Source organism: Setaria italica, chromosome I (assembly GCF_000263155.2).
Source record: "Setaria italica strain Yugu1 chromosome I, Setaria_italica_v2.0, whole genome shotgun sequence".
NCBI classification, from domain to species: Eukaryota; Viridiplantae; Streptophyta; class Magnoliopsida; order Poales; family Poaceae; genus Setaria; species Setaria italica.
This window is the reverse complement of record NC_028450.1, coordinates 9065141-9129199: the sequence shown is the minus strand read 5'-3', so window position 1 is coordinate 9129199 and position 64059 is coordinate 9065141. Positions and strand designations below refer to the sequence as shown.

The 64059-nt window shown below is 47.2% G+C and overlaps 1 protein-coding gene and 1 pseudogene across 1 annotated transcript; one reads left to right on the top strand and one right to left on the bottom strand.

Annotated features, from left to right (window-relative positions):
- The first annotated feature begins 25599 nt into the window (after positions 1 to 25599).
- On the top strand, positions 25600 to 26865 carry LOC101779523. Its single transcript, XM_004954679.1, has 3 exons — positions 25600 to 25797; positions 26121 to 26127; positions 26423 to 26865. The coding sequence occupies exons 1-3, from the start codon at positions 25600 to 25602 to the stop codon at positions 26863 to 26865; spliced, it is 648 nt and encodes a 215-aa protein (XP_004954736.1).
- Positions 26866 to 29881: 3016 nt separating this feature from the next.
- Positions 29882 to 55200, bottom strand: LOC101778701 (annotated as a pseudogene).
- Positions 55201 to 64059: the final 8859 nt, after the last annotated feature.

Genomic DNA, 64059 nt, shown 5'->3' with positions numbered 1-64059 from the left:
GCAAAAGTACAACCAAAACTGTGCAATTAGTTTTTAATTTCATCTACATTTAGTATTCCCATGCATATACCGCAAGTTTGATGTGATGGGGAATCTTCTTTTTGCATAGTGTCAAAGTTGGGAGTTAGGAGTAACTAAACATGGCCCAAGTAAACAAGGCCTATCTGTCGCCTGGAAAGCGTGTAGCGCACTTCCAGTATTTAAGGGATAGAGGGAGCAGGGAGCCTAGGGCTGTGATGACTGTTCGCAGCGGATTGTGCTGTGCGACGAGGCTGTCCATGTCTTGTCCACGTACGATACGAGAGGCTAGCTGATCCGACTAGGCTATGGGCTACGGCTGCTGCTGTCGCCGCGGTGGGCGGCGGAACACACGGCGCAGCCTTTTGAGCCTGTCTACCGTGGCTTTAAGCAAGAAGATTTGGCTCTTGTGCAGGCAGCCGCACTAGCAGGCAGGCTGACTCGAGTACATGAGCCTCGCGTGCCGGTGCCTGCCGGACAGAGCAGGCTACTCGAGGCAGCAGCTGCTTCCTGCTGCTGCCGTTTGGGTTTGGCTCTCTTTTGCTGCCTGAGAGTGCCTGGAGCGACACACAAGACACGGGTGTAGGCCGGCGCCTTTTTGCTGGCCCGGCGCCGTCGGAGCGCACCGGCCTGACATCCCACTGAGCAAGGTAGCGGTGCGGTGGTTTGGCCATGTCAGCTCAGGCTTCAGGTCTGCTCCGAGTCAGAGGATCGGATTCCCCACTTGTCCTATGCGCTCGCCCCGCTGGTGGCACTGGCTGACCGACTGGCTCAGCGGCAGCGGTGGTGCCGCTGGTGCACGGCAGGCACGCACGCCAACGCCGGCCACCCACTGACCCACCTCCGTCTGCAGCATGATCGAGCGACACGTGGGCGGCGGGGCCCCTGGCGCAGGCAGTAGCCGAGCTGAGAGGCTGGGCACCTGCACGCGCACCCACCACCAGTCAACCAGGCCAACCAATCGAATCGAGTGCCCAAGCGGCAAGCACGCACGCGTGCAGTGCAGTGCAGCCACCACTGCTCCCTCTAGCTCATCGATCACATTCGATCCCCGCGCTCTGTCTGCTTGTGTCTTCTCTACTCCAAAAGGAACGAAAGCCGGACGAGGCCCATGAAACTTTTCAAAAAGAAAAGGCCCATGATAAAAAAAAGACAGAGAGCGAACCCACCGGCCCATTTTATAAACCTCTTTCTTCCTCAGCTCGCCGCCACTGCACTTGCACAGCTGCCCGATCACCTCAGCTCAGCTATCCTTCTCCGTCCGGCGGGAGGCGGGACCGCGGGAGGAGAAAGCAGCAAGGCCGTGCGCCGGCACGGTGATGACAAAGGGTTTTCCGGGTGCTCCATCACTGCATGTATTGCCTCAAAGGGTTTGCCGGGCGCTCAGGGGCGTCGTCCCCGGCGGCGGCCGGATGGACACGCCGGCCGTGCTGGACGAGGCCGTCTGGTACCTCAAGTCGCTCAAGGTGGAGGCAACAAGCTGGGCGTCCGCGGTGGCTCGGACAGCTAATCAATTAACCAGCAGCTGTTGCATCGATCGGCGACAGCTAGCTCCTATCGACGTGGAGGATGGCGCATCGGCACGAGGCGGCAGCAGCAGCCATTGCATGAATCTGTGGCCCAACTCTTTTTGCTTTTGCTGCCATGCTTCCATTCCATGGTCCATCGATATAATCATGGTGCTTCCATGCATTGATGCATGGCATGGCTAATAAGCGTCCATATGATTGCGATGTGTGCTAGCTGCTCATGATGTCGAGACGATGAATGTTGTCAGTGTCACGACGGGCACATTGCTGTGATCATCGTGTTCATTCGTGTCCTGTGTTGGTCACGGCACTACCGAGCTGGCTGCTCTTTTTGGCTCCGCTCCTGTCCCCTCTCGTCTAGACGTCTAGCGCCCCGATCGAGCTTCCTTTAATTAGCAATGCCAACTTGATGATGCATGCTTAAAGCCAAGTCTCTCTTAAATCTTGACTGCAACCTTAGTTAATTATGGTATCGATTGTTTATTTAGGGGTTAGATATATTAACCGATGAGATTTTAACCAAATTACTGACCAATGATTAGGTTTGGGTAGCTGAGCTAGCTAGCCTTTCTGCAAGCTTTTGAGTACGTGGTGTCGCAATATTTGACCCCCAAAGTCTTTCCACTTGCACTTGGCAGCTGACTGCTTCGGTTGTGTTGGTTGGACTGGACCAGGGCGCGCTTGGAATGGATGGATGTCACTGAACACGGACGCGGGGGGGCATGGGTGGCTACGGCCCAACATCATCCAACAAGTTGGCCCAACACGTGGACTGGACAAGAAACCAACAGCCCAGTCCACGGAACCAACCAATCCATCCGTCCGATGCACCACAGCCCATCCAACTCGTACTCGGAAACTGATGGATACTCCTATTACCGATCCCATATCTGTTTTTACATTCTTTTTCCTTCAGGTTCGGGAAATTAAGCACCGTGCTACGTAGATATAGCTGATGCGCATTCATGGTAATTTTGTGAAAATAGGCAAATACTGTCTCCGTTGACTGTAACTGTAAGCTTGTTACATTGATGAGTTTGTATAGGCATACTAGACTTCGTAATAATTCTATAATGCCAATATAATTTTGGGACGATAGCCTGTTATCAGGAAAACAAAAACCTTCTTTGCGAAAACAAACGCACACAAGTGGATGGACTATCGGTATTTTAAAAAGAAAAACTGAACTATTCTTGATCGTCTATTGGTTCTACCGCCATGATGTATCTTAATTGCCGGCCAGCAATTTTTTTTTCGTTTGCTAGTACTGTGTGCTGACTAAGTCCAGTGATAACACTACTCCTATATCACCTAGCCAAGCTTGTAGCTACAAACTAATTAACACGTACTCTTGGCTTTGGAAAAATATATATAACCGACTAGTTGCATCATCCACCATAACGCCAGCCGGTTAGTTAGTAGCCACTGGTCCGATCCAGATTTTCTTCAATAAAAGAAGTTTCTATATTGATTTAAGATCGTTACATCGAGGTGCAATGATTAAAATATATCGAAACCCGGCAGATAGCTAGCCTGAAAACATCGTTGTCATCAGGAAAGGCCGGAGCCAATGGCCGAAAACATTATGGCCAGAACCAAGTCGAGTCGAGTTCTGCATGCATGCGACCAAGGGCCGGCGGTGTACGCGATGCACACCAATCATCTTAAGTAGGGCCAAGTACTTGCTTAGTTGCCACTAATCCTATGAGATAAATACGAAGCTCTTGCACAGCCATAAGCAGAAGCACACACAAGCCACAATCAATATAGCAGACTAGCTAAGCTACCTACAAGTAGCTAGGGATAATGGGCAGGGCGACGCCGACCGGCGACGGAGGGGATGATGGTCTGAAGACGTCATGGCCGGAGCTCGTGGGGTTCGAGATGCTGAACGCGGCGGACAGGATCAACCTAGACAGGCCCGACGTGTTCCCCGCCTTCTACAGTCTGTCCACCCCACTGCCCACCGACTACAACCCCACCCGCGTCATCCTCGTCGGTGACGACCGGAGCGTTGTCGTTAGGACCCCGGTAATCGGCTAGCCAGCCGGCCGGTCGTCCAATTCTATGTATTATCAACTGCTTAATTGGCTTGCTCATGCTTCGATTTGTCTATTTTCCAAAGAACAACTTTATTATGACGTGTCAGTTTTTGTATTTTATGCACTCATACGTACTACTAGTGTACTACTTATTATTGTATAATAATAATGTTATTCGGCAGTCTACATATATATGTTTAATCTTGGATGAGTTACTTGCGTGGTGCACGGTCACCTCAACACTGGAGTTAATGAATACTTTTATTACTACATAATCATTATATGTCCTTGTGTTAAGGACATCTCCAATGTACTCCAAAATCTAAGATGGAAACCACCACTAATCTTATTTAGAATGTCTAGGAAGTATAGAACTAGCAAGCTACTTCTAAATAAAAAAATCTGACAATTTCCCAAATGATACAATATCACATGTTTCCCCTATCACGCAAATGAAGAGCTACAATAATACATTAACGCTATGGAAGGGCATTAAAACAACAAGAGAGTCGTCCTCAGAACCCAGTCATCCGGCGGACCCCCCAATTGTACATATTAATTATCACCTACTCGCCTTTGCTTCTTAGGCTAGTCCCAATGCAAGGTTTCATTGCACTGTTTCCAAGGATGCCACATCATCCCATGAGGTGTATTCTCATGAATGAAACAGGGAGTCCCAGTGCACAGTTTCATTTCACGATTTCATAGGATGCCCATAACATTTAATTGTGAGGCATGTGATTGGATATGGTTAGATGAAATGAAACTCTATAGCCCCCAATGCAAGTTTCAATAGGTTTCATAGTCTTGGAAACAGTGTATACACAGTTTCATCCTGATGAAACCCCTTCCCTCTCTCACTTCATAACTACCATGCCATATCATCACATATGCTGACGTGTCACCGTATTTAATGTGCATGAAACCTCTATGAAACTCCCACTGGGATTAGCCTTATGGCCCATTTTGTTTCCCAAGAACAACTTATTACATGCACCTTTTTTTATTTAACTATACATCCATTCCCCCTACCGACCCACAAAGAATGCTATTCTAGCTATGTATGTGGACATGCACTTGTTCAAATATATAGTTAGAATTGTATTATTTTTGGGATGGAGGGAATATATGATATACTCTTATAGTCTTATGTGCATGTACTCTTCTTTGATGGGTTGCACACCTCAGCACTGAAGCTAATGAAGACATCTATAAGTGCATACTCATTATATATCCTCGTGTTAACTAAGACTTTCATTTGAGATGATCGGTGAGGTCCGGCTATAACTTGTTTTTTTATTTTGTTTTCGTGTAATTTTTTCTTTGAGTTAAAAAAACTATCAAGTTATATTGGAAGTACTAAATATTCGAATATGTCACTATTAGTTGCAATATAAAACTTCATAATTTGAGAGAGGTAGAGCGCTTTGAGGAAATAATTGAAAATGAATTAACTCCCGGCCATTAGATACATAGCTGTTTCTAGCGAAATTATAACATATAGAAATGAAATTCGTGCACAACATACGAACACCAACGACTCTAGAGTGAACAATTAATTATAGATTGCAGTGGCATGTGCGGCACAGATGCTATCCTAAACATGTGCCGTTGCTAAACCTAACATACCTTAGGTAATTGAAATAGCCGGGGATAGAGCCATCTCTACTTTATAGTAGAATTGGCTTTGCGAGAGTTGGGAGGGCCCAACCTCATAGTAGCCAGCACCCCCAGAGGATGGCGGAGATGGCGGGCGATCCTTATTGTGGTGGTAAGGGCACTTGCACCATGGGTCGATACAAATCAAATCACCTACGATGTCAACCGCCCAAGGATTTGCATCAACTTTGGATTGAAGATCGTCCACCTTACGCTCGAGGTCAAAGATCTTGCACTTGAGCGAAGATCCGAGCTTCAATCTCCACCCTACTCCCCTCCTCACCTCTCCTCTCCTCCCTCCCTCCCTTTCTTCCTCTTCTCTCCCGATTTCTCTCGGCTCCCTCCCTTTCTCTCAGTTGCTTCCTCAAGAAACACCAGCATACGGCCCGCCACGGCCGCTCCGTGGCTTTTAAAGGCGTGGGCCAGCTACCGCCGAATCAGGTAGCGGTAACAATCCTATTCCCACCGTTTGAATCGACGTCGCTTGTTACCGCCCTCTGATCCGGTGAAAACCAGATACCGCCGTGCCATCCAGCGGAAATAGCCTCATCCCATGCGCCCCAGCAACCCGTGTGCCACCTGTTGAATTAGACGGTGGTAAGCGGATTTGGCAGCTGACGTGACGCACGCGCAAAGCTACCACTATTTTACCCGGCGGTAACTTCTCTTACCGCCGGCTAAGATGGCGGTAGCCGTTTGATCCGGCAATAGGGTCCATTTCTACAAATTTTCCGATCGCCTATTTATTTTTGCAAATTCATAAAAAAAATAAAAAAATAAAAAATTCCACGGACGGGGAGCAGCATGGGTGGCTACGGCCCAACATCACCCAACATGTTGGCCCAACACGTGGACTGTACAAGAAACCAACAGCCCAGTCCACGGAACCAACCAATCCATCCATCCGATGCACCACAGCCCATCCAACTCGTACTCGGAATGCTGGATACTCCTATTACCGATACCATATCTGTTTTCACATTCTTTTTCCTTCAGGTTCGGGAAATTAAGCACCGTGCTACGTAGATATAGCTGATGCGCATTTAGGGTAATTTTGTGAAAATAGGCAAACGCTGTCTCCGTTGACCGTAACTGTAAGCTTGTTACGTTGATGAGTTTGTATAGGCATACTAGACTTCGTAATTCTATAATGCCAATAGAATTTTGGGACGATAGCCTGTTATCAGGAAAACAAAAAACCTTGTTTGCGCAAACAAACGCACACAAGTGGATGGACTATCGGTATTTTAAAAAGAAAAACTGAACTATATTCTTGATCGTCTATTGGTTCTACCGCCGTGATGTATCTTAATTGCCGGCCAGCAGTTTTTTTTTTTCTCGTTTGCTAGTACTGTGTGCTGACTAAATCCAGTGATCTTAGCTAAGCTTGTAGCTACAAACTAATTAACACGTACGCTTGGCTTTGGAACAATATATATAATCGACTAGCTAGTTGCATCATCCACCATTACGCCGGCCGGCTAGTTAGTAGCCACTGGTCCGATCCAGATTTTCTTCAATAAAAGAAGTTTCTCTATATATTGATTTTAAGATCGTTACATCGAGGTGCAGTGATTAAAAAATCTCGAAACTCGGCAGCTAGCTGGAAAACATCGTTGTTATCAGGAAAGGCCGGAGCCAATGGCCGAAAACATTATGGCCAGAACCAAGTCGAGTCGAGTTCTGCATGCATGCGACCAAGGGCCGGCGGTGTACGCGATGCACGTCAGTCATCTTAAGTAGGGCCAAGTACTTGCTTAGTTGCCACTAATCCTATGAGATAAATACGAAGCTCTTGCCCAGCCATAAGCAGAAGCACACACAAGCCACAATCAATATAGCAGACTAGCTAAGCTACCTACAAGTAGCTAGGGATAATGGGCAGGGCGACGCCGACCGGCGACGGAGGGGATGATGGTCTGAAGACATCATGGCCGGAGCTCGTGGGGTTCGAGATGCTGAACGCGGCGGACAGGATCAACATAGACAGGCCCGACGTGTTCCCCGCCTTCTACATGCTGCCCACCCCACTGCCCACCGACTACAACCCCACCCGCGTCATCCTCGTCGGTGACGACCGGAGCGTTGTTGTCAGGACCCCGGTAATCGGCTAGCCGGCCGGCCGGTCGCCCAATTCTACGTGTTGTCAACTGCTTAATTGGCTTGCTCATGCTTCGATTTGTCTATTTTCCGAAGAACAACTTTATTATGACGTTTCAGTTCTTGTATTTTATGCACTCATATGTACTACTAGTGTACTACTTATTCGGCAGTCTACATATATATGTGTAATCTTCGATGAGTTTCTTGCATGGTGCACGGTCACCTCAACACTGGAGTTAATGAATACTTTTATTACTATATAATCATTATATGTCCTTGTGTTAAGAACATCTCCAATGTACTCCACAAATCTAAGATGAAAACCACTAATCTTATTTAGAATATCTTATTACTATTTAGAATGCACTCTTATAGTCTTATGTGCATGTACTCTTCTTCGATGGGTTGCACACCTCAGCACTGAAGCTAATGAAGACATCTATAAGTGCATACTCATTATATATCCTCGTGTTAATTAAGACTTTCATTTGAGATGATCGGTGAGGTCCGGCTTATCGAGTGCATCCACTGGGCTCGACGTGTAGGCGGTAGGCTTACATCGGTGGAGTGCTACAGGCATTTCCAGTGAATAGGACCGGCGTTGATTCTAAGATGGAGCCCGAAATATCTTGTTTTGAATGTCTGGATGTATAGAACTAGCTACTTCTTCTAAATAAAATCTGGATGCATAGAAGAACTAGCTACTTCTAAGGCCCTGTTTGGGAAGGGCGTGTTAAAATTTAACAGGGTGTTAAACTTTAACACCCTCAAATAAAGGTGTTAAACTTTAGTATCTTGAGGTGTTTGGATGATCTGTTAAAATTTAACACCTTAGGTTGTAATTGACAACTTTACCCCTCATTACTCCTCTCAATGGCAGCCAAATACCCCTTCTTCCTTCTTCTCCTTCCTCCTCCTTCCTTCTTCCTCCTTTCCTGCGCCTGCCGCCTCCGGCCCCACCCCTGCTCGGTCCACGCCGTGCCCGGCGCCAACGTCGGCGTCGGCGCTGCCGGCCGCCCCGTCGGCCCCTCCCCTGCGCATGCCGCCTCCGGCCCCGCCCCGCCGCCGGCGTCCCCTACCGCGGCGCTAGCGGCCGCGCCCGCCCGAGCCCCCACCGCCACCACCTGCGCCGCCCGCCGGTCCCCACACCACCGGATCGGCCTCGCCCGCGCCCGCACCCGCCGGCCGCGCCAGCCGCCGCCCACGCGAGGCCGCCCGCGCTGGCCGCCGCCTGCCGCCCGCGCGAGCCCGCCGCGTGCTGCCCAGCGTGGCATCCCGACGCAGGAGCGGCGCGGACCGGCGGTGGCGCGCGATGGGCGGACCAGCGGCGGCGCGACGGGCGGACTGGCGGCGGTGCGCGACGTGCGGATCGGGGAAGGAAGATGGGGGCAGTGGAGGAGAGAGAAGAGGAGAGAGAGGGGGGCAACCAGGGAATAAGTGGGGAGGGGGACCACTTTTAACACCTTTAGCACATTTTAACACCCCCTCCATGTGTTTATGAAAAGAGGGGTGTTAAATTTTAACACTTCATCTTTAACACTTGTGTTTGGCAACCAAAAGTGTTAAAATCTGTTAAAAAGGGGGTGTTAAACTTTAACACCCCCTTCCCAAACAGGCCCTAAATAAAAATCAGGCAACTTTACAACTGCTACTGTTCCTTTGAAATAATACCATCTTAATGAAAGTTGTAAAACTTTGTGGCTAATTTTAGAGATTTTTTGAAATAAAAATTCTAAAGATTTCGATCCTACTTGGATTGCCGACTTTTGGATAGCCAGCAGCATGTGGGCTGTTGGCTTTGGGTTTGGGACTTGCATGGGCCTATTACACGACACTCGGTCATTTATGGGATGAAAGGATCCACCTCAAGGCCCGAAAGACCGGTTGGCTCTGGGCTGGCCGAAAGGCCTTGTGCTTGCCGAGAAACCACCTAACCACTTTTAAAACTAAATAACATTATAATTATAGAACAACAAGTGATGAGCATGTATTCAAAGGAACATAAAAATTCTAAATAAATTGTTTACAAAGTTTCATGAATTTGCAAACACATTTACTATTTCTTTTGGAAGGTTAAATTAGAGAAAATGATTTGAAATTTCCAACACTTGACCATGCATGTCCATAAACACTTAACCATTTTTCCGGAAATTGTCATCTTTCACTGCTACGAAACTAATTTTCCCCTCTGCTCTTTTCTAACTTCACTCTAAGCCAACACTGTGGAGGACCCAAGTATCAATTGCACGCTATATATATTTTTACTGGGAAACAAGAAAATTTACAATGCAGAGAGACGGCGACATCCGAGAGAAGGCGGTTCATGCGATGCGCTGCTGCTAAATTGCGCAGACAATGCAATGCGTGCCTTATTGCCGACGATATGATGTGATGGACGCGAGGTCAGTTCCTCCGATGCTCGTCGCGCACCGGATTCTGCAGGTTCTTCCACCGTACTGCATTGCACTTGCACACATATACGGATGCAAGGGCAAGAACAGCAGCCACAACTGGTCATTCAAATTAGGCAAAACGACCGAGAGGGTTTTTGTATAGCTTTCAGCAAAGAGAGTACTGCAGTTGAATCCGCTGGCAAGTAAGTTCTATGTTTTTTTTTTGATGGACTGGGAGCCATTCTCAATCCTATTGTATGTGCATCACAAGCGTCCGTCACAGGTCACAGGTACAATACAACACATCTAATCTTCCTGCTGCTTCTCTCCTATTCACACATATTTGTTGCCATGCACAGCGCATTATTGGCGAGAGGCAGCAGCCTAGCTCTCCAAGCAAACGTTTTCAGTTATGGCGGTGCTAGCATGATTATACTGAGTACTGACCTAGTCTTTCGTTGTCCACAACTTTATATATTGACCAGCAGGATATCACCAAACTGTACTGGAGGAACGCCTAGTCTTCGTCAGCCTTCGTTCTGAACACCTGCAGCCAAACGATCGGCGGTCTTAACAGAGGGAAAATGCCCGTCTTTTCCACTAGTTCCATGCCAGAGACACACGGCGGACGCAGTATGCTCTTGCGTTGGGAGTTAATGACAATGCAAGAGACGAACGGTAACTTCGTGTTAACCCCAGGGACTGCGTGTATATATACACAACGCATCTGCAGGAGCCACAACTAAAAATCTTGCTAGCCCAAGAGATCGAGGAGAGCAATCAAGTGAGTAACAGGCGTGGTTGATTATATGGGAAGGGAATTGGAGAGAGAGATGGCTGCAGGTTTCCTGAAGACATCGTGGCCGGAATTGGTGGGGTCGCCGGGACACTACGCGCACGACATGATCCACAAGGATCGGCCGGACGTGGAGATCCCGGTGCTGGTGGTGGGCACGGAGGTGCCGCCGGGCTTCGACGACAAGCGCGTCCGCCTCTTCGTCCACCATGACTTCAACCTCAAGGTCGCCCTCACGCCCGTCGTCGGCTAGCCTGCCCGGCCCCGCCGTCTCTGCCTGGCTGGCTCTACAACTTTATTATCTCTTCACGTATCGAAGGCTAGTAGTGTCAAATGAATAATGACGTTTGTGATATCGATCGATCGCCATGCATTCTAGTGGACCTATAGAGCTGCTTGCATTGCATTGCTCAAGTCATGTATGGAGATGTTGTCGTGCAAGACAACTCAATGGTTTACTTCGATTGTAGTAGTACCTAAAGTTAATACGTGAATTGTGTGTTCTCCACCAGTTTTCTACTCAAGTATTTTTCTAGCTTTACCGTAGAGGTATATGTGTATATCCGTGCACCGGAAATGCTAGCGTTCGACAAACCTGCGTCCGATCTGTTGACGTCTTTTCTAGTCGCACACCAAAGCGCTTTCTTGAGCGGATTCGCAACGAATCAACTCGTTTGGCGCACCGGCTAGGCTGGTTTTCTCGGATTCGCCGCAAAGATCTAAGGGCTGCCCCGCAAGGATCCCGTCGGTGCTGGCGCACCTAGAGTTACTTTGAAATCGGCAGACTACTCATAATGCCTTCGAACACCATCGAGACGCAAGACATCAATTAAGGTTTGAAAAATTAGAGTTTGGAAATAATATAAAGACACTAGTTAGTTTCTGATCGATTAAATACCCTCGACCTTTTATATTTATAAGGTGGGAAGGTTTTGCCTCAGAGATCGTTTACAAATCAGATTCCACACAAATCTCTAACTTCTAGTCGGATTTAGCCTAAAACCAGATTTGCCAATTCTGGAAATCGGCTTGGCCAACATTGGAAACTGGCCTAGTCGGTTTTGCCTAGTAAATCGGCCTCGTGCCAATTTAATTTGGTCATCAACACAATCACAAAATTATTGTTCCGCTTCTTCGCAAGGAAAAAGTAGCTAAATTGGAACTAACTAAAATGACTTGGGTCACTTTGGTTATGCTACCGTTTGGGTTGGATTCAGTGAGCGGCAGGCTCAGCTCTAACAAGCTACTCCCTCTATTTTTGTTTTTAAGTCATGGTATGACTTAGCATGATTTGTCAAATTATATCTTGATCATTAATTTATCTTATATTATATTTTTATGGTTATAAACTTCCAAGTATATTTGATTACGAATCCAATATATAAAGTTTACATTATAACAATAAAAAACTGATAGTTAAATTATTATCAAAGATCGTAAAATTTAAATCTTGATACGTGTGTACTTCTTGAGAAAAATAGAATAAGTATCACGCACGGTAGCTTCTAGCAGTAAAAAAAAAAAGAGTCAGCAAGCCAAATGTACACGTTTTATCATTTGTTTGTTTAAATTTTTTAAATGATTATAAATCTTTCATGAGATATCCGTTCGTACCAAAATGTAGGATCTGGGTGATGGCGATCTTCCCTGTGCAAGCCATTTACACATCTTGTCATCACCAGATACTTCCAAATAAATCAAATTAAGTACATGATCCAAAACAAAAGATTCACCTTGATGTACACCGGTGGAAAACTCACCTTTAGTCCCGGTTGATAAGTCTCATAGCCCCCGAAAAACCAACCGAGACTAAATATTTGGGACTAAAGGTCCCCTATTTAGTCCCGGGTCATTACCCCCTTTGGTCCCGGTTGATACTAACAACAAGACTAAAAAGTTAAAAAAATAAAAAAGTGCTGGCCAGCTGCGGTGGGTGGCGCGCCCGCACCGGCTCGCCTGCCTAGAAGAAAGGGAGAAGAGGAAAGAAGATAAGGGAGAAAAGGAGAGGAGGAGAAGATAAGGGAGAAAAGGAGAGGAGGAGAAGATAAGGTGGAGAGAGGGGGGGACCGCGTTGAGCGGGGCGTTTTGTTCCGGTTGAAAATACCAACCGGGACTAAAAGCCCCCTAGTCCCGGTTGTTAATTCCAACCGGGATTAAAGGGGGTGCTTCCAACCGGAACAAAACGCCCGCTAGATTTTTATACCCCACTAACCATTACAACCGGGATTAAATGGGATCTTTTGTCTTAATCACTAAAGCTCCCCGTCGGTGGTGGTCAGTCCTGGATTCAAAGACAACCGGAACTAACTAATGTTGGATGGAATTGCTCTGCCAATGCGAAACAAAGATTCACCTCGACGAACCGGAACTAACTAATGTTGGATGGAATTGCTCTGCCAATGCGAAACAAAGATTCACCTCGACGATGTATACGAAACAAAGATTCACCTCTAGCTCGTTGTATACGAAACAAAGATTCACAGCGAGGCGATGCTGTGTCTTCACACACCCAGCTTGGCCAGCCAGCTACCGTTTTTGCTTTCTTTATTCTTTCTTGCCTGTCCGGAGCACCCGATGAAGCACACATCTGATGACGATCGATATGGCAAAAAAGACCGAAGCTAGGACGCAGTCATCACGTCACCACCACAGGTGAACATTGCAGCACACAATTCTACCGTTTTTTCTTTCTTTATTCTTTCTTGCCTGTCCGGAGCACCCGATGAAGCACACATCTGATGACGATCGATATGGCAAAAAAGACCGAAGCTAGGACATAGTCATCACGTCACCACCACAGGTGAACATTGCAGCACACAATTTTGTGCTTTATCATTTTGCGAACAAGGAATAATTTTGAATGCGAGCGAAAGGCTAGGGCGATTTGCGCGATGCCTTTGCCTGCCAATCACGCAGGAACTGCATGCAAGATGCATTTATTCTATTCTTATCGCCACGATCGAGGCAACCGAGCTGCGTTACGTAAGCGCGCACGTATGTACTGATCACGGTCCACGTGTATATAACAGCAGCGCCATAACCACAAACGCAACCAAGACCTCCGGAGAGAGACGATCGACAATGGCGGACGAACCCTAGAAGACGCCGTGGCCGGAGGGGGTCGGCTGGCCGACGATGCTCGATCCAGCAGGACCGACCGGAGCTGGGGATGGAGAGGTCGACCGGGTTGGCGAGAGCGGGACGACGGCCACACCGTCGCCCAGACCCCCGTCGTCGGCTAGCATGCCTTCTGCCTTCTGACTGGCTTTTGTTTGATTTTATGCATCGATATATCTGAGGCTAGCAACCCACCGAACAGTGCGAGAGGTTGCGATACCGACCACCATGTATGCATGCACATAATCTGGTGGTGGATGCATGGCGGTCGATATCACACTCTCTCGCATTATTCGGTTGCTTGCTTGCCTCGGATATATCATATCATGTAACAGATGTAGATATCATATCATGTAACAGATGTAGAGCTAGTGTAAAGATAAATATATATGTCTACATCAGTTATTGTAATCATATGGGATGGAGATAATGAATCATGCATTCTCTAATTTTTATATCTCAGAATAGACATCTCCATTTGTAATCAGGATATATAGAAGCACATGCATCCATACGCTAGCTAGTGATATATGACCACTTTTTCACATGAAAACATGATTATAGCCCCTTTTCTTGCAATAATTGATTTAGCTTCTCCACACAAAAAACAAAAGTTAAATATCACATTGAGGGCTCCGTTTCTCTAAAACGGCTGCACGCTCAGACGAGAGACATGCTTTGATTGGTGGTTCAACCTTTAGGTTATTATTAACATGCTGTGCCTGTGATACTGAGCAAACGATCAATTTTGCTTGTCTGCCGAGTTTCATATGTGTATCAAAAAGAATTATTCAACTATAATTCAAGCAGCAGTAGTCCTCCTACTTCAGAGAATAATAAGAAGGCAAGGGGCAACCAACATTGCCAAGGGTGGAGTTCCGTTCCTTAGATATTGTTAACGGTCCAATATCCATTTGAGATTAGAGATCAAGTGAAGAGGGCATATGCTTTGGGAGGCAAAATATATATGAGATGAATAGCTCAGTGACTTGATGATATGCTACTTTGACAAGGAGATAAGCATTATTAGTATCCAAAAAAAACATAAAATGGTGCTTTGTATTCTCTTCTAATTTCAGTATTATTTTGAAGTTATTATTCACCATTTGTCACTAATATAACTTGTTTTGCCTATCACAAATTATATTGCTCCTCATCACGAAGAATAATGGATGTCACGCGTTTTCCATTGGTTTGGTACAAAGAAATTGCCTGGTGTTACTTCCTCACGATGCGTTTTGTATTATTCTTTTATATGTTTTCATTATTGCGGTAGGGGTAGGCTACCGTTACCAAAGCTATTTGTTATTGCTGGAACCAGCGAAGAATAGAGCTCCTAGCTAAGTTATTGTGGCATCGTGCATAGCTCTGGTGAACATGGTGAAACCGAAGTCGGAACCCAAGAAACAATGTCACCGCACGCAGGTACATAGTACATGTATGCGCATTATGCATGGTAAGGCCAGTCTCAGTGTACAGTTTCATTGCACTGTTACTAAGATTGGAAACTAGGTAACCGTGTTTGTTGAGTGTTATGTGGATGTAACTCCTCTCATATATGATGAAATAAAACTCTCTATTCTCTCTCCTCATAAAGATCTTGTCAAATCAGCAAAATTGCTTATATGGTATGTAATTAACTCTTCATGAAACTCCCTTTGAGTTTGAGACTGAACATGCATTGTGCTAATTTTGCCGGCGAATTTACAAGAAGCAGAATCGACAACGCAGAGACGACGAGGCCGTTAATACCAGTGAGGGCGATTTACTCAATGATGTGTGCTGCTTAGTTTCGCTGATCATGGATGCATCATTAATCATTTATTACCATCGACAAAGACAAGCTACGTACGTCTATATAGAGCAGATGTATACCAGCTCTATAACCACATGCTAGCGCATGCAGCACGACGACGTTCTTGCATTGCGCAAGTACGTTCTTGAATTGGTGTATTTCTTCTGCATTGACTCTTATATTTGCACGTGTGATCAATAAACAACTATATATTTACATGATGAGTATTCGTGAAACTACTTGACTCTATTTTACCTTTCTCATGCTTGTTATCTTTCCAAATTACTCCCCTCAAGTATAGACAAAGTCTAGATAACCCCTTAAACTATTTCTTGGTTCCGTTTACCCCTAAACTATGTCATTTGGTTCAATTTATCCCATAAAACAATTTGTATTTTTGTTTCTCCATGCACAAGTAGTGTTTTAAGTTAAAATTTTAGGAGATGATAACATACATCATAACACATGTTAGAAAAAATCATCATGATTTTTTATCTTTATTTTGATAGGGTCTGATACAAAGTTAGATAAAAAAATAATGATGAAAAATTCATAATATATTTTTATAATATACATTGTGGTGTCCACTACCACCCTGCAAAATTTTAAATTGAAATTCAACTTGCATATGGAGAAACAAAAAGACAAACTGTGTTAAGGGGTAAATTAAACTAAATAGCATAGTTTAGGGGTATATTGAACTAAATAATACTTTAGGGATTATCCGGACTTTGGCTATACTTGAGGGTAGTAATTTGGACTTTTTTTTTCTGAAAACAAAAGATTTCAAATCAATTGTGAAATTTGTATTTCTCAAAAGTTTATTGATGTTTCTGATTGGCTACTGCCTGTTAGCATCGTAAGTGACAACCAAACCCAATGCAGTAAAAATTAAGGGAGATGCTATAGATTACAAGAAATTGAAGGCGATGTTGGCACTTTTTTGAACTGGGATTAATATTGTTCCATTTCATAACAACAAGATTCTTCCTCTCTTATCACTTCCACCTTGTTCGTCTTCATGCTTTGGTCGCTCATGCCCCACTCCCTTCCATGTCCTCCTCAGCACTATGGCGGAGCTTAACGAAGACCAAAGAGGGCTATGGCCCCCCTCTAAACTATGGAAATTTTTAATGAAGCATTGAATTTCAGTATTTCACTGCTAAAAATGGAAACAGAAACACCCCCCTCTTTAAATTTCAGTCATATTGCCCCCCTCTTCTTCTGTGTCCAAGCTCCTCATTGCTCCTTAGATCATCTTCGGCAGCCCCACGACCCTAACATCTGGTCTTGAAGCTCTCATCTCATGCCTTGGCCACTATTCAAAGACCATTCCACTATCACCATGGCCGATGATGATGCCACACCACCTGACCACCGCCGCCTTGCTAGCCCTCCTACCACGGGATCACTTCTAAGTAGGGGTGGTAATGAATTATTGTCTTTTTATCTCCTTCACAATCCAACTCAGTCCTATATATTTTTAACTCAAAATCAAATATTATTATGGTCTGGCTCTTATTGAACATGATCATTAAATTTGCTAGGCTAAATTTGTGGGGCCTTTACCACCCCTACTTCTAAGTCCGACCTTCTCATGTAGCCCAAAACTACCATCCCTAACCTCATCACCGGCCATCGTGTTTGCACTTTTGAACAACATTAGGTCACCTAAAGTTTCACCAATTTCAAGTGTCCGAACTATATATAGGCGTGGAATCTTAAAGGCTATGGTTTATTTTACATTTGCATGTATCCCTGTGTATCTTACACTTTTTAAGCTTGACATTTTAATTTTGTGGTTGCCGTGCTGATGGTATTATATTGGCCCATGGGGAATGGGAGTATATATTGGCTGCAGGCTGCAGACCGATGCTCGATACAACTGCTTAGTGCTTCGTCAGTAAACAAGGAAGTACTGGAGTAAACAATTACAAGGAGTTAGGAACAAAGCTTGATGAGTTCCGATCTGGCAAGGGCGAAATAACCAATGCATGCACACGCTTAATAGTTAACGCGTTTGATCCCTATATATACCATACCACATCGAGATGGGAAGCATATATGCACTCTATCCGAAGCACTTGAAGTTCCGTACTTAGCTTGTCGATCAGGTTGGCATCCGATCCTTGCCTATTATAGTACCAGGCATTTGTTGTGGATGATGTAAAGGAATCACGGCGATAACCATCCTACTTGTGCAGGTATAACAACTAACAGAGGCAAGGATCGGGAAGGAAAAATGGGCAGTACCCTGAAGACGTCGTGGCCGGAGGTGGTGGGGTGGCCGGCGACGGCGGCGGTGACGCAGATCAACAGCGACAGGCCCGACGTGGCCATCGAGGTGGTCCCGGCCGGCGCCACCGTGTCGCCGGGCTACAACGCCAAGCGCGTGCGCGTCTTCTTCAACGCCGGCAACTCGCTCGGCCCCGTCGTGTCTACCCCCCTCGTCGGCTAGCTAGCACTCTAGCAGATGATACTATGATATAGCTATCGATCTAGGCGCGCCGCAGCACGTACGGGTTGTTGTTTCGCGAGAATGTGGAGTCGAGGGCCTTAATAATACTACCATATGCTGGTGTGGTTTATATATACTCCCTCCGTCCTAAATTGTAAGTCATTCTAAGAATGTTGGAGAGTCAAAGCATCTCAAGTTTGATTAAAATTATAGAGAAAATTATAAAGATTTATGACATGAAATAGATATACTATGAAAATATAATTGATAAAGAATCTAATGGTACTTAGTTGACATCATAAATATTATTATATTATCATATAAATTTGATCAAACTTGAGATACTTTGACTCTTCAAGATTCTTGGAATGACTAACAATTTGGAACGGAGGGAGTAACATCGATTCACACCAGGCATAACTATATCTATATCGCTGGAAGGATTGGCCCCCTCCCAGCGACCCTGCTACTATTCACGCTAACTATATCTATATCGCTACAAGTATCTCCAGCGACCCTGCTACTGTTCACGTGCACGCCTATTTATACTGTTCACATTTTTTTTGTTACTGCCCACGTCATCCCTCCTGCTACTCCTGCTACTGTTCACAACTTCCAAGTCCAAGTGACATAACACCTGCCATTTTTTCGGTAATGAAATCGTCGCCGTCTACTTGGCCTCACGGCCTACACGCTGATTGAGGCAATTCCAGATGATAGACCAACATGTCGTTCTTTTGCGTCAACGAAATCGTCGCCGCCTACTTAGCCTCACGCCTATTGCTTCCCGCGATGATGAGACCTACACTATTAAAAATCATGATGCTCTATTCTTCGTCTTCTGCATGCCTATTCTTACTGTTCACGAAGCCCGTTACTGTTCACGAAGCCCGTTACTGTTCATGTTTTTTTTGTTACTGCCCACTTCATCCCTCCTGCTACTGTTCACAACTTCTACTGGTGTTCACGAATAGGCTCTTGGCACGTACCTTCATTTATCGTCACGCGACCACCTCAGGTCGCGTTCATCCTACACGCTGACGAAGGCAAGTCCACATGACAGACCTACGTGTCGTCTTTTTGTGACAATGAAATCATCGTCGTCTACTTGGCCCCACGGCCTACACGCTGATTATGGTAGGTCCAGGTGATAGACCAACATGCTGTCCTTTTGCGGCAACGAAATCATCGCCGCCTACTTAGCCTCACGGCTATCGCTTACCCGCTGATGAGGCATACACTATTAAAAATCATGGTGCTCTATTCTCCATCTTCTTAGTTAGGTTGTTGTGAAAAAACTAGGGTTCCTTATTCTTCAGGATGGCAACTGCACTATGACTACTATGATTAGTTATTATCTCACTGTATGACTTTATGCACACCAAGTTCCACCACATCAGGTTGCTTCTTTGATTCAAAATTGCAAAGTTCCCCACATCCATGCACCTGCAATTTACATTGAAATGTGATGCTTTTGTTTCGATCATAATCTGTTTTTTTTCACTGTGCATTGTATCCATGTGATGTGTGTTGTTCTACTCTATGATACCCAGGCCATACCCACGTTACCGCGCACATGCTGTACGGGCGCGACGAGGCGCGCCGTTCTTCCTGTTCGCTTCAGCTTATTCAACCGGCTTATCAGCCACCAAACAGTGTTTTCTCTCACAACAAATCAGTCATTTCAGCTTTTCAGCGAACAGCCCCTAGTTGTACAAGTTGTGGGTGGACTGTCCTCGCTCCGGAGTCCGGACGTGATGAAAGTCCTGCTCGACGGGCGGACGTCGCCATCGAGGTCTACAGTACCTGCACGCGAGTGCGCTACGGCACATCCGGCCCCGGGCTACCAACAGTCCAACATCATTCTACTATTCCGCGTTCACCTGTTTCCCTCTTTCTCTTCGACGACTCATTCTACTAGGACTAGGATTCGCCATGCGGCTGCTTGTATACGTATTTTTTTTATCCCTAAATTCATATACATCAAGTGGGGGCATTTGTAGAAATATACTTCTCTTAATTACTGTTTATTGTATAGAACAAATCATAAATGCCATGAGACATAAAAACGTACGAAAGAGAAAAGCAGGTGGAATTACTGCATTCGAGCATTTTAAGATTTTGCAAAGGTGAAACCAAATTACAATTTTGATATCTTAACAAAGCGTGACACAATTGACACTTCTAAAAATCTTTACCTTCTAAGAATTTTTCTAGAATGTAATTGAATAAAATAGATTTATTATTCTTACATGATAATAAAAATTTTCAGATCTTATTACTTTTTAAAGATGTCTCTAGAAAAAAGATTTAATAGAAAAAAATATTTTTTTACTAAAAGATTTGGTAGTGTGTGTGCTTTTAATATGATAAGACGATGTCATTAATAAATTTTGATATTTTTGTGAGGACAACTACAATATGACTTATTATCTACTACAGAACTGATCAGACCAATGAATTTCTCACCATTCAAGGCTAGGAGCGAACCCATAACATATGTTGAGGTGTGTCGTGTCACGACACATACGAAGTTAGAGTGACCACGTGAACTTCCACAAGTAGCAAAGTATACAGCGTGTTTAGGATTACTATTTTATTGATGGATAGTTAAGACATTATTTTCATTTGAAACTTATAAATTTGATTGAAAATAAGACAATATAGCGATATATATATATATATATATTTAAGAATAAAATATGAATATTATGATCATCAACGCCACTCAAGCCCCGTCACCTTCATGGCGGATCAGGACCAAGCCCCTCCTCAAGCCACGACCAACCCCATGTTCGAAGGAGTAAGTTAATTAGGAGGTTACACAACAGTGTGGCATTACGTAGATGGTTACGCAGGAGGCTGGTGGCAACTAGTACACCTTCGTCGCGAGTTGCAACCCTCTAGCATCCTAAGACCTCCCCGACCCCCTGCAGCTCAAGAGCTCCTATGTCAACACTCACTTGAGCACTGTGCACCTCGGAGGTTTGAACCTCTACTGATCATACGACTTCCGTCCTGATGCACTACACCGACCGGCCATGCCAAGAGATCCTGGTGGCCGTCTTCCATGGCAACCCCCAGAGCGCGCAGGTTCACGGAGAGTAGGAGCCGCGTGCTTGTGAACATGATGGCTAAGACCTTCGACCACGACCACCGCTCGTTCTCCAACTTTTTGAAGGACTGGAAGACCATAAGTAAGAGAGCTGGCATTGATAAGTGAGGATAATGTTGAGATTGATCTGAAGATTAAGGATCATCAAGGGTAAAAAAACAACTCAGTAAAAGATTCTTATTGATCGATAAACATGGAAAGTCTAAGTGATCTGAGCTTGAAAGTAACTCTTTTTCTAGGATTCTTATCGATCGACAATTTAACATTCCGGATGTTTTTCGGAATGTTACTGTTTGCAAAAATGTGGGTTTTCAAAAAACTTTCGTGCTTATGTGTTTGCTCAACATCATAAGGATGTCTTCTTGTGTTCTCTCCAAAATCCTAGTAATTCAATTAGTTAAATTGCTTTGTGTGCTAAGGACAATCTTTATATTAGTGTGATTTGGTTCTCAATTGGTTTATTGCTTCTTTGAGAGTGATTTATATTTGAATTCGAAATTCAAATATAAATAAAAAAGCTAATTAAACTAATTGCCCTATCTAACTGGGGCCTAACGCAGTCGCTAACCATGTCGAGACCAACCTGCTAACAAGCTCAACAAGCTAACTCTTAATGTTAGCTCGGCTATCGTTTTGACCGGATCCACCTTAACCACCTGTCAACCCGCTAACTTTCCTGACTTGCACTTTCCAAAGTGCTCTGGAATTTCTTAAATGGATTATGAAATTATTTCCTGCTCTTCAAATTAATTCCTTGCTAATTAATTTGATTTTGGAAAATAGACTAATTCATTTGTATTAAATTTTCAAAAGCTCAATTTGAATTATGATGATATTTTCCGGCTTCTTGAATTAATCCTTTGCTATTTAATTTGTTATCGGGAAATTAGTCTAATTCATTTGTTCCAAGTTTTACGAAATAAACTATTAACAATTTATTTCACGGGATATGGATGTTCTGGCCTAAACCTTAAACTCTATCTAAGATCCCATTAGCTAACCTAACTCTAGCCCTAACCTCCGACCCTGAAGACTTCAAGCAACCTAAGATCAGTTGGGAGTGTGCTAGAGCCACAAAAGTGATTAGTGAATTGCAAATCTTAAGATTAAGGACATCTCTTAGTGTTGAAGGGTAACAAGTGTGCATATAGATCATGGTTTAGCTGAGGGATGATCAAGTGAAGCATTTGAGGCTTGTTACTCTTGGTGGTTGACATCACCTAGACGGTCTTAGTGACCTGGGAGTTCTCAGTGAGCTTTTGAAGATTGTGGAAGCCCCAAAAGCAAGATCTTGTACACGGTGTGAAGCCCGCCATTGCAAAGATGGAGAAGTGGTTATCTTAGTGAAGCACTCAAGTATTTGTGACTTGAGGGAGCAAAACCTTTAGCGGGTGCTCCAACGTAAATTAGGGGAAGCGTCAACTCCTCTGTACCATGGGAAAAATTCCGATATCTTCTTATCCTCTTTCTTTACATTTCCAAACTTACTTTGAGCATTTAATTCTTGTATTTATTTGCCTTAGTTTCTCTTTTTTTTTTGATCCTTCTTTGTCTTGATCTTGCCTAAGGAAATGATGATCAGTGTGACTCTCTTGCTAAGTTCTTTTTTACTAGTGTGCTTAGTTTCTAGTTTTAAACCTAATAGATTCGGCAATACTAGAATTATAGGCTACGGTTTGTTTTCTTTGTTCTGGAATTGAAAAGTTCCAATTGAATCGCTTTCATGTTCCATCGATCCTTACAGTAAGCAAACCGTACCTCACCTCGGAGAAGACGACAATGACCGCGTCATCACCAGAGAAGCAGCAAGACGGAGCAAAAGACCCAACCAGCCTCACAGGAACCTTCCCGTAGATGGCACCACTGTGGCCGTGACAGAGATGCCGCTGGGGAACGAGACCCTTTTGAAGTTGTCTCCGGAGAGGATATAGGCACAACCCTCAACAGAAATAGCCCAGAACAACAAAAGCTGGAGAGGAATTGCCATCAGCAACTTCACCAGTACCCTACCCTAAAGAACCTAATATGCATCCTAACAGCTACTAAAACAGAGCAAGGGGAAAAGGACATCAGAGCAAGAGGGGCCACCAGCCCTTCACTCTTGTGCCAGAGGGGCCACCAGAGCAAGGGGAAAAGGACAGATCCATGCCGGAGGTGAAGAACGCCGCTCGAGTCGCCTCTTTGCTACTGTGGATGGGGAACGACGGTTCGAGAGGAGGAAGAATCTACCGTTTTCACTGCTGGCTCCTAAAGCCCTACAACAGCGTGCGTAACTACTACTCCCTGCATCTTTTAATATTTGACGTCAGTTAGCTTAAAATTGAGCTAATAATAACCGACGTCAAATATTAGAGAACATAGATATAGTATATATCTAACTTGTTGGGCCTGTTATGTTGAATTATTGTTGAGTGTGTTGGGCCAATTATTCTTTTATCATGAACGAGTGCAATAATACCTTTTCCTTTGATCGCTAACTAAATGGTTGTTCTTCTGGATTGTTTGGTGTTAGGCATCGTTGGGGGGGGGGGGGGGGGGGGGGGGGCGCGCTATTCATGCTCAGGCCTCGTGCTGCTGCAGCATGCAAGGTTGAGTTTGAGTCGTCCAGGCTTGAGAGCGATGGTTGTGTTGCCTTTGTTAAGAAAGCAGGGAGAAGGCCATTCTCTTCATCTAAGGACATCATGCAGGGAGAAGGCCGTAGCCTCGATTGATGCTAGGCTGTAAATAAATGTAACGTGCGATTCTCTGCAGCTCAGTTGGTCTGAACATTGCTAAGTTGGTCTGCCTTTAGGCTTTGAATCAGTCAAGGCCGTTGTTGGGTCTGGAATGAGCGCACGGGGCCAAGGGGCTGAAGGGGAAGTTGCCATGGGCCCCAGCGGTCAGAGGCAGGAGGAGGTCTGACGTACGGTCCTCTTTTATGGGAAAAAATAATCAAATATAGCAGAGACTACATGCTAGAGAGGATAAAAGTGAGCCTTTTCCGTATCGGAAGTACATGGATTGTGCAATCGGTTCGAAAGCCTTAATGGAGTTGTATTCGGTTTCCACGAGGAAAATTCCAGTTTGAGTCGATAACGGTTCTCGGATGTTTAATGCCAAAGTCCAGGCACCATATATGCAGAGATAGATGATGCGTATGTTGAGATTGATTTGAAGATCACGGATCATCAAGGGTAGGAGGAGGAAGAAGGATTCTTGACAATCAGGGGCATAGCATGTCGACGTTTGGACAAAAGCATTGTTGAAAGCAAAGATCTTGCTACCAGGCTAAGTACCATGGAGGTGAAGTATACAGTTGTGCATGAGGCAGTGGAGGCTACTATTTCAATTGAAGTCATGGAGTTTTTTGGTAAAATCACTGCTTCAGCCGCCGGTAGTAGCCTGAATGTTGTGCTTCATGATAGTGAAGTGGCTGGTGTGATGAACTCTAGCAATGGTAAAGGTGATATGCTCATGCGATCGGTTGTATCTGTCTCTCTGGAGGATTATCTGTTAGTTACTTTTGTGGACACGACTAGTAATCTTAAATCCATAGGTTTTACTCCTAGCATCAAGGGCAGAGTTGAAGCTGGGACTTCTGTTGGCCGCTCGCGAAGGTTGTTTGGTCACTCATAAAAGATTAAGCTTTTGTATTGGGTGTAGCAATTACCCTGACCTAATTTATGATGACTATATATATTGGACACAGCATAAGTAGCAGTGTGTTTATCTACTGGTATTGTGACGGCTTATTGTGTTGCACTAGTGTGTGATGTGAACGGCTTATTGTATTGCACTAGTGTGTGATGTGAACGTCTCTTCAAAAAAAAAAAACAGTGGGCTGAACTGAGCTTGGGCTGGTTCTAACAAATCTGCTGCACCTCGAGCATAGTTGGGCCACGCCACGTGATGCTCTCAGCCCAGTCTCTCTAGCACAAGGGTCTCACGAACCCCTGGCTGAGATCACATCAGATCGGATGGATTCCCTTCTTTCCCCTTCGTTCCTTCCTTGACAGCGGCGTCGTTGTCTTGTTCATGGCGGCGGGCGGCGGGTTGGTGGTGGCGGCCGGCAGCGGCTTGGGGTGCGACGACGATAAGGAGTTCTTCTTCGACGAGGCGGAGGAGGTGGCTGATCATGAGAGGCGGATGCGGAGAGAGTAGCAAGAGGCACAGAAGGAGGAGCAAAGGGTTCGGGCTGCGAACGCCCACAAGTTCGCCCTTGCTAAGATCTTAGACTACGACCCTAAGCAGGGTGGCCGATATTACAACCGATACCACTTTGAGGACTTCAGCAGATTCGACCTCGACGAGGAGTGTAAGTCGATCGATCTATCGATTAAGCTCACCTTCCATCACATTTATTGTACTGCTCACGGTCTAGCTTGTTTGCCAACTGTGAAACTTTAGTTAATATAATTATCCTGCTGGATTGATTGAAAATTTTGTAATCGGTCAAATTATTCAATTTTGCACACGGTGTTCTTTTTAGAAAAACCACACTTTGTGGTTGTGTTGCTGAACTTTAGTTTCAAATTGTAAGCATGAATCTAATTTCTTAGTTTTTCCTTTTCCACACCACAGCACCCCTTGGTCCGATGAGATACACCGATAAAGTCTGTGATTGGTACTTGGAGTATGCTGCAGTGAACATCCTATCGGTGAAGGTATCATCATTGGATGTTGATTTCCCCATCAACGTGTATGGCACTGTTATTGCCAGAGACAACATTGATTGCAAGTGTATTTATCTCTTCCATCGCGAAAAAGATCATTGTCAGCTCATCACCTCTAAGGTAAGTAGGATTGGGCACTCCCTTCTTGCCTTCAGAGAAAAATCCAATATTTATAATTCCCTGAAGTAAATTTCTATTTTTCAACAGTGTACTGTTATCTTTAGTGGTTGTCAATAAACATCTGCAGTCCCTTTGGTGCTAGGAATCTTCTGGTTTTAAAAGTTATGTTGCTGAAAGGTTGAATTTTACGTTACTCTGATCAATCATCAGAATGTCAAATAACCATGTTATAGCACTAATAAAAGCACACGTTCAAAATGATGCGTATTCGTGTTCTGTGTTTGTTTGTAGTGTTTCTTTTAGACAAAATGGGCATTCTGCAGGTGCATGGTAGTTGCTAGCAGATGCATTTTATGTAAAACCATTTTGATACGTTGCTTGTTTATTAATTTCTCATGCACGTCTGGCTTAATGATCTTCGTGATACTACCATTTTGAGACCTGTACTGATATTATTTTCAATCATACACATGGCTGAAGTTTCATGTACAAATCACTAGACTATTAACAGTGTCATATATGGTAACAACTGACAAGCCATCTACTCATAACTGAAGTTTCATGTGCCTTGTTTTACATCGTAGAAAATATATATCACTAACCTATCATGCGAACTTTTTCATAGGATCAATCATTGATCTTGACTGGCCCAAAAGAGCACTTGGGTTGCTAGATGATGCGTATGTTGAGATTGATTTGAAGATCACGGATGATCAAGGGCAGGAGGAGGAAGAACTTAGTAAAGGATTCGTGACGATCAGGGGCATAGCAGGTCGATATTTGGACAAAAGCATTGTTGAAAGTAAAGATCTTGCTACCAGGCTCAGTACCATGGAGGTGAAGTATGCAGTTGTGCACGAGGCAGTGGAGGCTACTATTTCAATTGAAGTCACAGAAGGGGAGTTTTCTGGTAAAATCACTGCTTCAGCCACCGGTAGTAGGCTGAATGTTGTGCTTCATGATAGTGAAGTGGCTGGTGTGATGAACGCTGGCAATGGTAAAGGTGATATGCAACTCATGCGATCAGTTGTATCTGTCTCTCTGGAGGAGGATCTAAGGATCTGTTAGTTACTTTTGTGGACACGACTGGTAATGTTAAATCCATGGGTTTTACTCCTGGCATGAAGGGCAGAGTTGAAGCTGGGACTTCTGTTGGTCTCACCAGTATGCTCGTGAAGGTTGCTTGGTCACTGATAACAAATTAAGCTTTTGTATTGGGTGTAGCAGTTACCCTGACCTAATTTATGATGACTATATATGTTGGGCACAACATAAGTAGTAGTGTGTTTATCTACTGGTATTGTGACGGCTTATTGTGTTGAACTAGTGTGTGATGTGAACATCTTTTATGATTAATGAGCATATGCAATGTTGCTAGTGATGGGCGTAGTCAAAGTCGGTGCCTCATCTTGGGCGTGACTATCTGCATATATACAGTAGAGGTTTCGGCGATCGTGCGGGCCTAGATATTTTGTGGTTTGAATAATTAAGATATGGCCGAATTAGATTAGGTACGGTAAAGTTGTATTCGGTTTACATATATACATGATGAAAATTCTAGTTCGAGTTGATCATGGAGATGCCAAAGTCCAGGCACACCGGACCCTTTAAATACGGAGGCCAGAGGGCTAAGAAAGAGGCCAGAGGGTTAAGAAAGAGGCCTCTTGCTCTTAGTAAGTATATGTCGGAGAGGATCACATCGAGGAGGACTTGAGGTGATCTGCATGGCGAGCGACGGTGACGGCAGCAGCAAGGCGGATCAGAAGCAGCGTGATGATGAATCAGAGGAGGAGAACGTAGACCTGGAACTGGAACCTTTCTTCTTCGACGAGGCGGAGGCGGTGGCTGATCATGAGAGGCGGATGCAGAGAGAGAAGGCCGAGGCGCTCAAGGAGGAGCAAAGGGTTCGGGCTGCGAACGCCCACAAGTTCGCCCTTGCTAAGATCTTAGACTACGACCCTAAGTAGGGTGGCCGATATTACAACCGATACCACTTCGAGGACTTCAGCAGATTCGACCTTGACGAGGAGTGTAAGTCGATTGATTAATTATATATATTGCTGATGATCAATCTATATATATTATATAGTATCAACAATTTAATTAATTAGCTCAGACAATTTAATCTGAATCTTATTTTTCTGTCTTTGTTTTTCCCACACAACAGCGCCCCTTGATCTGATGAGGCACACTGATAGAGTTTTCAATGAAGGCGATCGGTACTTGCAGCAAGATGCAGTGAACATCCTATCCGTGAAGATGGCATCGTTGGATGTTGATTTCCCCATCAACGTGTATGGCACTGTCATTGCCAGAGATAGCATTGGTTGCAAGTGTGTTTATCTCTTCCGTCGCGAAAAAGATCATCCTCAACTCATCAACTCTAAGGTAATTAACTAGGATTATTAGACGACACTCCCTTCTTGCATTGCCTATATATACAGCCCAATATATATTTAATTACTAAGCATCCTCTGGTTCCGAATCTGTATATTGCTGAGAAAGGTAGACATGCCTCTGGTCAATCATCGTAATAATTAATGCCAGATGACCATGTTGCAGCCGTGCGTAATAAATAAAAAGGCACACATGTCCAAAATGAAGTATATATATGCCTGCTCTGTGTATGTTTGTAAATTGTCGTGTTTCTTTTAAACAATAACAGGCATTTTGAGGTGCATATATTGTATTTGCTCGGGGATGCATTTTACAAAACCATTTCTATGTCTTGCTTGTGTTCTTATTAATTGGTCATGCATGTGCGGCTTCTTATTGATCTTCATGATATATACTAGCATTTTGAGACCCTGTACTGACATCAACTTTTAACCATAAGTCATCTACGTATGGATGAAATTTCATGTGCTTTGATTTATATCGGAGGAATATATTTCATTAACCTATCATGTAAACTTTTCCATATATAGGATGAAATATTGATCTTGACTGGCCCAAAAAGAGGACTTGCGTTGCTAGATGATGCGTATGTTGAGATTGATCTGAAGATCACGGATCATCAAGGGCAGCAAGAGGAAGAACTTAGTAAATGATTCGTGATGATCAGGGGCATAGCAGGTCGACGTTTGGACAAAAGCATTGTTGAAAGCGAAGATCTTGCTACCAGGCTCAGTACCATGGAGGTGAAGTATGCAGTTGTGCATGAGGCAGTGGAGGCTACTATTTCAATTGAAGTCACAGAAGGGGAGTTTTATGGAAAAATCACTGCTTGCACCACCATCATTCCGAATCATCTTGTGCTTCATGATAGCATAGCGGCTGGTGTGGTGATGAACAGCAATGGTAAAGGTGTTATTCAACTTTTATGATCAATTGTATCTGTTTCTCTGGAGGAGAAATTGTTAGTGACTATTGTGTCCCAGCCTGGTGATATTGAGTATCAAGATACCGTTGCTTTTACTCCAGATATCAACGGTAGAGCTGGAGTCGAAATTACTCTTGGTATCACCAAGATGCTCGTGAAAGTTGCTTGGTCACTTATTGAAGAGTGAGCTTTTGTACTGGGTCGTGATTTAGATTTCCAATAGGGGGTCAGCTACCTTGTGTTACATTTATGATATGACGGTGCTGTACACGAGACAAGTGTGTGTATCGACCGGTACTGTGTGTGAATTTGCTTGCGCCCATGAGCACAAGTGTTGTCTATGTTGTTTCAGCATAATCTTTGAACATCTTTTTGGTTCTAGGATGTTCGGAACAGATTTCCATTTGACTGAATTTGCGGTGACCTTACTTTCCTGCTAACTTTTCCTATGGCTCCTTCGCACATTTCAGAACAGATGCATAGCATTTCTACGACATGACTCGGTTTAAAGAGTCAATGTCGTCCAACTGATACAGTCATGCCTCGCATTTTACTACTGATGCATCGATAAACGCCTCGCAAGCGAATTTGAAGTTGGAACATGAACTTGGTACATGCCCAAATGCCACCCCATATACTGAATCACAAGTACCCTGCATCCACACTTAACCAGGAACGAGCCAACTCTGCCAAATGCTGGCGCGTCGTTGTTCAACACCTAGTCACCAACAGCAAGTCAGTAACCCTGCCGGCCGTGCCTAGCTAGGAATCGCCGTCGTCATGCCGGCACACCCTAGCCTCCTTGTACACCCTGCCCGGCCGGCAGATATACCCGTTGTCCGGCGCGCAGTGCGAGTCCTGGGCGCACACGCACAGCCCCTCCATGGCGCCCCGGTCCCTCACCATGCTCACGCCGCCGGTGCTCCCGAGCACGGCGTCGCTCCACTCGCTGGAGAAGAGCCCGTCGGGGTCGAACGCGCGCTTCACCGCCACGAACGCCACCACCCTCGCCGCGCCGTACCTCATCGCCGCGTTCGGGTTCTTGCCCCACTGCGGCATCCCGCGCGCCGTGCCTCCGCAGCGCCATCTGCTCCACCTCTTCCAATGCGTCACCGTGCAGCCGCGGCGCCGGCGCCGGGTCGCCGCGGCTCCGGTAGTAGGTCAGGTCGAAGTCCACGCTGTCCTCCGCCTTGCTCAGGTGCGCCGACGAGGCCCTCGCGTAGCGCAGCAGGATGCCGTAGTACACCTCCACGCCGCAGAGCGCGCCGGGGTCTATGTCGCGGATGAACGCCGCCGCGCGGGACAGCTGCACGCTGATGCCGGACTGGAAGTAGAAGGTGCCGTGGGACACGCGCGGGTCCCACGGGCACGCCGTGAGCAGGGCGTCGTCGGGCCCCGCCAGGCAGCTGCTCGTCGACGACCGGATTTTTTGTTCTGGAACCCCACCACCGGACGCCCCGGCGCGGCAGTAGCGGCAGCAGGCCGTGCTCCATCAGACCGTAGTAGCCGGCGGAGAGGATGGCCCTCGTCGTCAGCGCGGTGGCGCACCTGCCGCCGGAGTTCCTCATCGCTCCAACGCCCACCTCTTCATCAACCATCAACAAGACAACAACAACATTAAGGGTAACTAGAATGCACACAAGAGAATGGATCGACCATGAGTTGCATGCATCCATGAATAATGGCGCCGTACCGGCGAGCCTACCGGCCTCGATGGCGAGCGTGGGGGTGGGCCGGAAGCCGATAAAGTCGTAGACGCTGTCGCCGGAGGTGTTGACGGGCACGCAGTCGTCGACGCGGTACACGGCCTTGCCACGTGGCCGGGGTACCAGAGGATGTCGGCGAACTTGTGCTCTCTCGCGAACGCCACGACACGCTCCGCCAGGTCGTCGTCGCCGCGCGTCTCGAACCGCACCTACCGCTTGAACATGGGCTGCAGCGCCAGGGTGACCTGCGAGATGACCCCCAGCACCCCGAGCGACACCTTCGCCGCGTCCAGCTCCGGGTCGGCGCCGGCGGCGAGCACCCTTACCCTTGCGTGCCCCTCGGCCGCCGTCGCCGGCGTGACGAGCCCGGAGCCTCATCCCGACGACGTACTCGTGCACGGCGGAGCCCTTCCCCCCAGAGGGAGCTCCCGTGCGCGCCCGTGGAGAGCAGCCGCAAACGGTGTGCTCGAGCCAGTAGGGCACCGCCAGCCCGGCCACCGCCGCGGCGTCGATGAGCTGGCCCAGCGTGACGCCACTCTCGACGGTGACCTCCCTGCTGCCGGCGTCGACGGAGACGACGCGGGCGAGGGCGTTGGTGCTGGTGATGAGGCCGCGTTCGCCCCCGGTCCTTTTCAGCCGACGACGACGCCATGGCCGAGCTGGCCCTCCTCCGTCCCCTCCGGTAGTGATTTCGTGGCCGACGGGACGGTCAACAATGACAGAGTGGATCGCACGGTTGGCGGCAAAGGGATGAGAGCTTGGAGCTCGTGCCAAGGTTCTTGCTTGCAGTTGGAGCCTCGCGTTTCTCTTCGCTGTCTGAAAGGTGAAAGCATAGAGTGATGCAGAATTTTTTTTTGTTCTGCCGCATGCCAATCGAAGAGAAAATTTTTTATAATCTTTTTGTTGACCGACAAATGCTGCGCTCAACGTAAAGAAATTGACACGCCAAACGAAATTGATCGGCTGAGACGCGCTTGAGCACCAAAATGTCAAACCAAGGTCACACGAAATGCGAGCCGGGCCAACCAATTTCCCAGTTCGATCATGAAAAAATGATCTTCCTTGAGGGAAGGACGAACGGAGCACAGAAAAATTTGTCGCAGCAATTCAGAGTTTCAGTCCTGTCCTTTTTTTTTATGAAACAGGAGGGTTTTATCCCTGCTGGTTATATATTAAAGGGAATAACAGTAAAAAACAAAAACAAAAACAAAAATAAAGCAATTTGTAATTAAGATACAAAGAAGGTTAAGAAGAAAATCATGAAGATTACAACATAAGCTCTAGCCATTCAACCATTGATTGTTTCCAGGTCTCTTTAACTCTATGCAGAACTAAAGCAAAAATAGTCTTAAAGCGCGTGATGGCCCCTTGAGTTGTTGGTGGTATGCCACGAAAGATTGAATCATTTCTTGCCATCCATATGCACCAACTCATGATTATGATTATTTCCATGAAGAAGGGAACTTGAAGCTGAGTTTTGAAGATAGTCATAATGGAATAAGGATCCAGTTGTAAGTCTGCATAAAGGCCTAAATGTATCCAACAGTCTTGAGCAAACAGGCATTCTAGCAGAAGATGGAAGAGTGTTTCAATTTTGTTGTGGTGACAGAGGACACAGTTATATGAGGGCATAGCCATATGTTTTCGCCGCATGATATCTCTTGTACTAAGTCTATCTTTCAAAACCAACCAAAAGAAGACTTTGTGTTTCTTTTGACATCGCGACTTCCATAGCCAATCATACACTGGATGAGTGCTCCTATGTCCAATGAGGGACTTATATGCCTTTGATGAAGAGAAGTTTGCATTACCCCAGATATATACCCAAAAGTCCGGATCAGGCGAAAGGTCTAATCTTTCTAGGTCTTCAGCAAGATGAATCAATTGATTATACGCTTGTGTCGACAAGGGCAAAAAGAAGAGTTGCTGTAAGTCTATGATCGAGTAAGTTCGCTTCAAAGATAAATTTTTATCCCGAGCAAAAGAAAAGAGATGCGGGTACACTTGTGTTGGCACCTGATTATTCCATAAATCATGCCATAAGCAGCAAGTACTGCCATCCTTCACTAACACTGAGGCTATTCCTTTGAATTTGTCCAAGAGTTTAATGATGTCACGCCACCAGAAGGATCCTTTAGATACAGTGCCTGGCAGTTTACCATTCCCATAGTATTTTTCCCATATGAGATGGACCCACGGGATATCTGCTTTATTATAGAATTTATGTAGGAATTTAAGCAACAAAGCTTCATTTTGTGTTTGCAAATTCAGGACACCTAGGCCACCTTCCTTTTTTTGGTAAAATCACCATGTCCCATGCTGCTTTAGGCGGTTTTTTGTTATTGATGTCTGATCCTCTCCAAAAGCAGTGCTTTCTGTATTTATCCACTTGTTTATATATTGACTTAGGTAGCAGTAAGGTACTCATGTGAAACATCGGCAGCGCAGTGAATATTGAGTTTGTTAATTGTAATCTCCCCGCTTCAGATAGTAGATTTGAGGTGGACAACAATCTTCTTTCACACCGAGTCACCATAGGGAGAAATTCCTCAATTCTTGGCTTTGTCAATCCCAGTGGTAGTCCCAAGTATGTGAAGGGCATTTTCCCTATTGAACAGCCAAAAGTCTGAGCTAACTGTTGTATCCTTTCCTCTGAGATATTAATTGGCACCATCATGGATTTGTTAAAGTTTACCTTGAGCCCAGTTGAGGTGGCAAAGGACTGTAAAAGGGTTTTTAGGTGAAGCAGTTGCAATGGGCATCCTTCCATAATAATAAGTGTGTCATCAGCATATTGTATTATTGGAAAGTCCTGATTGTGATTAATCTGAATTGGCGGTTGCAAGTGTCCCTGCTCCTTCGCATTATTGAGTACTGACTGTAGCTGATCTGCCCCAAGAACAAAAAGAAGTGGCGATAGAGGATCTCCCTGCCTAACTCCCCTTTGACAAGTAAATCTTTTTCCTGGAACTCCATTCAGTAAGATGGATGAAGTCCCTGAATTGAAGATTTGTTTCATCCATTTGATCCATCGTGGTCCAAAGCCTTTATGCTTCATAATGTCTAGCATTGCATTGTGCTCGATGCGATCAAAAGCCTTTTCAAAATCCAATTTCAGAATAACAATTTCTTTTCTTGACTTATGACATAAGTGAAGGTATTCAAAAGCCCAAGCAAGGCAGTCTTGGATGGTTCTTGTTTTAATAAATCCATATTGATTGGTATGCACTAGTCTTGTTATTACCCCCTGCAATCTATTAGCAAGTAATTTGGTGATCAACTTGACTGAATTATTCAACAGAGATATGGGCCTATAGTCTGAAACAGTTGCAGCTCCATCCACTTTAGCAATTAGCGTAATGTAGGAGCCATTAATACTTTGTAGGCATAAATTTGCTTCATGGGAGGCTTGGCAAAGAGCATAGAAGTCTTGCTTGATAACAGGCCATGCTTTTTTGATAAAGTCAGTATTGAACCCGTCAGGCCCTGTGTAACGACCGACCCCTAAGCCTTTCCAGTTAGTCTTGATCGCAGCCCTTAACCTTAGTCAGCTGTCTTGCTTGACCGCACCTAAGTGCTCAGTTTTCCGCTAGGTCCCGACCCCTGGATCCGACCCCTTCCCGCTTCGCTCCTCTTCCGACCCCGGCGAGCTCAGCCCACCGTCGGATTCTGCTAATCTTCCTCACCCGTCCGATCTATCCACCGGTGGACCCGCGAAATCTTTTCCAGATCCTCCGCGACAGCCGCACTCGAGTTGCATGGCCACCTCAGAGTCTTCCTGCCGCGTGGCTCGTCTTCTCCGACGCCTGCCGCTCAGTTTTGTCTCTGGCAAGCAACAGAGTGGGTTCCCGCGCCCCCTTTCCCCAATGGCAGCGGAAGGCCTCTGCACCCCTTTCTGCAGAGCCTCGCCTCCCGCGCCCATCATCACACCACCAGATCCCGGCCCCAGAGCCCGATGTCGCCCGTCTTTTCCGTCCCTTCAGCCACAGTTGCGCCACCCGGTCGCCGCTACACGACGATTCCTCCACCGCCAACCCCGACCGCGGCCGCGACAGTTCCTTTCCCCCGCTCTGTCAGAAGCCGCCCGACAATCTGTTGTTCCACGCTCTCCCCCGCGCCCGCGTCCGCCTGTCTTCTCACCTGTGCGCCCTCGATTCTAGCGCCGTTAAACCGGTCGCTTCTATCACCTCTTCCGCACGACGACGCCCGCTTTCCGCCAAATCTCAACCACCAGTCTACCCGCTCCTACGCCGCCCTGACGGCAGAACACAATGATCGCTGGCGTCACCCCCGGAGTTCTGCAGCACCGCCCTCTTCGCTCAATCACCGCCCCGGCAGAGCACTCCATTGCTTCTCCCCGGCCTTCGCGCCGCTCCCCTTCTCTCTCTCCGCGCCGTTTCCGTTCCTCTGCTCCAGCAGCTATAAAAGGAATGCCCCCGTCGCCGGAATTCCCTCCGCTCTTGTTGCCTTTAGCCTTCTCTAGCTCCCTGCTCAAGCTCCTAGCGCCACCCACCCAGTTCTTGAGGAGTTCTTCTCTCAGTTCTCTCTCAGTTTTCTCCAAGTCACCCAGCAGCTTGCTCCTCCGTGCTGCGTAAGAGCTCTCTTGTGATCCGCAAGAAGCAGCGCCGCCGCTGGAGCATTGCCAGTCGTAGCCCTTGCTCGAAGCTTTAGTCCCTCCGCCCAAGTTCGCTTCTTCCCGACCCCAAGCTTTCCTTTCAGGAAGAAGGTGAGTTGCCGACCCTAGTCCGCCTCGCCCGACCCCTCCTATCCGCCCGACCCCAGTTCCGTCTCGTCCGACCCTGTCTGTTCCGCCGACCCTTATCCGCCTCGCCCGAGGGCTTAGCTGTGATCTTTTTCTTCAACTCGAGGGTGTATGTGTAAAACTTGGGAGCCCTTCAGCGCTTGCGTCTAAGGACCCCTAGTTTATCACATCCTCTAGTTCAAGGATCAGACCACTAGTTCCTTTCCTACCCTTACCCCTTGATCATCATCAGCTCTCTCGAACCACCACAACCTCCTACTCTTTGTCGCAAGTTTCTGGGCGCAGGCGAACCAGTGTTGCTGTTGAAATAACTATCTAAGCTAACCCTTGCATTGCATTGTGTAGAGCTGCACCTCGCCGACGGTTTCTACGAGCTTCACCCGACGCCAGAAGAAGAAGCGGTAGCCGAGCTCCTGTCCTCCGAAGCCGAAGTCACCCCCGAAGCCGAGCAGTTCCCGTCCTCCTTGCTTGAAGGCAAGCCCCGGTTGCATGAAAATCCTACGTGTTTTGCCAAACTTGCGCATGCCTTCCGTATAACATGCTTGTGCATTTACGTATAGGAGTTGTGTGAAACCCTAGATGCATGACTCAGGTAACCCATGATCTGAGCACTAGCTGTTGGACCGAGTAGCTGCATTGCTTAACTAGGAGACGGTAAAAGTCGAGTGATTTCCTGTCACTCGCGAGTTGTAGGAGTTGTATGTTTACTCTCCTGTTATAACTATAAGGACGATGGACGGGGCAAGGTTTTGGTAACTTTTTGATGGTCGGATGGTGGCCCCGTCTGTCTATGAAATCTTGCTAAGGCCCGACAGCGGTGGTGTTCGTGATCAAGTGTTTGAAAGTACTAGCCTCATACTTAGTATGGGATGAGGAAGCCTAGTACCGGATTGAACCTAGACGTGAGCGGTCGCCCCATTGTTCTTGGAACGGAGTTTCCCCTGCTGGTTGTCGCACGTGGTGTCAAGCGTGGTCACAGGACGGCAGAGGCCGAGTCTGTGGAACCTTGCACCAAAGGAAATGGGCCCGACACGGGTTAGGGGATTGATGGGGAAGGCCGACACAGGAAGCGACCTCCGGGTGCGCGGATGTCGTGAGGCTAGGTTCACCATGCATGGTTAAAGAACTCGAATCGATTCGTCTGCCTCTCACAGTTTGAGATTGCTTGATCGCTATGTCACCTTGAGTAAATGAGGAATCTGATGATGGCAATGTTTGTTGTTATATCTACACATCTTGTTTGGCTCTATGATTGCTTAGAATAGGTTGCACAACCTAGACTGGTAAATGAACCTAGAACCGGAGCTAAAACTTGAAATAGGGTTACTTAGTGCTTTTTGGCCAACAAACCCCTCAGCCAAGAAGCCTTGCATGTCTAGAAGGAGGAGTAGTCCTTACTCCTATCGGTTAAGTCTTGTTGAGCTTAGTAGCTCAGCCTTGTTGTGGCTTCTGTTTTCAGGTGAAGTTGCCGCGTCCGACCCCTCTCTGGTTGGTGTTTGGCCGCCCCAGCTTCCGCCAGGCTGGACGGTCGAGTGGGACCCCTCCTCGGACGGCGAGGAGAGGACTCAGTGATGTTCTGGCTGGCTTCGTCCGGACATCCAACCCCGACGAAGTCTTCGGCTAGTGTTTTCTCTGTTGTTCTTTTGAATTTTGTAAAACTCTGATGTTGGATTTTATGGCCGAACTATTTGGTAAAACTTGTTTAACTCAGTGGACTTGTTGTATTCTCTGTAACCACTCACCTTCGTGTGGGTTTGCTAAACTCGATCATGTTTAAGTGGTTAAATCGGATGAAATCCGACGGCACTTCGTGTTAGCTCAGTTTAGGCAGGAGTGTCGCATGTTAGGCGGCTTAAACCTGTTTAATCTTGCTAGTTCGAGGTGGTTCCGCCACACCCTGGGGACTTGTCATTTGGCAGAGAGTTAATGACTGCATCAATTTCTTCCGTAGAGAAAGGTACTTCCAGGCTGGATAAGTCATCGTCCATGTGTATCAACTGATGTAAATCAAAATCCATTGGTTGAGGATTAGAAGTTCCCAATCTTTCTTTATAAGCCTCCAAGAGAATGGATTCCTTATTCTTGTGGCTGGTTTGAGGAATACCATTAGTATCTTCAATGGATCTGATAAAGTTCTTTTTGTGCTTAATTGTTGCATTGACATGAAAGAATTTTGTGGATTCATCTCCAAATTTTACCCACTTAATGGCTCCACGCTGCTTCCAATATGTGTTTTGCTATCTTAGGAGAGATTGCAAATGTTGTTGTAGGATGTCTTTGAAATTCTATTTAATTAGCAGCAGATCTCTGCATTCCTCTATTCGTTCCAAGAAGGATAAAATAAGCTTCACATTGGAGATGACTGTTTTCAGGCTGGATAGTTGAGCTTGCCAAGCTTTGAGCACCCTTCTGAGATTTTTGAACTTGCCAGTAATAATCTTAGCTTTATCTGTTGCCTGTACAGGGATCGACCATCCATGTTTGATAATGTCCATAACCTGGTCATGCTGAAGCCAATGATTTTCAAAGCGAAAAACTTTCCCTCTCGGTATATCTGTTCCAAAGGTTATAATACATGGCGTGTGGTCCGAAGTCTCCATCACAAGAGGGTAAACAAAAGTGTTAGGGTAGGATGAAGCCCAGGATGGGGTGACAAAAAACCAGTCTAGCCTCTCCAGCAAGGGTGATTGTTGTTTATTTGACCAGGTGAATTTTTTTGATTTGAAAGGGATCTCAACAAGACCAAGACAGCTAATAGCTTCGTTGAACAAGAGCATATCTGCAACATTTCCTCCTGGTTTATTTCTATCCGCTGGACTTCTCATAAGATTGAAGTCCCCTAAAAGCAACCAATCAACATTATCGGGCATCTGAATATGTTTTAGCCAGTGGATAAAGTCCCGTTTCCCTTCAGTCAAACAAGGACCATAGACATTTGTAAGTACCCATTCATTATCAGACAGAGTGGACAAAAATTTCACTGACAAAGCATACTCATTAGAGAAAACTAGTTCCCCATCAAAAAGTTTTGATTTCCATATGATTCCTATACCCCCTGAAGCACCCACAGAAGACCGGTATTTAAACTTATCGAATACTCGGGGGTAAAATTTTCTGATATAATTATTGTCAAGATGCTCTCTCTTAGTTTCTTGCAAGCATATAACATCAAAATTGCTGTCAATAATTTTGTCCCTAATTGAATTTCACTTCTTGTCAGAGTTAATACCTCTGATATTTCAGCACATGACATTCCATAATCTTGTATTAGCAGTATGAACCTAGACTGGTAAATGAACCTAGAACCGGAGCTAAAACTTGAAATAGGGTTACTTAGTGCTTTTTGGCCAACAAACCCCTCAGCCAAGAAGCCTTGCATGTCTAGAAGGAGGAGTAGTCCTTACTCCTATCGGTTAAGTCTTGTTGAGCTTAGTAGCTCAGCCTTGTTGTGGCTTCTGTTTTCAGGTGAAGTTGCCGCGTCCGACCCCTCTCTGGTTGGTGTTTGGCCGCCCCAGCTTCCGCCAGGCTGGACGGTCGAGTGGGACCCCTCCTCGGACGGCGAGGAGAGGACTCAGTGATGTTCTGGCTGGCCTCGCCCGGACATCCGACCCCGACGAAGTCTTCCGCTAGTGTTTTCTCTGTTGTTCTTTTGAATTTTGTAAAACTCTGATGTTGGATTTTATGGCCGAACTATTTGGGTAAAACTTGTTTAACTCAGTAGACTTGTTGTATTCTCTGTAACCACTCACCTTCGTGTGGGTTTGCTAAACTCGATCCTGTTTAAGTGGTTAAATCGGATGAAATCCGACGGCACTTCGTGTTAGCTCGGTTTAGGCAGGAGTGTCGCATGTTAGGCGGCTTAACCCTATTTAATCAAGCTAGTTCGAGATGGTTCCGCCACAGCTGGTATCAGAGCCGTGTTTAGCATTTCAGAGAACCCAACGAGCCCTAAACACTTCTTTGAAAAGATAAAAGTTGCAAGAAACTTTTGAAAATCTCGTACGATCGTTAAGGATGACTTAGTGCGAGAGGCCCTAGGGGATTTTGGGGTTGTTTTAGGTGACTAATAAGTATTTGGTTATTTTGCTAACTCTTCCAGCACTTCGCCACGTTTGTCATACGTGTGCCGAGTTCCGCATCGCGAGCATGCGAGGGTTGATAGGGAGCTCCATTCAAAGGACCCTATCTTCGCGGTTGTTTTCGCCCACGTCTATTACACGTGCGCAGGTTCCGTATGTGTTCCATACGAAGGTTGGTACGGTTCGATTCCAACGAGCCTATCAGCACGGTTGTTTCGCCACGTTTGTCATACGTGTTCCGATTCTGCATCACGAGTATGCGAAGGGTTATATGGTTCTATTCGACAGAACCTATTTCCACGGTTGAGTGCTGTCCATGCAGCCTTAAACGCATGGGTGCCGTTCCTATAGTGAGCGGTAATGTTTGGGAACGCTTTCGTGGGTGCTGGCACGGAAGGTTCGTGTGTGGTGTTTTTCTGCAGGTTGCTAACCGCGTTCGTTTAAGAGACGTTACTAGAACCGACTAGTTATTATAGGGAGAGACGTATTGTTGCCTTGTCACCGGTGCTGACCGCGTAAGACCCAAAGTTCGGGCAGTTGTTTTTGGTTAAGAGTACGGTAGGCCGTGCATGCGTCATACCTAAAATCTGTAATGTTTTCCTTCTCAACAGCAACCCTGTTCGAAAGAGTTCTTTGGATCTAAGGATTTCTAGTTTCTCTTAGTTACTCTCGGTTAAGCCCTTCTGCTCCTCTATCCGACCCCTGATCCTTGGAAGTATCTCACGTGGTTTTCGGTTTTCTTGATTCTAGATGGCGGTTCCCGGGCATGTTGTTTTTGGAGCGGACGGTACCTTCCAGTCAACGTGCCTGCATTTCGAGGGGTTTCCCGCGATTCTGTGGGATACGCTGAGGTGGTTTGGGTATCAGTCCCCGCCCTTGTATGCCGGGCGGTTATATATGGAACAGGGCATTCAGACGTGCCAAGTGCAAGCGTTGGTACCACCTCCCCTTGCACGGCCCGACTGGCCCTCTCTTGGCATAATAGCCTATGGTCTCGCTCTGGAAGATACATGGGAATCCGCCGCCCTTCAGTTGCTCACCCAGTTCTGTCAGTTGCATCCTATGGAGATCACGCTAGACCCGATCGGTCTCTTCCCCGTCAGGAACCGGCTGGACCTGGCCTGGCTTGACCGCGTTGGGAACATCGAGGTGTTAGCCACCACCTGCGCCATGGTCACCATCTCCACCAACATCCGGTGCATGGCTGCTCTCTACCGGTTGATAGAGCTTCAAGGAAGAGCCATGACTCTCTTCGCCCGGACGGCTGCAGGTACCCACGGTTACCTCCAGGCAGCAAGAAGAGACCTGGTAGGCCAAACCTACCAGCTGATCCAGCGTGGTATCTAGATCCACGATATGCAAGATCGGATCTCCGAGCTAGAAGGAGAAGTCGCCGACCTCGTGGATGGCATGATAGAGCTCTCGGAGGAAAAGATGGAGGTGGAAATGGAGTTGGCAGTCGCCAATGCCCACCTGGAGGAGCACCAAGCTGAGCTCGAAGATATGCATACCCTCAACATGCAGCTCGAAGCTCAGGAGGACCCTGAGGAAGACGAGGGAGCGTCCAGCATGGATATAGAGGAAGATGGCGCCCCTTCTCCGACTCATAGTGTCCATTGGTAGCTTAAGGGTTCTTCGGGAACCATCTTTCTTTTTGTTGTACTCCTCGGCAGCCTAGATTTTTGGAAAAGTTGTAATAGGTTAGCCTCGAGTTGAGTGCTCCTTGTGTTGAAACACCGTTGTATATAAAGTTAACCTTGGTGCATAGCTTTCTCATCTCTGTATGGTGTGGATGCTAGGTTGAGTAAGTTGCGCCATGACCTTATGCTGTGTTCGGAGGACCTGTTCTTGGGCCGACCTCGGCTTGTGAAACCGAGTGCGCCGACCCTTTGAGGCAGTTTCCGCCTCGTCCGACCCTTTTCGAGTACGGACCGTGTCCGACCCCTTGGTTTGAGAGGATCAGATCCTAGGAGTCTGTATGTGGCATGTATTGCCTGAAGTGGAGCACCAGGTCAAGTAGAGGGTATCTATGCTGAGAATGGGAGGAATGTGCTTCCTCTATGAGGACGTGTGATGCACCACTGGCAAGAGTCGCATTAAGGGATTTAATTCATACGTTCCATTTGTTGGAGTACACCTAAGGTTATGAAATTAATGGGGCATTAACTCTTGCAGATGGCGCACCGCACTAGGTCTGGATCTGTGCCCAGTGGTAGTGATCAGCGACAGGATCTTCCCCCGCCCTCGCCCCCATCGCCATTGGAGGCGATCCTAGCAACTCAAACTGAGCTGCTAAGGCATCTGGTGCAAGGACAACAACAACCGCATGGTGGAAGAGCGCAGCCGCAGCCGCATATCGCACGATATGAGGACTTTCTGGGGACACAGCCCCCGCTGTTCCAAAAGACACAAGAACCGCTCGATGCTGACGCATGGGTTCGTACGATCGAATCCAAGTTCGAGCTCCTCACCGCTCCATGCCCCGACAATAGCAAGGCGCGGTTCGCAGCTCAGCAGCTGCGTGGCTCCGCACGGCTTTGGTGGGACCACTACCATGCCATGCTGCCGGCTGGCCACGTGGTCAGTTGGAACGAGTTCAAGACGGTGTTTAAGGCGCATCACATTCCCGAAGGTCTCCTGGAGTGCAAGCTCAACGAGTTTCTGGCCCTCACCCAAGGAACTCGGGATGTGCTGCATTACGCCCAAGCGTTCAATGACCTATGCCGTTATGCTGGCTATCATGCGGACACCGACGAGAAGAAGCGGGACAGATTCCGCCGAGGACTGAGCTTGGAGCTCAGGGAAAGGCTGAACCCCATCAGGGTGGACACTTACAACGAGTTGGTCAACCTGGCCATCTCTCAGGAGGACTGCATGCAAGCTCTCAAGGCCGACCAGAAGAGGAAAGCCTCTGTGGCATTTCCGAGTCCACCGACTCGAAGGTTCCGGATGATCCCTCCACAAGCCCCTGGCCGACCCCAGCAGTCAGGGAAATGGATCGCCCGACCTCCGCCGGCAACAACGCCTCGTTTTCCAGGCTTCCAATCGCAAGTGCCCCGGCCGACCCTGCCAACGCCACCTCGCCCGGCAGCCAGTAATTGTTGTTTTACCTGCGGCAATGAAGGACATTTTGCAAAGGACTGCCCCAGGAACAAGAATCAGCAGCAAGGCCAGAACCCCATGGCAGCCAGAGGAAGAAGGCCCAAGGTGCAAGTCCGACAAGGCCGACTCAACTACACCAGCTTGACCGATCTCCCCAAAGGTGCGCCAGTAATGACGGGTACTTTCCTTGTTTTAAATCAAGCTGTTGTTGTGTTGTATGATTCGGGAGCCTCTCATAGCTTTATCGGGAGTAAGGCAAGGGAAAGATGTGGGCTAAGTGTCGGTCCCACTAAGGAACCCTATGTGATCGCCACTCCTGGAGGAAGGATAACGTCGGATCAGGTCGTTATTCTTGTACCTCTCCAGCTAGGCCCCACCCTCTTCAAGGAAAACCTTATCATCCTTGACCTAAAAGGCATCGATGTCATCCTTGGTATGGATTGGATGGCCCGACATCATGTTGTTTTAGATACATCAGCCCGATCTCTTTACATCAGCTCACCCTCCCATGGCAGTTCTACCCTATCCTTGACCCATCCTGAGTCTTCGACTCCTTGTGCCTACCCTCTCTTGGGAGCCCGTCTAGAAGACCTCCCTGTTATCTGTGAGTACCCTGATGCGTTTCCAGAAGATTTGCCGGGTATGCCAGCTGATAGAGAAGTGGAGTTTTTCATAGAGTTGATTCCTGGCACAGCCCCGATATCTAAGAGACCCTATCGGATGCCACCCGCTGAGTTAGCCGTGTTGAAGACCCAGTTGCATGACCTTTTGGAAAAGGGCTTCATTCGACCCAGTACATCATCTTGGGGTTGCCCCGCCCTGTTTGTGAAGAAGAAAGATGGCAGTCTACGTATGTGTGTGGATTACCGACCCCTCAATGCGGTAACAGTCAAGAACAAGTACCCACTGCCACGCATTGATGTCTTGTTCGATCAGTTAGCCGGAGCAAAAGTGTTCTCCAAGATCGATCTTCGTTCTGGTTATCACCAAATAAAGATTCGACCCTGCGATATACCCAAGACAGCTTTCTCTACCAGATATGGACTGTACGAGTACCTAGTCATGTCCTTTGGACTCACCAATGCACCCGCTTATTTCATGTACCTTATGAACTCGGTGTTTATGCCCGAGCTGGACAAGTTTGTAGTGGTGTTCATTGATGATATCCTAGTGTACTCGAAGAACGAGGAAGAGCATGCCAACCATCTTCATAAAGTTCTCAAACGGCTGAGAGATCACCAACTTTATGCAAAGTTCTCCAAGTGTGAGTTTTGGTTAGATAGTGTCAAGTTTCTGGGACACACTATCTCCAAGGACGGTATCGCCGTGGATCCCAGTAAAGTGCAAGAAGTGATGGAATGGAAGCCTCCTGCCTCAGTACACCAGATCAGGAGTTTCCTTGGACTGGCAGGTTATTATCGGCGTTTCATACCGGATTTCTCCAAGATAGCTAAGCCGATGACCGAGTTGCTGAAGAAGGAGGTCAAATTTGTGTGGGACACCAAGTGTGAAGAGGCTTTCAAGACCCTGAAGCACTTGCTGACCACCGCCCCAGTTTTGGCTCAACCCGACCCCTCTAGGCCGTATGACGTATACTGTGACGCCTCTGGCACTGGACTCGGATGTGTTCTTATGCAAGATAGCCGAGTCATTGCCTATGCCTCACGTGCGTTACGACCTCATGAGCTAAGCTACCCGACCCATGACCTTGAGTTGGCAGTAGTGATACATGCCTTGAAGATATGGAGGCATTACCTAATGGGAGCTCACTGCAACATCTACACCGACCACAAGAGCCTCAAGTACATCTTCACTCAAGCCGACCTCAACATGCGTCAGAGAAGATGGCTGGAGTTGATAAAGGATTATGAGTTGGAAGTGCACTATCATCCTGGCAAGGCCAATGTGGTAGCCGATGCCCTCAGTCGCAAGCCCCATTGCAACTGCTTGTTGTCAACAGCGTTCACCAAGACCTTGTGCCACGAGATGGGAAAACTAAGTCTGGAGATTGTTCCTTATGGAACCCTTGATCACATCATCCTTGACTCAGTTTTGGAGGACCAAATTCGGTCAGCACAAGCTAAGGATGAAGAAATAAAACGGATCATCAGTAAGATCTCAGTAAAGGATGAAGGACATAAGCATTTCAGTCAGGACCAAACGGGAGGTGTGTATTATGGAAACCGACTAGTAGTGCCCGCCGACCCCGAGTTGAGGAAGCAAATCCTAGATGAAGCTCATCTTTCCAAGTTCTCGATCCATCCTGACAGCAATAAGATGTACCGTGATCTCTGTCAAACCTTTTGGTGGAGTGGAATGAAACCAGTGATAGCTCGTTATGTTTCAGAATGCGACACCTGTCAACGTGTCAAGGCCAGTCATTTGAAGGTAGCAGGAACCTTGCAGCCGCTACCTATTCCCTCTTGGAAATGGGAAGACATCAGCATGGACTTCATAGTTGGATTACCCCTTACAACTCAACGGTATGATTCCATCTGGGTTATAGTGGACCGTCTGACCAAGACAGCACATTTCTTTCCTGTTCGTACCACCTACACAGTCAAACAATATGCAGAGTTGTACCTCGACCGTATCGTTTCCCTACATGGTGTACCCAAGACTATCGTCTCTGATCGAGGAGTTCAGTTTGTGGCACGTTTTTGGGAGCAACTACAAGCATCTATGGGCACCAAGCTCATCCGAAGCTCAACATATCATCCTCAAACCGATGGCCAAACCGAGAGAGTTAACCAGATCCTTGAAGACATGTTAAGAGCCTGTGTTATCCACTATGATAAAAACTGGGACAAGTGCCTGCCCTTAGCAGAATTCTCCTACAATAACAGTTACCAGGCCAGTTTGAAGATGGCACCGTTTGAGGCCCTGTATGGCCGGAGATGCAGGACACCCTTGAACTGGTCCCAACCAGGAGAAAGACAGGTCTATGGCCCTGACTTAGTGGCAGAAGCCGAAGAACAAGTGAAGGTAATTCAAGCAAATCTCAAGGCTGCCCAATCTCGACAGAAGAGTTACTCCGACCAGAGGAGAAGACCCCTGCAGTTCGACCTTGGTGATCATGTGTACCTTCGAGTTTCCCCGACCAAAGGAGTACAACGGTTTGGAATAAAAGGCAAGTTAGCTCCCCGCTATGTTGGCCCTTATGAGAATGTGGAGAGATGTGGACCCGTTGCTTACCGGATCCAACTCCCAGAACAGCTATCAGCCATACATGATGTTTTCCATGTGTCTCAACTGAAGAAATGTGTCCGAGTTCCAGCAGAGATCTTAGAGCAAGAACAGCTTCAAGTAGAGCCCGACCTGACCTACGCCGAGTACCCAGATCGAGTTCTTAACCAAAAGGAAAGGCACACCCGACACCAAGCGGTAAAGATGTACAAGATCCTCTGGAGAAACCACACCGAAGATGAAGCAACATGGGAAACGGACGAATATCTGAACAAGTGCTTCCCAGGGTTTCTGTCCCATCAAGGAGGTAAGAATAGCACACCCCTTGATCTTTGAATCTCGGGACGAGATTCTTTTTAAGAGGGGTAGGCTGTAACGACCGACCCCTAAGCCTTTCCAGTTAGTCTTGATCGCAGCCCTTAACCTTAGTCAGCTGTCTTGCTTGACCGCACCTAAGTGCTCAGTTTTCCGCCAGGTCCCGACCCCTGGATCCGACCCCTTCCCACTTCGCTCCTCTTCCGACCCCGGCGAGCTCAGCCCACCGTCGGATTCTGCTAATCTTCCTCACCCGTCCGATCTATCCACCGGTGGACACGCGAAATCTTTTCCAGATCCTCCGCGACAGCCGCACTCGAGTTGCATGGCCGCCTCAGAGTCTTCCTGCCGCGTGACTCATCTTCTCCGACGCCTGCCGCTCAGTTTTGTCTCTGGCAAGCAACAGAGTGGGTTCCCGCGCCCCCTTTCCCCAATGGCAGCGGAAGCCCTCTGCACCCCTTTCTGCAGAGCCTCGCCTCCCGCGCCCATCATCACGCCACCAGATCCCGGCCCCAGAGCCCGATGTCGCCCGTCTTTTCCGTCCCTTCAGCCACAGTTGCGCCGCCCGGTCGCCGCTACACGACGATTCCTCCACCGCCAACCCCGACCGCGGCTGTGACAGTTCCTTTCCCCCGCTCTGTCAGAAGCCGCCCGACAATCTGTTGTTCCGCGCTCTCCCCCGCGCCCGCGTCTACCTGTCTTCTCACCTGTGCGCCCTCGATTCTAGCGCCGTTAAACCGGTCGCTTCTATCACCTCTTCCGCACGACGACGCCCGCTTTCTGCCAAATCTCAACCACCAGTCTACCCGCTCCTACGCCGCCCTGACGGCAGAACACAATGATCGCTGGCGTCACCCCCGGAGTTCTGCAGCACCGCCCTCTTCGCTCAATCGCCGCCCCGGCAGAGCACTCCATTGCTTCTCCCCGGCCTTCGCGCCGCTCCCCTTCTCTCTCTCCGCGCCGCTCCCCTTCTCTCTCTCCGCGCCGTTTCCGTTCCTCTGCTCCAGCAGCTATAAAAGGAATGCCCCCGTCGCCGGAGTTCCCTCCGCTCTTGTTGCCTTTAGCCTTCTCTAGCTCCCTGCTCAAGCTCCTAGCGCCACCCACCCAGTTCTTGAGGAGTTCTTCTCTCAGTTCTCTCTCAGTTTTCTCCAAGTCACCCAGCAGCTTGCTCCTCCGTGCTGCGTAAGAGCTCTCTTGTGATCCGCAAGAAGCAGCGCCGCCGCCGCAGCATTGCCAGTCGTAGCCCTTGCTTGAAGCTTTAGTCCCTCCGCCCAAGTTCACTTCTTCCCGACCCCAAGCTTTCCTTTCAGGAAGAAGGTGAGTTGCCGACCCTAGTCCGCCTCGCCCGACCCCTCCTATCCGCCCGACCCCAGTTCCGTCTCGTCCGACCCTGTCTGTTCCGCCGACCCTTATCCGCCTCGCCCGAGGGCTTTGCTGTGATCTTTTTCTTCAACTCGAGGGTGTATGTGTAAAACTTGGGAGCCCTTCAGCGCTTGCGTCTAAGGACCCCTAGTTTATCACATCCTTTTGTTCAAGGATCAGACCACTAGTTCCTTTCCTACCCTTACCCCTTGATCATCATCAGCTCTCTCGAACCACCACAACCTCCTACTCTTTGTCGCAAGTTTTTGGGCGCAGACGAACCAGTGTTGCTGTTCAAATAACTGTCTAAGCTAACCCTTGCATTGCATTGTGTAGAGCTGCACCTCGCTGACGGTTTCTACGAGCTTCACCCGGCGCCAGAAGAAGAAGCGGTAGCCGAGCTCCTGTCCTCCGAAGCCGAAGTCGCCCCCGAAGCCGAGCAGTTCCCGTCCTCCTTGCTTGAAGGCAAGCCCCGGTTGCATGAAAATCCTACGTGTTTTGCCAAACTTGCGCATGCCTTCCGTATAACATGCTTGTGCATTTACGTATAGGAGTTGTGTGAAACCCTAGATGCATGACTCAGGTAACCCATGATCTGAGCACTAGCTGTTGGACCGAGTAGCTGCATTGCTTAACTAGGAGACGGTAAAAGTCGAGTGATTTCCTGTCACTCGCGAGTTGTAGGAGTTGTATGTTTACTCTCCTGTTATAACTATAAGAACGATGGACGGGGCAGGGTTTTGGTAACTTTTTGGTGGTCGGATGGTGGCCCCGTCTGTCTATGAAATTTTGCTAAGGCCCGACAGTGGTGGTGTTCGTGATCAAGTGTTTGAAAGTACTAGCCTCATACTTAGTATGGGATGAGGAAGCCTACTACCGGATTGAACCTAGACGTGAGCGGTCGCCCCATTGTTCTTGGAACGGAGTTTCCCCTGCTGGTTGTCGCACGTGGTGTCAAGCGTGGTCACAGGACGGCAGAGGCCGAGTCTGTGGAACCTTGCACCAAAGGAAATGGGCCCGACACGGGTTAGGGGATTGATGGGGAAGGCCGACACAGGAAGCGACCTCCGGGTGCGCGGATGTCGTGAGGCTAGGTTCACCATGCATGGTTAAAGAACTCGAATCGATTCGTCTGCCTCTCACAGTTTGAGATTGCTTGATCGCTATGTCACCCTGAGTAAATGAGGAATCTGATGATGGCAATGTTTGTTGTTATATCTACACATCTTGTTTGGCTCTATGATTGCTTAGAATAGGTTGCACAACCTAGACTGGTAAATGAACCTAGAACCGGAGCTAAAACTTGAAATAGGGTTACTTAGTGCTTTTTGGCCAACAAACCCCTCAGCCAAGAAGCCTTGCATGTCTAGAAGGAGGAGTAGTCCTTACTCCTATCGGTTAAGTCTTGTTGAGCTTAGTAGCTCAGCCTTGTTGTGGCTTCTGTTTTCAGGTGAAGTTGCCGCGTCCGACCCCTCTCTGGTTGGTGTTTGGCCGCCCCAGCTTCCGCCAGGCTGGACGGTCGAGTGGGACCCCTCCTCGGACGGCGAGGAGAGGACTCAGTGATGTTCTGGCTGGCGTCGCTCGGACATCCAACCCCGACGAAGTCTTCTGCTAGTGTTTTCTCTGTTGTTCTTTTGAATTTTGTAAAACTCTGATGTTGGATTTTATGACCGAACTATTTGGTAAAACTTGTTTAACTCAGTGGACTTGTTGTATTCTCTGTAACCACTCACCTTCGTGTGGGTTTGCTAAACTCGATCATGTTTAAGTGGTTAAATCGGATGAAATCCGACGGCACTTCGTGTTAGCTCGGTTTAGGCAGGAGTGTCGCATGTTAGGCGGCTTAACCCTGTTTAATCTTGCTAGTTCGAGGTGGTTCCGCCACACCCTGGGGACTTGTCATTTGGCAGAGAGTTAATGACTGCATCAATTTCTTCCGTAGAGAAAGGTACTTCCAGGCTGGATAAGTCATCGTCCATGTGTATCAACTGATGTAAATCAAAATCCATTGGTTGAGGATTAGAAGTTCCCAATCTTTCTTTATAAGCCTCCCAGAGAATGGATTCCTTATTCTTGTGGCTGGTTTGAGGAATACCATTAGTATCTTCAATGGATCTGATAAAGTTCTTTTTGTGCTTAATTGTTGCATTGACATGAAAGAATTTTGTGGATTCATCTCCAAATTTTACCCACTTAATGGCTCCACGCTGCTTCCAATATGTGTTTTGCTGTCTTAGGAGAGATTGCAAATGTTGTTGTAGGATGTCTTTGAAATTCTATTCAATTAGCAGCAGATCTCTGCATTCCTCTATTCGTTCCAAGAAGGATAAAATAAGCTTCACATTGGAGATGACTGTTTTCAGGCTGGATAGTTGAGCTTGCCAAGCTTTGAGCACCCTTCTGAGATTTTTGAACTTGCCAGTAATAATCTTAGCTTTATCTGTTGCCTGTACAGGGATCGACCATCCATGTTTGATAATGTCCATAACCTGGTCATGCTGAAGCCAATGATTTTCAAAGCGAAAAACTTTCCCTCTCGGTATATCTGTTCCAAAGGTTATAATACATGGCGTGTGGTCCGAAGTCTCCATCACAAGAGGGTAAACAAAAGTGTTAGGGTAGGATGAAGCCCAGGATGGGGTGACAAAAAACCAGTCTAGCCTCTCCAGCAAGGGTGATTGTTGTTTATTTGACCAGGTGAATTTTTTTGATTTGAAAGGGATCTCAACAAGACCAAGACAGCTAATAGCTTCGTTGAACAAGAGCATATCTGCAACATTTCCTCCTGGTTTATTTCTATCCGCTGGACTTCTCATAAGATTGAAGTCCCCTAAAAGCAACCAATCAACATTATCGGGCATCTGAATATGTTTTAGCCAGTGGATAAAGTCCCGTTTCCCTTCAGTCAAACAAGGACCATAGACATTTGTAAGTACCCATTCATTATCAGACAGAGTGGACAAAAATTTCACTGACAAAGCATACTCATTAGAGAAAACTAGTTCCCCATCAAAAAGTTTTGATTTCCATATGATTGCTATACCCCCTGAAGCACCCACAGAAGACCGGTATTTAAACTTATCGAATACTCGGGGGTAAAATTTTCTGATATAATTATTGTCAAGATGCTCTCTCTTAGTTTCTTGCAAGCATATAACATCACAATTGCTGTCAATAATTTTGTCCCTAATTGAATTTCACTTCTTGTCAGAGTTAATACCTCTGATATTTCAGCACATGACATTCCATAATCTTGTATTAGCAGTATGATTCATAGTATATTATGAAAAGAGAGCAACCATAGAGTAGGCAAACATTGCCTGAACCAGTTCTGAGCAAACAGATGTAAGAGAAATATCTGAGGATAGACACGAGTTCCAAACATAACCAATGTAAACTAGACATATAATAAAAGAAGGTTCCTGTGCATAAGAGATCAGGAGCAGAAGAGAATGCCACCAGGCCCAGCCAGAACTACTGCTTCTTGGGCTTCTTCTTGTTGCTTCTTGGCGCCTCTTGTGCATCATCAACATCTGCAGTAGATTTCTTCTTGACCAGCTTCCTTGCAACCGGAGCTGTGCCCTTCTTCTTGACTAAAGCAACAGAGGTGAGCTTGGAGGCATCCACCTTACAGAACGATTCACCCATGTTTCGGATAATCTCCTTTGATAAAGCAGGAGGGGCTGCTGAACAACCAATGCAGTTCTTGTCTTTACAACCAGAACTTTTGAATCCTTGATTGTAACTTGAAGTCCTACTGCTCCTGCGAAGCTCCTCATCATTAACAGTGTAGCCCATATCAACCCTGCCTAATGCATTCATGTGATGTGCTTTCTTGAGCAGGGCCTTAGACCAAGGACCATAGGTAGAAGAGACCTTTTGAATGATCTTTTCTAGTGGTGTAGAAGGTGAATTTGTGATCTCAGAGCCAATGGGGTCATGATCAACTATGTTCTGTTCCAAACCTTCAGGAATGAAAGGAGCAGCTGAAGAGCTTGCAATATCACCATGTAGATTCCCTTCAAACACGATGTCCTTGGATTTGAGCCCCTTACCCGGATTAGAGGAATCCTTGGAAGGACAGTCAAGAGGTTTATCATTTGGATATTTATTGGGTAGACTGAGTTGTACAGCCGGCTCTGAATGGAGGAATGGCATAGCTGGTGAAGATAAAAAGTTCTTGGCCCAGACGAAGCTCATAGGGTTCAGGAGTTGAGCCATAAAAAAATGAGACCATGCCAGGGGGACTTGTACCTGAGAGTCTGTCTTGCCTGAAGAAAAGTACTGTGCCCAATGATTATATATTTCTGCAGATGTCTGAAAGGCTTGAGATTGTTTAACACTCTGCATCTGATAGAAGATAGGATCCTGGCAGGGCCCAAGAGTTTGTACAAAGCCCAAATGCATTGGATTGTTTTGAAGCCCATGGTGACCTTCCTGAGCTTGGTTTTCTCCTAGAAGCTCATTTTCATTGACCTCATCCTGGACCATGTGTAGGGGCTGACCATCATTCTGGGGAATGAACACATCTACTTGCACAGGTTCATTGTTACAGTTATGAGGAGGGATGTCATCACTCCCTGAAGAGTCTGTCCCATCAATAATTTGCATATTATCCTCCATTGGGTCTTCAGCACCCTGATTATCTGCCGCCTGTATTAAATTGTCAATGCCTCCTAAATCATCATCCACCGCCATGTCTAGATCAAAATCCAAAACATTAGGATTAGCATCCTGGACCAAAACATCTTGATTAGCATCATGTGGTGGAACATGCTGCTCCTGATTAGCTGGGAGAGCTTGTACAATAGGCACTTCTAGGGGCGGCTGGGGCCCAATAAAAGGGGCATTATTCTGTCCTTGAGGCCCCTCTGGCCAGAGACCCCATTGTTGAGCCGGACCATGCGCAGGCACTGCACCATTACCAGCACCTTGAACATTATGACCAACGGCATTGGAAGGTTGAACATATCCAAAGAAATCAAACATATGTGGGTCATCTTCAGGTCCCACCCCTAACAATCTATATTGCAGAATTTCACATTGAACAGTCCATGAATTACCTTCAAAGTCTTCTCGCTCTGAACATACCAAGAACCAGGGGATCTCAGTTAAGTCCACTACTCTGACTTTAACAATGACACGAGCTAGATTATTTGGGTTTTCTTCTCAGACTAACAATCTCCCAAAAACCGCCACTGCTTTTTCTATATCTGATTTTGTCCAATAATCAATATTGAGTCCCAGAAGCATAACCCAAGCCTCACAATTCATAGTGGTGAGTCTATTGTTCCAACCCCTATTGTGATCCGAAAAAGAGATCCTGTATTGACCATATTGATGCTGACCACCCCAATGAGAAAATCTTTGTCATGCACAAAGTGAAATCGAACATATGCTTGACCATATGGACAGGGTTGAATTGAGTGAATAGCAAGACCCTTATGGTTTCGTAGAAAATCATCTAGAAACTCCCGTATGGACTGAAAAGATACCTGAAGCTGTGGGAGAGGTTCAATCTTTGCAATGGCCACATCACTTTGATTCCGGCGCGCTCCACCAAGAACCACCCGTGACATTGGTTTGCGGAAGCCCACCATCTGATGTTGACACCCCCGCGGCATGAAGGGTGCTGGGTTAACAAACTTGTAAGCCATGAATGCTGCTTGGAGGTCAGCTAGAACCAGCGATGGTCCAAAAGAAGACGAAGGATTCTCTTCAGTGCAGTTTTGGGGACAATGCGGGAGGGTAAGGCGAGTGAGGGATGCACTGTTTGCAAATGGTGGCGGAGCTTTTTGCGTAGGCTCCGAGGCCGGGGAGGAAAACGAAGGGACGCCGCCTGGAATGACGCCACTGAGGGGATATTTCCAAAAAATTGTTTCCTTAGGGGCAGTTGCCGGTATACCCAACAGGGAGAGACCCAACTCTTGAAAATTACCAACTGTCACATCCTTGGCATTGGAGGACCCACTGGTCATAGGGATCACATTCCGAAACCAGGTGCTCACCGGAAAAGATGACCAGTTATCCAGGCGTGGTGGCAGAAATGAAGCTGTATCTTTGGAAAGCCCAGGAAAACGTGGACAAAATCTGCAGGTTGCCACAAAATGGCCCAAGCGAAAACATGAGCCACAACGAATGGGCCTCAAACAAGAATCTCTGGAATGGGTATTAGATAGACATTTGGAGCACTGATTTCGGCCCAGTTTCACTCCCCAATTTGTAACCGATGGAGCCATTATCATAGGACCCGGGCTACCAATTAAGACAGACTTAAAAGACTGACCTGTTGGATCCAAATTAAGGTCCAAATTAATGCCAAGAGAAGACTGATTTGAATTTGAATCTCCGGTGCTCTCTGTTCATGAACCCGGGTACGCACATCAAGAGAATTGATCCGGTTCCAACGATTACCAGAAAGATCCGAAGCTGAAAAGTGAATATCATGAAACCCTTGTGATGGTGTTGAGCGTTGACGAAACGTAGATCGACCAAGAGGCAAATAATTGGCTCCAGTTAAAGGTAAAGGAGTCTTCTTGGAGGAAACAGAAATCCAGGGAAAGTGAGTTCCTTTAGAATTTGCTATAACCAATTTGGCGAAGTGCAAACCTCGATCATTGAACAAGTTGAAATCCACTTTAAAGATATCACATTGAGAAGATCCCATCTGATAGATGAGGAGCCCAACTTCTTTGCAAGAAACACAAAACTTGAAGATCCAATCTTCCACTTCAAAAACTTGAAAGAGGTCCGCTGATCCTCCAATGACCAATTGGAGGAGAAAGGCCACATTGCTTACAGAAAGCTTGATATTTGATCGAGAAAAGGAAGCCAAGAGCCAAAAACTCGTAGAAGCGGAAGAGGGACGAGCCGAAATCCGAGCACCCAAAAGGGACCGTACCTTGCTGGAGAAATTGAGCCCTGGACGAAGATCCACATTGGATATGTCCATGGAGACGACCAGGAAGAGGAGAGAGGAAGCTCACCGTCTAGGGAGGGTGGACACCGGGACTGGGTGGTCACCGGCGAGGGGCCGCCTCAGCGCTCATTCTCCTCCTCGCGCGTACGATGGGACAAAGTGTATTGCGTGGATCACCTGCCCGGTAATTCTCTAAAATATATTTAAATGCACATTTTACTAATTTTTGAAGCTTTCTCCGGACTAAACCTGTGTTACAGATCTACAAAATCGGATGCAATGGAAGTTAGAACCAACATGCAAACACCATCGGTATCATCAGTACATCGAAGAACAGTCAAGTGGTAGCCATCACGGCCAATGGCCCGAGGCAGGCCAGCTTGGGCACGCTGTGGGAGTAGCGCGTGCCCACCTTCATCCTCGTCCCGGCCGCCTTGGCGTTGGCCACCACGGCGAGGAGCTCGCGCTCGGAGGACGGGAACGCGGCCGCCGCGGCGCGGCACGTGGAGCGCTCCGGGAACAACGCCGTACGCGTTGGTCACTGTGCAGCACGCTGCGCCGGCGCCGCACCGGACCACCGGCGGTGGGGCGCTGGCCAAGGCGAGGTGGACCGTCATCGTCGTCGGCACAAGGCACTGCATTGCCGCCATGGCGACGATGATACCCATGCATGGCGGAATCATGTTCCTGATTTGCCCAGGAAGCAGGCAGCAACCCAGCTTCATTTGAGCAGCAAGACGAAATCTCTATCTCTAAAACTAATAATTGGAAAGTGGCGACTCGTACGTCGCTCGAACGTCCGCCGCCTGCGACCCCGTCGTCCTGCCAACTGTGAACGTGCGCCATCCGATCTTGTTCCTACGATATCGTGCAACCAACGCCCATCTCTCGGCCTCCTTCGTCCTGCACTCCTGCCGCCCGTCCAAACCCCCCACGACCTCCAAAACACGCGAGCTCATCCCTCTCCCTCTCTGATCCCTGGCCACCACAGCTGCTCCAGCCCGGGTGTTGCGGCGGCAATTCAGGAGACGACCACGGACAACCGGCGATCTGCCGGGCCAGCCCGGTCGTTACAGCCGGAGAGATTGTCGAAACCAGCCGGAGCACCATGTCGATGGAAAAAAAGGCACGATGAATTCTTTAAAGATGATGCCTTCAAGAACAACACGACGCACGTTCATGCACCGCCATCGCCTATCTGGACATCCAGACTCGGTTTTCACCAAAGGAAACAAGGTTAGGGTCATAACAATGCCTCCAACAAGGCAAACGTCGTCCAAGGATGTCGCCATTGTGTGTGTGTCAGCCCAAGCTACGCAAGGCTTTTGCCTAAGACCCATTGACCCATCGTTCAACCCTAACACCACGGTCAATGGGAACACAGCTAGAGACAAATCAGACAAGAGTAGCCGTGCGAGGGTGAAGGAAGAGTAGCGTTGCTCGAAGAGGGGCGCCAACAGATCCAAAGCGGAAGCACAGCCCGTAGGACTTCCCACGACCAGAGCAACAGATGGGCATGACGGCCCCATGACCAAGAACGGTGCCGGCAACGGCCACCTACACGACCAAGCAATAGGCGATGTGAGTAGCAAGGGGGGCTCAAGGGTGCCCCAACATCAAAGACCAGGTGGAATCTGAGAGTTTATAATTAATAAGGTGATCGACGAGAGGATGGAGGAGCTGGAGATCAGCAAGAAGGCTGAGAAGAACACAGAGAAGAAACGGGGTGTGCTTGGTTATTTGTATTATTTGATTCATGTATGGAATTGATTCAAAATCTTTTTATTTGGTTGGATGAATTGTACCACCCCATTCATGATGAAGCCGTCCACTTAATATATTATTCTACTAATAGGAATGAACCATATAATTAAATTGGTTGAACTCCACTAGGATCATCCAGCCGCAACTCATGCAACCCATGCAACTAGAGGGGATAGGAAAGGGCCCACCAGCACTGGCATCGGTTCATGTTCGGAAGTTTATATGCATTAGAATTAGCAGGGCAAAGTAGCTAAGTTTCCTCTCAAATCCCAATCTCCACTTCTAGTCTTATTGATGATATATATGACGGCAGCATCTAATTCTCCGGTCATTGGGAGAGACAAAGCTTACAGTACTGCCGGTTGAGAAAAAAAATACTAAGGTCCGTTTGGATCCTTAGAATTGAATTCCATTCTAATAATCATAATTTGGACATAAATTAATTAAGCTAATATAGTATGTGGAATATATATGTATATTATTGTTGGCTATATAGAAGAGATACTTATGTGCTGCACTTCTGCTACAGGGAAGCGAGTCGAAGAGCGTGCTATAAGTTGCACATTAGAAACATAGTACGAGAAACTATAGAATCAATTTCCATCTCCCACCCCATGAATTTAAGATAAGGCTTATATCTAAACTTTTGAAAAGTTGTGGAATACCACATTCCAAGATAATTAGCCTACTCCATTAAGTAGATTCCATTCCTTCAAAATGAAGGGATCTAAACGGGGCCTAAGAGATTTTGCGAGAGAATAAGGGCGTGCTTGGTTCCCTTGCTTTGCCTTGCCTCACGTTGCCAAGCAAGGCTAGACGTTTGGTACTACATGAAAACCTTGCTTTGCTGAGCAAGCTTGGCTGAGCTAGCAAGGATTTCCTTGCTAGCAGAGGTGAGCCGAATCTCCTCTCCTGCGCGAGCAAGGTCGCTTGCTGCAGCAGCTTGTTGCCCCTTACAAGCCCAGCAGTAGCGGTTGGAGTTAGCCGTCAAATGCTGCCGGCGACCTTGGCAAGCAGCACCAGCAAAACGAAGATGGGCAACGAAAAATCGATACCCAGATGCAGCAGATCACCAAATCGAGTTCCTCCATGCTTGAGTCTCCACCTTTGGATTGAGCCAACCCTATCTGAATCTCGCCGTCTTGCTCGTCAACGAGGTCCGCCGCTGCTTGCAAAACTAGAGTGCTGCTGCCTCCGCGTCTCCGACGGCTGGGGCCGCATCCTTCTCTCTGCGCTGCAGGCCTGCAACTGAGCCACCGCCATTCGCAGCAGGCTAGCTGGTAGCTGCTCTGCTATCCACCGGCCGTGCTTGCTCTTCTGTTCTTCCTTCTGATCTATCCGTTTGCCTCTCTTATCCTGTATCTCTCTCAATGACAGAAGGGCCCACTGGCTGGGCAAAGAAAAAAACAAACTCAAAGGCAAGTGAACCAAACAAAGCAACGAATCTTGCCTCTGCTTTGCTGAGCCAGGCGAGGCAAGCCTAACTGGGCTAGGCTAGCTCAGCAAAGGTTCCAAACATAGCATAAGTGTGCAACATACATTAATATGGTATATAAGTATATATGAATGTCTAATCATATCATTATATGAGTGAGCTATTAATTAGTTACTTCTCATAAAGTCAATGACTGATTCGACATTCATGTATACACTGTACCATATTAATATGTATGTTGCACACCTTATTCTCTCACAAAAAATCTCTTAGGCCCCGTTTGGGTCCCTTCATTTTGAAGGAATTGGAATCTATTTAATGGAGTAGGCTAATTTATGTTGGAATGTGGCATTCCACAACTTTCCAAAGTTTAGATATAAGCCTATCTTAAATTCATGGGGTGGGAGATGGAAATTGATTCTATAGATTATGGTTATTAGAATGGAATTCAATTCTTATAGCACGCTCTTAGACTCGCTTCTCTATAGTAGAAGTGCAACATATAAGTATCTCTCTCATATCACCAACTATAATATACAACTATATTCCACGTACAATTATATTAGCTTAATTAATTTGTGTCTAAATTATGACTATTAGGATGGAATTCAATTCCAATGATCCAAACGGGGCCTTAGAGTATATATGAAAGTCAAAATGAATAGTAATTTGGGATAGATGGAGTGTATATTTTGAACTGTAATTCTATATGGTTTCCGATTATCCAGTTGATTTTGATCTCGTGGTACATTTATGCGGTGATTAATTAATGATGCGCCATGTTCATATATACACGTAGACATGCAACCGTGCGTACTGTGCCGGAGTCAACGCGAGAGACCATCATGCAAGGGCTCCGCATAATTATGTCATCCTGTGAGGACATTTCTGCAAAAATGAATCATGCATGTTGCATGCAAAACGGCGGAAGAAAATTGGGTGCAAACCGGATGCAAAACGCATCCGGTGCATACCCAATCCACTCGGCCGACGCGTGGAGTCCGCTTCAAGCCATCGATTGGCATCGTTTCGTGTTTTCGGAGTTTTCGTGGCTCCTGTACACGGCTCCGCATGTGTACTCGGTTCCGTCATTTGGCTTTTCACAGGTACATGGCAATGCCATCGGACCGGACTCGGCTAGAACGCACAACGCCATCGGACTGCTCGCGTCCTCGGAACCGTACTAGCTGTAGCTCTTGTTTCCTTCGACTCCTCCCCCCCCCCGAAGAAACCGTACTAGCTGTAGCTGTTGAACATTTGAGTCCCTCTGCTGCCACCCCCTACCTGCCCCCCGTTCTGTCGCCGAACCCCTTCTTCATTTGTGAATCTGTACGGCTTTGCTTGTTCTTCTGAACCTGATTGCGGTTGAATCCAGTTTGTAGTTCTATTTGTTCATCGAACCTACTTGACTCTTTTGGTGCCGATGAAAATGCAGTTGCTGTCCCTTTATCTCCTCGTGTTGTCAGGATTGTGCCTTTTGTGTTGCCAGTTAAGGGTATGTTCTTGAAGGGCCATGCGACCGGTGCCACTTGTCTCAAAATGTTTTCTCGATGGTTATGCGGTCGAGTTGAGAGCTCGTGTTGGTCGACGACCGACAGATGGACGAATCAAGATGGGAATGGCTAATAGACCCTTGCCTCAACTGGGGCTCTTATCTAGCTTCCGAAAGTTAGATGTAAGTTGTAGTTTTCGGCTCATTCAAGGCTCATCTCCATCCTCTTCTTCTTCCTTCAGCAAGCTCCACCTCCACCCCTCCTCCACCACCCTGCCCGGCAGCAATCATGCCGTCCGCCCACATCCGCCACTGCCCCCTTGACCCCGCCCTTCCTAGCCCCTGCCGCTAGGATCCAACCCCACCCGACCGCAGCGCACCCACGCCGTGTCGTCTCTGCCACCGACCAACCCGCCACCACTGTCAGGTCTCCACACCGCCCCCGACCCATCCTCTTCTATGGCCGCCGACCTTGGAGCCCCCACCCCAGCAAACCCCGAAGGGGCCGACGACGATGTCTACTGCTGCTGCAGCGGGTCGGATGGGGAGCCCGCGGACGCCGCCATGGTGCGGTGGGGCGCGGCTGCGGTGGTGGTGAAGGGGCGGAGGAAGCGGGGCGCGGTGGTGGAGGTGGAGGGGAACATTCTATAGGAGCAGACGAGAACACGGTTCTTCGAGATGGTTGGTCGGAGTTGGAGCCTCTCGATCTCGAGTTCTCCATTCTGATTTCTGGTATGGAGGTAGACCACTAGACCAAATTAATAGGTGGGCTTGGGGCCTTGGGCCGAACGTGAATCAAATCATCTTCTAGCAGCATTAAAGTGAGAAAAGGCACATAGAATTTGGGAGCCATTGCTTTTTTTTTTTGACAATTTCACAACGACAGTCCTGCCTGATCCATCAACCAGCAGAAATAAGTAATCGGCTCTAATTACTATTTAAATCCAATCGGCTTGTCTGCACAGTGTTGCTTTACTTGTAATTTTGCGAATCAGGGCTTCTGGATGCGATCAACAATTGCATAGTGTTGGTTCCGGACACAATCTTGTTGGTATTATCTACAATAGGGGACTGACTGTACAATATGCTTAAGCTCGACAGGATTGTCTGCACTCTGTACGCTCCATTTGCATCACCCGTAGAGGCACAAGGAACTACAGACACAACCTCATGCTCCACGGACTCGTTGCCTACCTGAAGATAAACGACCAATGTAGAGTTCAGAAGCAGCAGTACTGAAGTTCAAAATTCATACAACAACACATTCAAATCCTCAATCTCGACACCAGAAGGACTATAAATTTCAGACCAAACCGCGCCTCCATCCATCCAACACGAAATCAGCCACAAGCCCACGGCCATAGCATCCCAAGCACACCGCCAAGGCAAAAGACCAATGGCGTCTTGCAAGCTCGTCGCCCTCTTCTTTGCCTTTGCCGTGGTGGTGGCGACGACGGCGCAGCCGTCCGAAGCGAGAATCGGGGGAGACCAACTGCTCCACCCCTCGACGTTCCACAACACCCCGCCGCAGTTGCTGAGTTCGTCCGGCGGCACCGTCCCACCCCACCTTTCGTCCCCGCCGCCACCGTCACCGCCGGCTCAGCTGACGGAGTGCCTGACGCCGTTGATCGGCATGATGCCGTGCATGGACTACCTGACCAACCTCACCGTGCTAGCGCCTCCCGCCGAGTGCTATGACGGCCTCAAGTCGATCATCCGCGACGCCCCCATCTGCCTCTGCCACGGCATGACTGGTGACATGAACGACATCATGCCCCTACCCATCGACCCCATCCGCATGATCATCCTCCCGCTCGCCTGCGGTGCCATGCTACCGCTCCAAACGCTCTTCTCCTGCATAAGTTTTTTGCAACCTTTGTCTTCTGCATATGTCGTCCGTACGTTATTTTGATCCATCAGATATGCCTGCAAGGAGATTGACAACAGCATGGTGTGATGTGTTTTGACAGCGCAACAAGTGCCACCGATGGCGGTGCCGGTGCCTGCCAATCCTCCAGCGTCACCAATCAGGTAATTTATCTTCTTTGACACACCTTATTCTGAATGATTTGTTGCAGTTTGTGTTGTAATCGCCACCTAAAATATCCTTTTCTTCTTGTCTTCAGGTAATATATGTCATAGCAGTAGCAACTACCAAGAGGATCAGAGCACGGATGGTTTGCGTCAACGTTAGCACTAGGGGTAGTGGGTACAGTCTTGTTAGTTTTAAGTTGCTCTTAGGATAATAGCATTGTTTAGGTAGAGGGGAATTGTACGTTAGCACTAGAGGTAGTGAGGTACAGTCTTGTTAGTTTTAAGTTGCTCTTAGGATAATAGCATTATTCAGGTGGAGGGGAACTGTACTTATTGGTACGATCATGTAATGATTTCGTTGATGGATGCAACCATCAACTGCGGATATATATTAGTAGATGTTAAATAAATATAATAGTGGTCTATGTTATGACACCTTGGATCTGACGATCTGATATTTACTTCTGAATTTACTAGCAAGATGCCCGTACGTTGCTACAGTGAAACGACGTTGCTTAGTGCACGATATTTTTTATCGTGTCGTGTAGCACAACATATTTTTTATCGTGTTGTGTAACTTTTTTATGAGCTTGCTTCGGCGGACCGCGCGGTTGGGATATGGACACGCTCATGCGGCGCAGCCGAGGTGGCTCGGGCGCAACCGGGTAGGGCTGCCATGGCGGGCGGGCGGGCGGGGCTGAGGCGGCGTGGCTGGTGCCAGGCTGGGGCGGCGCGGGAGCCCTCTGACAAGTGTGACCCACTTGTTAAGACGATCAGAAATTTTTTGGCAGAATATCTGCTCCTCGGCCAAGTATTTCTTCAGGGACCGAGGGAGCTCCCCTGAGGACTCCGATTCACGGCCGAACGGCTTCTCCACTATAAATCTAGTCCATCCGGTTGAAGAAGACGCGGTGCGGCTAGCAGATCTTACCACATCGATGAATATGTTTGGCAGGATCGACAAGTAGAATAGCCTATTTGGTACCTTGCCTTCCTGATGACACAAAATTCGGAAGCGTGGTTATTTCGCATCTCACCACACAAATGCATCAGCTAACCTTAGAAACTGAACTCTAATCAAAAGAAAGGTACTATATGCAAAATCATCGCTCTTCCATACGATTTTGAGAACATTTTCTGAATTGCACGACAGATTAGGCATAGCGGGCAAGATGCTTGTTGAATTTCCAATCCAAACTCGATTTGCGATATCCGTACCTCTTTTTCTTTAAGCTTCCCCTCCTCTGAGTTGTACCGCCCAGATTGGTACAAGCATCTCTGCAGAAACTGCTCCATCTTATCGCCACAATTCTCTCTATTGGTCGCTCAAATAGAATTTCCATTACATTTAGAATATAACTTTAGGGATCGAGAATGTCTACAAATGGTATGAAGTGATACTGATTGGATGGTTGACAAGCTTAGATGGATTGCATATGTAGCAGGTAGTCGTTTGAGTCACTAAACTTAAAAACACTGAATTTCTGAACTTCATACACTCTTTAATTTATGGAAATGCTCGTGAAGTCCATTTAAAATCAAACCGTAAATGATTTCAAATTAGTGATGTAATATTGCAATGGCGCAGTAGTAAAGTACATTATACAATTTCCTATATTTTGGCTCTCCAATCTGATAGCTAGAACTAGATCCATGGTGCAAAACTATTGTAGTGTTGAACTGTTGAGATATACCAATACATACTAATGTTTTTTTGCGAGTATACAAATACATACTATTTTTTTTTGCGAGCATACCAATACATACTAATGACAGAGCAAGAACATACCTTTTGTCAATTCAACATGTCAGTGAGCTAATCATGTTCCTGAGCTCTTCATCGCTCATCTTGCTAACTGTAAAATGCTGCATTAACCATGATTAGCTGTAACTGAAACTATCACACATTCAGTAGCCCCACCCAAACCGAAACAGCCACAGCAAGGGTTCATGGAACCGCATCATCCACAGCCGAGCAATGAGGTCACAAACCTCCGGGAGGCAGTCCTCGTAGAACAAGGCGAAGAGTGCCGGGAAGATCTTCTTGGCGAGGTCGCCGGATGCGCCCACAACGGTGATGCTGACGGTGCTCCCTCCCTGCTCTGGTGGCCCATCTCCGGCTGGCTCCCCATCTAGGACCTCTGCAGGAACTACCTCTGCTCATAGCCATCGTGGCACAGCCACTTGCTCGTCCTCCCTCGGGCCCCCACCTCCTCTCCTTCCTCCCTCCCTCCCTCTCTCCTCCCTCTCCTCCTCCTCCACCGCATCCGGCCGGCCCCCACTCCCTCTCCCCAGCCGAGGCGGGCGGCAGGCGCAAGCCGGGCGGCCGGGGCCGGGGAGGCGGCCGTGGCGGGCGGCCGGGACCGAGGCGGCGCAGCTGGGGCCAGGCTAGGGCGACGCGGGAGCCCTCCGACAAGTGGGACCCACTTGTCAGGTCGAACGATTTTTTTTACAGAAGCCTTACTTGCTAGGTAGAGATTTTCCACCAAATTGCTGCTTTGTATGGTCATAAACTACATGCAATAAATTCCTAGAGCAGTGGACCGAGACTAGAGTAAACCTAAGGTGATTGCAGACTTTTTTTTCTTTTTTGAAACTTAGGCCCTGTTTGGCATGGCTCCAGCTCTGGGTGGAGCTGCTCTACTCCAAAACTCCAGGTAGAGTCAGCTCCACTCCAGAACTCCAGAAATAAAATGGGGTGTTTGGCTAGATGGGTACTCTCAGCTCCAAAAAAAATCAATTTCAGTGTTAATTGCCATTGTTGCCCCCAATTCAGGCCCCACT

Bases quoted from the DNA above. Each gene is read 5' to 3' on its own strand.
- LOC101779523 (XM_004954679.1), top strand. From the start codon at position 25,600: ATGAGATACACCGATAAAGTCTGTGATTGGTACTTGGAGTATGCTGCA.